At 29.2% G+C, this 72,089-nt stretch overlaps 13 protein-coding genes across 18 annotated transcripts in view; 6 read left to right on the forward strand and 7 right to left on the reverse strand.

Moving 5' to 3' along the window:
* Window positions 1–11,563: 11,563 nt before the first annotated feature.
* Window positions 11,564–11,909, forward strand: LOC119664039 (pupal cuticle protein C1B-like). Of its 2 annotated transcripts, XM_038073680.1 has the most exons (2): window positions 11,564–11,656; window positions 11,729–11,909. In XM_038073680.1, exons 1-2 carry the CDS (start codon window positions 11,564–11,566, stop codon window positions 11,858–11,860), a joined length of 225 nt encoding a protein of 74 aa, XP_037929608.1. In that variant the 3' UTR covers window positions 11,861–11,909. The 2 variants fall into 2 exon arrangements, with proteins under 2 accessions (XP_037929608.1, XP_037929562.1); XM_038073634.1 differs by having other exon boundaries at window positions 11,564–11,909.
* Window positions 11,910–14,743: 2,834 nt separating this feature from the next.
* LOC119678111 (toll-like receptor 13) lies at window positions 14,744–16,441 on the forward strand. The gene has a single exon (XM_038089778.1). It carries the CDS (start codon window positions 14,744–14,746, stop codon window positions 16,439–16,441), a length of 1,698 nt encoding a protein of 565 aa, XP_037945706.1.
* Window positions 16,442–20,487: 4,046 nt separating this feature from the next.
* LOC119663888 (vitelline membrane protein Vm26Ab) lies at window positions 20,488–20,992 on the forward strand. Its single transcript, XM_038073505.1, has 2 exons — window positions 20,488–20,516; window positions 20,611–20,992. The coding sequence occupies exons 1-2, from the start codon at window positions 20,505–20,507 to the stop codon at window positions 20,947–20,949; spliced, it is 351 nt and encodes a 116-aa protein (XP_037929433.1). The 5' UTR covers window positions 20,488–20,504; the 3' UTR covers window positions 20,950–20,992.
* Window positions 20,993–22,479: 1,487 nt separating this feature from the next.
* On the reverse strand, window positions 22,480–23,073 carry LOC119663964. Its single transcript, XM_038073570.1, has one exon. It carries the CDS (start codon window positions 22,853–22,855, stop codon window positions 22,508–22,510), a length of 348 nt encoding a protein of 115 aa, XP_037929498.1. The 5' UTR covers window positions 22,856–23,073; the 3' UTR covers window positions 22,480–22,507.
* A 2,702-nt stretch (window positions 23,074–25,775) lies between these two features.
* On the forward strand, window positions 25,776–32,869 carry LOC119678119 (cuticle protein 16.5-like). The gene is made up of 4 exons (XM_038089790.1): window positions 25,776–25,836; window positions 26,349–26,555; window positions 32,253–32,285; window positions 32,349–32,869. Exons 1-4 carry the CDS (start codon window positions 25,825–25,827, stop codon window positions 32,823–32,825), a joined length of 729 nt encoding a protein of 242 aa, XP_037945718.1. The 5' UTR covers window positions 25,776–25,824; the 3' UTR covers window positions 32,826–32,869.
* Window positions 29,501–30,002, reverse strand: LOC119663816 (vitelline membrane protein Vm26Ab). Its single transcript, XM_038073442.1, has 2 exons — window positions 29,976–30,002; window positions 29,501–29,899 (listed from the first exon to the last, which is right to left on the reverse strand). The coding sequence occupies exons 1-2, from the start codon at window positions 29,985–29,987 to the stop codon at window positions 29,522–29,524; spliced, it is 390 nt and encodes a 129-aa protein (XP_037929370.1). The 5' UTR covers window positions 29,988–30,002; the 3' UTR covers window positions 29,501–29,521.
* An 8,339-nt stretch (window positions 32,870–41,208) lies between the features above and the next one.
* LOC119663729 (cuticle protein 16.5) lies at window positions 41,209–41,909 on the forward strand. The gene is made up of 2 exons (XM_038073363.1): window positions 41,209–41,299; window positions 41,368–41,909. Exons 1-2 carry the CDS (start codon window positions 41,288–41,290, stop codon window positions 41,758–41,760), a joined length of 405 nt encoding a protein of 134 aa, XP_037929291.1. The 5' UTR covers window positions 41,209–41,287; the 3' UTR covers window positions 41,761–41,909.
* Window positions 41,910–43,705: 1,796 nt separating this feature from the next.
* On the reverse strand, window positions 43,706–47,078 carry LOC119673140 (cuticle protein 63). The gene is made up of 2 exons (XM_038084374.1): window positions 46,986–47,078; window positions 43,706–44,358 (listed from the first exon to the last, which is right to left on the reverse strand). Exons 1-2 carry the CDS (start codon window positions 46,995–46,997, stop codon window positions 43,861–43,863), a joined length of 510 nt encoding a protein of 169 aa, XP_037940302.1. The 5' UTR covers window positions 46,998–47,078; the 3' UTR covers window positions 43,706–43,860.
* A 3,696-nt stretch (window positions 47,079–50,774) lies between these two features.
* Window positions 50,775–53,770, reverse strand: LOC119672942 (DNA ligase 1-like). 5 transcript variants are annotated; one of them, XM_038084118.1, is made up of 4 exons: window positions 53,638–53,770; window positions 52,718–52,775; window positions 51,819–52,483; window positions 50,775–51,709 (listed from the first exon to the last, which is right to left on the reverse strand). In XM_038084118.1, exons 3-4 carry the CDS (start codon window positions 52,435–52,437, stop codon window positions 50,820–50,822), a joined length of 1,509 nt encoding a protein of 502 aa, XP_037940046.1. In that variant the 5' UTR covers window positions 52,438–52,483; window positions 52,718–52,775; window positions 53,638–53,770; the 3' UTR covers window positions 50,775–50,819. The 5 variants fall into 5 exon arrangements, with proteins under 5 accessions (XP_037940046.1, XP_037940045.1, XP_037940048.1 ...); XM_038084117.1 differs by having other exon boundaries at window positions 52,724–52,775; window positions 53,633–53,770; XM_038084120.1 differs by having other exon boundaries at window positions 50,775–51,616; window positions 53,633–53,770.
* An 8,694-nt stretch (window positions 53,771–62,464) lies between these two features.
* Window positions 62,465–62,937, forward strand: LOC119668342. Its single transcript, XM_038077819.1, has 2 exons — window positions 62,465–62,542; window positions 62,603–62,937. Exons 1-2 carry the CDS (start codon window positions 62,531–62,533, stop codon window positions 62,909–62,911), a joined length of 321 nt encoding a protein of 106 aa, XP_037933747.1. The 5' UTR covers window positions 62,465–62,530; the 3' UTR covers window positions 62,912–62,937.
* Window positions 62,938–63,056: 119 nt separating this feature from the next.
* Window positions 63,057–63,950, reverse strand: LOC119678126 (calphotin-like). Its single transcript, XM_038089802.1, has 2 exons — window positions 63,933–63,950; window positions 63,057–63,850 (listed from the first exon to the last, which is right to left on the reverse strand). Exons 1-2 carry the CDS (start codon window positions 63,948–63,950, stop codon window positions 63,122–63,124), a joined length of 747 nt encoding a protein of 248 aa, XP_037945730.1. The 3' UTR covers window positions 63,057–63,121.
* A 3,052-nt stretch (window positions 63,951–67,002) lies between these two features.
* LOC119670186 (Golgi-associated plant pathogenesis-related protein 1-like) lies at window positions 67,003–68,308 on the reverse strand. Its single transcript, XM_038080350.1, has 3 exons — window positions 68,118–68,308; window positions 67,831–68,057; window positions 67,003–67,206 (listed from the first exon to the last, which is right to left on the reverse strand). Exons 1-3 carry the CDS (start codon window positions 68,256–68,258, stop codon window positions 67,104–67,106), a joined length of 471 nt encoding a protein of 156 aa, XP_037936278.1. The 5' UTR covers window positions 68,259–68,308; the 3' UTR covers window positions 67,003–67,103.
* A 1,332-nt stretch (window positions 68,309–69,640) lies between these two features.
* LOC119678135 (translation initiation factor IF-2-like) overlaps window positions 69,641–72,089 on the reverse strand; it is a 3,310-nt gene continuing 861 nt past the window's right edge. Inside the window, exons 3-4 of the mRNA XM_038089812.1 lie at window positions 70,063–70,197; window positions 69,641–69,873 (exon numbers count right to left, since the gene is read on the reverse strand). Coding sequence (XP_037945740.1) covers window positions 69,641–69,873; window positions 70,063–70,197 — 368 coding nt within the window. The remainder of the gene's footprint in view (window positions 69,874–70,062; window positions 70,198–72,089) is intronic.

Consider the following 72,089-nt stretch of genomic DNA (forward strand, 5'->3'; position numbering starts at 1 on the left):
TCAAAAGTGCACATGCAACAGAATTGAAATATTTAAATGACAGCTCCATTCGCTGGGTTTTAGTCGAATCTATAAATAGTTAAGAATTAAATGGAATTGTATTCATACAAATTTAAAAACACTGAAAAAAAATTTCAGATACCGAAAAGAGAGGAAAACGAAGATTTTCAAACCATTCATTCAGTTCCGAATTACTACAGGTGTGGGCAATCGCCGCATAATGCTCATTGGTTTAGTGGATGCTGCTTGTAATAATTTCGATATATTATATTTCAGAATACACTGTACTTCCTTCTATGTAGTTAAATATTAGCAGATTAGCAGATTACAATAAACAATAATCTAGTCAAGGTGTCAAGGGTTTTGAAGCAACCTCAAGTTCAAAAAGAAGTGCACTAGCTCAAAACAGCTTCACCATAATAAAATTAGATAGAAATTAGATGATTTACTTTTTTATTAATTGTTAGTATTTGACTTTTGATCCTAATGATATATGTCAGATATCATTTAATCTTCAATTTTGATTTCACTTCCGTCAAGGTAGTCTCACTTTCACATGAGTACATCTCTTTTAAATTTTTTGACTTCCGTCAAAGATAATAGCAGTTTTTGCAGTCTTAGACATAAAATTTTTTACATGTGGCCTGAAACATTTTTCACACCTCGAGTTTTTTAATGGGGAAAAGCGTTATGTTGTAAATGTTTGCGAAGGAGAAGAAACCACCAGGATGTCATGTCTGGAGAATAGAAGTGAATAGAAGTGAGTAGTGATGTTATATTTTTTCCCGAAATGTTGGACATTCGTTTCATGTCTAAAAGATTAATTTAATTTCTTCGCATAAAACTTTTAACATTGTAACCTCTCTGAAGTAAATTTTTCTCTTAGCTAGTTTCATAGCAAAAAAATTGGCACGAATCCAATTGCGTAAACTCTATGACATTGTAACGAATCTTAAAGCAATTTTTCTCTTAATAAGCATAATCTGTTTAAATTTTTCCACATTTCTATTGTTGGTGAAGATGTTAGCATTATTAAACCTCTTATCATCCTCAATCTTCGTCAAAACGTTTCTACCATTCATTAGATCGTGAATGTGAGGTTATATTATTAAAGACATTATTCATTTTTTTTTTTCACTTTGTTATAATTCCATTTTAGGTACAAAAATTCGCAGTAACTCTTAGATCCAATATAATAGTCCATGTATTGTTAATTCGCTCAGCTCAATATCGCAGCTACCTTATAGTTAACATATTGTTAAAAACGAGTATTATCGCTTTTAAGCTGTATTGGTGACCAAAAAATATGCATTTCTTTACCATGGTTTCATAGATTGCAAAATCGACTGGCAATTAGAACGTTACAATCAATGGAGTGCGCTATAAATCTATTAATAATAATCTTTCTGATCTTCAATTAAACATTATTAAAGTTCAACTGTTTTGGTGTAGACAGAATGGTGCAACATACTACACTGCCCGCTAAACAGTCAAGCAGAAAACATTTAGTAATGATTCTTTTAAATTTTCGAGCATCCGAGAGAAATATTCTTCGAAAGATCTATGGTCCCTATGGGCAACGAGTATCGAATGAGATGGAACGATGAGCTGTATGAGCAATACCGTCATATTGACATAGTTAAGCGCATAAAAATAAATGAAGAAAGTACTCCGGCTAGAAATGTGCTTAATGCGGTATCCACAGGTTGAAAATGCTGTAGAGGACATCTTCTATCTACGGCGGAAGGTCCAGGGGACCAACGATTTAGAAACGCTCTGTACTACCAAGTGACTACAGCAAGCCACTGTTCGGGGCACTTGGCGAAGGCTATTTGACGCCGCCAACTTAGTCAAAACTACGTATGCAGTGTCCAACTAAGTAAGTTACTTACTTAATTAAGTAATGGTTCTTTGAATTGGCATACACTGTCGTTTAATCTCACCAAACGACAAGGATAAGTGTATTTACACTTACAGATTTACGCAGAAAAACAATTCGAAACTTGTTTGAATATTTTAAAAGCTATTGTGGATATATTGTCTCAGTAGATTGGGTTTCATTCGAACTAGACTCGACATATATATGTCTGATAGCATGTTAAAGTATTAATGAATTTTAATTATCTTTTTACTTAAGCAATTTTTATGGATATTATCCTTAATTCAAAATAATTTATTTTATTTTAAAAATTTAACTTCTATATAATGATAATAAGAAATATTTGCTATTGGTCAGTTTGCCACTTCTGCATTTTAAATTGGCAACATGTTTCTGGCCTTGACATTGCCTTTCATAATAAGAGCAACTTGGATATAAAAATTAGTTGATTACGCTTATCCTTTAGTCAATTAAAAAATTTGCCACACTTTATGTAAACAATATAGTGTACATATAGATATAAAATAATATTTTAATTTTCTATATTAAAACAAAATATTGTATTTTTGTAACTTTTTTTTTCATAATTTATTAATAAAAATAATTTGTTGCTTCTGACGTCGCTTATATTTCCTTTTAGATACTGAGCCATATATTAGCATCGTTATATATATTATATATTTATTATGTATTATATTTATTATATATATACATATATACATATATATATATGTGTCTATATATATATATACATATAATGTATATGCATAATTTTAACCTAATTTATATATATTTTTTTTTTATGTATATATTTATATTTATATGTATATATATATACATTTATACATATATATCTATATATCATATATATTATATATCATATATGTCTATATATATGTAAATATATATACACATAACTGCAAATAAGGGCTCTATCACATACTTAGATAAATCTATTGCCTTCCAACAATATTTACTCCTGCGAATACAAATTCTTCGGACTTGAGTTATTCAAAAACGCATGCTTTAAATTTTTTCGTGGAATTCATGGATAATAAAATTAATGAAAATAATTTTTTTGTTTTATATAAGTGAAATAACAAATCATATCCAGACTTATATTTTTATTACGGTAATTAGGTAAGCAGGAAAAAATTTCAAAAAATGTGAATGGGCAAAAAAGGATCTCTTTCCTCCTTATGAAATAACCACAAATCACGTTGCATTTCGTAATTGAAATATTTCCACATTGCAATATTTTTACTGACACGATTTTGCTTTTTATGTTTAGGGAAAAAAATATTATTATTTTTTGGATGCTATTTATTTATCGACTCTGAGTTAATTAATTGAATTGCATATCGAATTACAGAAATGTTTTTAGGCTTATGTTTTGCTTGAACACGTGACAGCTTCCTCAAAAAACGATGTACGCATCCAGAAAATATGATAAAAATATTGGGACATCAAGACTAATTTATATAAAATGACGCAGTAGATCATTTTAGTAACAAATTTCTGACGTACATATGTCACATTATATGATTAAAAAAACGATTTGCTTTGCCATGTGAATTTTTATGAATTTTTGTGTCTTAATTAATTACAAATGGTTTTATGATATATGATACGTTGCAGACTTAATTTGTCACACTTTTAATAATTTTGAATCAAGATAATATACTCTTATTATCGTATGATATCCTTGTGGAAGTTTTTAAAGCGATTATATTGTTTTATATCAAAATTTAAGCACACACAATTCGAGACTTGTGAAAATATATATAAAAACTATTAATTAATTGCTCATAAAATAAATAAGTAATTTTATTTAAATTTTTTTCCAAAAATTAATAAAATAAAAAATGCATTTTTAAAAAATTTGTGGCGGTTGGTTGTAGAAAACAATTTACATCATCCGAATTGTGGCAAGTTTAGTTAAATCAGCTTAGTGTAGTAATGGATATCCTAAGCCAAAACCGGGAAGAACTGGCGAAATAATTCTAGGTGCCAAAAGTGGTAATGGACGAACTACTGATACAGTTGGCAAAGCAGTTATTACCGGCGACGATGGAATTAATCCAGGCATGGCAAAGGCAAAGCCAATGATTGACAATAGTAACAACTGAAATAAGAAATAAATTGAAATTAAAAAAATATTAATAGCGTTTAAACTTTTATTATATATATATAAAAGTTTAAACTTATATATATATATATATATATATATATATACATATATATTGCTTTTTAAAATTTATATGTATATATGTATTTGTATAAATATAAATACATATTTATTTATGTTTATATATATATTTATATAATTATAAATATTATTTATTTATATATTTATAATGTATGTAGTGATGAAAAAGTTAAATCTTGAAATTAAAGTTTACTTACAAATTTGAACATTTTGGTAAGTATTTGTTAATGCTTTGAACTACAAATGAATTCTGTTGAGAAGAGAATTTTGATTCTGTATTTATAATCAAAAAATTGATGCTTGTAAATAAAATAATAACATTTTTAAGACTTCTTTCCATATAAAAATCAACAAAATAAATAAAAACAATATAAATAAAATATTAATTGATTTTTAATTGTATTTGTTATAAGCATCAAATTGCATTGAATTTTGAGTGTACTTGAGCGTAACCGTGTCTGGAGCTGGATGACTTTAAATAGATACATTTAAAAAAAAAAATTAAGAAAATAAACTCTGATTAGGTAAGAAAACTACTTTGTGTTAAAGTTCATATAATTTTAAGTAATTCACTTTATTATAACAAATTTAAATAATTAAATTGCTCACAAAATCATACTAACTTTTGTAATAATATATTCTGTAATAAGAATAGGTATTACATATATATTACATATATATACTACAAACTAGTTATACATATATATATAAATAAACATTATTGCAAAAGTCATTATTAAATATACAAGGTGTTTTTTTGGGAGTATCCCCAAAAATTGGAAAATGATTCTTTGGCCAAAGCAGGACAAAATCGTATAGGAGGCAGTTGCATATTCTGTATTTACACATATACAGATTGTCAAAGTTTATCCGAAAGACGCTTTTAGACAAAAATAGTACACATTTTTTTTAACTCTAGAAATAATAAAAATACATTATTTCTACATTTTGATTTAGGAAAACAGTCAGTGATAGAAGAAAAATTGTGAAACAAAAAATATAGTACATAATCTATAAAATCGTGTAACAATACATGTTATATTTTTATTTTCTTATGAGATCAAAAAATGCGTTAAAAGAAAGTTTAAATATACTGAATACAGGCCACATCGCCAAGCTTTTCAGATATAAAGATAAGATATTAAAGCCGTATACACAGGCATATGGCTGACCATGTAATAACGCAAAATATATTGAAAAAAGTAGCGGCTATATGAAACAGGCAAGTGGCTCGCTTCTATTCGGAGATACATCAAAAAATGTTAATCCACTTAGTAATAATGCTATCAAAAGAGCAACGAAACAAGTTTTTATTAGAGCGTCAAACAGTAAAAGGAGGTCAGGACAACCTAGAAAAGTATAGTTTGATGTTCTATAAACTGATTTAAAAACACTAGTAATACAGGATTAAAGAAGAGTTGTGAAGAATAGAGAAAGATTGAAAGATGAGGTTGTAAAAGCATTGGTCTAAAGCATTGGAATAGTTAGCTAATATAACCTACTGCCTAATTGCCTATTGACGTATATTAATATTAGGTTAACATTAATCAGTCACAGTTTGCCAAAAACATTACTGGCTATACGTTAAATTTGAAATACATGCGTTCATAGTTTTCGCTTTTGTTATATATAAACATTCGAACTCGGCACCTTAACTGTTACCTTAACTTATAAATCAAAAATAAAAATAAAAAGAAATTATATATTCTCATTTTATTTTTAAAATTTTTAATTTGCTTAACTTTTTAGAGGGAGTGAACTTCATATTTAAATTCATATCCCAACTAATTACAAGTAAATCTCTTGATATCCAAAGTAGGCGTATCTCAAGCTTTTACATGTTTTTAAATGAAAATAAAATTTAAAAGATGTTCAACAAACTGAATGATTGGTCAAAATAATAAATATTATACCCAAAGAAAATATTACTTTTAACTTATTTTTAGAATATTTAACCAAAACTTATGTCTTAATATGAGTATTAAAATAAATCAGAACCAAAGTAAGGTACATCGAATTTTAAAATCTTGTTTGATATCCTAAAATAAATTTTTGAGAATTTGAAAATTTTAAAAAAAAAATTCAGATGTTACTCGGAAGTGATATATGTTGATATGTTTGCTCAACAATACTTAAATAAAAAAATAGTTATCAAAATTTAGAATATATATGTACTGAAAAATAAAGTTATATCAAATTGGATGAACTATAGTAATTGTTGATAGAGGAGCTCCCAGTGCTTCTACCTACTTTTGTTTGCAAGTTCCTTATTACAGACGGATCCATGTAATGCACCGTCAAATACAAAAACTTTGACTAGAAGTCTTATCTCTATTTTGTTGAAATTGTAAGGTTAGTTAAGGTGTTTCATATTACGGAAAATTGTGACTCTCTGTAAACGAAAGTATGACCTTACTTTAGCAATTTATTAAAACTTCAGGATTTTTTAAGGATATGATATATTTTAAGGATATTAAGGATATGATATGATCTTTCAACGAATGAATATGCATCTCCCACACTGCAAGTGTATTATGATAGAATGAAACACTTACAATTAAGTTGAAAAATATTTGTACGATGAAGATATAAACTCTAATTGTAAATAATATCAACTCCACATGGCTAGATATTCTAAACTACAACTTTATTTCCAATCTAACGATCGGAGGATCATAGTTGGGGTGCCTTGCTATCATCTAAGTAGTAAGAAATTCGAAAAATACCCAATGGAAAATAATCTTAACTGCATTGATAAAAGATAAAGCAAATAATAAGAACCATATCTAAAGACTTTCTTTAAATGAAATGGCCTTCACACCCTGTATTGACATATTCTAGTATTGAAAATGAAATTCCCTCTTCCTCTTCTATTAAAAATATCAAAAATGTGATACTATCACACAATAAGCTGATAATTTACCATTCATCGGTATTAGTTAATAGTAGCATGAGTAATCTCTGTATGAATTTAAATTTATTTTACTAATATTTTTCTTTAGTGTAATTCAAATTTTTCATTAATTTAATTCATATAAGCGCTACCAAAGAAATATGAAAAGATTCTACTATATTTTGATCTTAATTAAAACTGTCTAAATGACTTGTCATTATATATTACAAATTTATTTTGCTTCTGTTTAGGGGCAAGCCATTTTTCTTTAGTTGAAAGGATTAGTAAAAAATAAATTAAAAGTAGTTCTAGACCTTTGCTTATAAATAAAAGTTATAGGTGCATTAAATTTCAAAACAGTGTCTTATTGCATTTAAACTAAACTGGGTTAAACGATCAGATTCTAAATGCAAAAATTACAAACGGATCTGTATTTGGTGTGTACTAAATTTTGTATATATATCGTATTTTATATAAATATATATTTATTTTATATAAATATATCGTATTTTATAGTTACTTATACTTTTACTAAATATCGACTACATAAAATCGCGTGCTCTTGATAATACGCCATATTTAACGGCTAGAATAGCAACCGATGGATATGAAATTGAAACAAATGAAGTTGAAGAGGATTCAGCATTTGCACAACAATTCGAGAATATTAATGCAAATCAAAAAATTTTTAATATGACAGAATTGATTTGGTTGCCTGATATTTCATGGCCACAAAATCTTTGGAGAAATGTGAGCTTACCAAGCTGGCCGAATGTCTCTATGCCGCATATAACAACGCCCAGCTTCAATGGCTTTTATACATCAATGCATAATATAGTTACTGGATTGCAGGACTCTGCTAGTACGTTATATACGACTGTCGCTCAGACAATATCGAATCGTAAGAAGCCACAAGCCCAAAGTGGTTACTTTTTTCGACCTTTTGCAAATTTAACTTTTGGTTTAGGTTTCACTGTACATTTCCAAACGAATGGCAATTTTGGTTTTACTAAAATATATACACAAATTTATGGAAGATAGTTAAACGAGCTTTAACTGCTGTATAAAAGTATCTATGTTAGTATAAAATTGAAATAAATTTTCTTTTGAAACGACTTGATTATTCATTCTAAGCTATATATATATATCTTAAATAAAAAATGTTAAACAAAATTTTTTTAAAATATTTTAATATTGATTTTATAAATATGTAAAATAATATATTAAAAAATAAAATATATTAAAAAAACATATTTATAAAAATAAGAATACAATATTTAAAGTAATATTTAAATAAATAATAAATAAATAATAAATTGAATAAATAAATGTTCACTTAAAGGAAACTCAAGTAAACTTATTTATTAACCCATTTCGGAACACCGTGTGATGCACCACACGGCTAGCTTTGAATATTTTTTAATATTTAAAGAAAATTTTATCTATTTAAGGTAAAGATAAAGTGAAAGTAATCTTTTAAATAAATATTAAACTCTTCTCATTTATTTAAACTTGTTTTATTTTACTATATACTAACGAAATTTCACCGTAAAATTCCAAGTCTGAAATTGTTTGATATAATGGGTTAAGAATTTATTAACAGAACATTTTCATCTGAGTACAGATGCAAATAGAAGTGATATAGGCAATTTCTTTAAACAATCACATTAAGCCTGATGTGATTAGTAACCAAATTAAGGTATTCTCCAGGTAGGTAAGCTATATTTCATGGTATATGAAAATTATATAATGAGGTGAAATAATTTTAAAGTCTTGTGTTTTAAGTAATACCAATAATGAGTAGTTATTTGTGTATTTTATAACAAACAACAAATTTATTTGATATATTTTACAACGATTTTATAATTAATTTTGTATTTAAAAAAAATTGTATAGAATATATGATATTAAAGTATTTTTTAAAATTCTACCTAATAAATGTAAGTATAAATATTTTATGCATAAAGTATATGCATATAATTTTGAGAAATGATACTATAAAATGAAGCATATTTCTCAGATACTTTTTATTTAGTTTGTTACGTAAATAGTTTTAGTACATTTTTAGGCTTGAATTTAGAAGTAATATATTATGGAATGTAATATATAGTTTTAAAAAAAATATTTGATGTATCATGAATGAATATTTAAGAGTTTTGTTATGTTAAAAACTAATTAAACACGTACTCAGTGTCATTTGTTTATAAATATTTATAATAAACTTTGTCATCTTTTAGAAAAATATATGATTGCCATTAAGATCATACTAACATGTCTCCATAACTAAAAGATTTTTCATTATATATCAACAAACGAAAGTGTGCCAACTGGCAGCTGGGACAGTGAAAATATCCAAGTAGGTATCGAAACATCACGAAGATTCAACGAAATATCGTGATCTACACACTATTGTTCAATCACCTAATCAGAGCATTTTCTACGCATTGCCTGGTCTGCTGGCTATAGATATGGTTTTAATATTAACTGAATTTTAGGTGGATTGATACTTAAGTCATCATGTAAATTACTCCCAAATATTATATAGGAAAATCATAATATTGTCCACGTCGTTTAAGGGATATAATAGAAACATATCTTATTCTATTTTTAGTTATGCACATTTTTCGATAACGTCTAATTCTCAACTGTCTGGATTTATTTTAGTTAAATTTTTACACAGTTCTCCTTATAGCATAGTATGCTCACATGTGCTATTACAACTATAATAAACTCGTCATAATTATTATTATCATCTTTGTATTAAGTATTGTACTCAGTGAGCGATTATAATTATTATAATCCCCTCATACTGTATAATATATATCTGTTGCGAAATTTTTGTAGTAAATTTTCACAATTTTAATACCTTTATACTGTGCGGCAAAAATAAAATTTATGTATGTATCCTTCAAAACCTCAATTTTTGAAATTTAACTCTTTATTGTTAGAAAACAGGATGTGCTTGAGAAAAATGGGTTCCAGATTTAAGCTTACCTTCAAATAAACCAAACACTTTTGAAAAATTCTCAAAAAGTTTTGTTTTCGTATATTAAACAATTCAAATCTTGAAGTAAATGAGTGGTAGCAGATCTTTTTGATGTATGTCACCAAAGTAATGCTTAAAAATTATGAATTAGATAATATCGTTGGCCTGAACATTCGCGTCTTTAGTGCCGATTTTCCAACTTAGAAAAACGAGCGAAAAAAATGGATCCTGCGGTAAATGAAGACAACAGAGTACTTTTTGTCAACAAATAAATTTCCTGAGCATTTTAGGATCTACGTCCTGTTGACAATTATATATTGAAAGTTGTGAAAGACTTTGTTTATTTGGGACCCAACGTAAATACCGAAAGTGACTCAAGTCTGTAATAGTCAACTAAGTGAGTAGATCATGCTGTACATTTGTAAAGCAGGAACTCATTTATTCAATTTGGACTGTTTAGCTTAGCTTTCCTAATATATTGTTAATAAAAGTCATGACCAATAATAAGCCAATAATAATAATAATAATAATGATATATTTTGATAGAAAATCAACTATTATATTCTTTAACTTCTACGTATTTAGTAGTGCCGTAGTGCTCTTTTAAGAACACAGAACTCTACAATATTCTAATCTATTTGATTCTAATTCGAAAATTCTCTTAATCGTTTGATATGAACTATGCATTTAGTTTCTTTTATTTACTTTAGTTGTTTAGATAGAGGAAGGATGTATCGCTTGGCTTAGCGATAGGTTATGCTTAATCTCTGCCAAAAGAAAGTGTGTCTTCTCGCTAGATATGAAAAAGTTTGCAGGTCTACACTGATATGGTATCTCAATAAGTACTATGCAATTTATTTTTTATTGCAATCATCATTTAGTATTCAATTCGTTTTCTCAAAAATCAATAATTGTCACTAAAAATGATGAGATATTCGTTAAAGATTAGTTAAAGAACTAGTTTTTCTGTCACACTTTCCAAGTGATAATTTTTAATAATTTCAAGAATTAGTCAGAATTCCATAGAGATAATTCCAAAAGCTTTTTGCTTATTGAGCTGGAACAGTATATTGGCTTTTCCTGCAAATTCCATTTATTAAACAAATAAACCAAAGACAATAGCAATTCACACGTATCGTCTCTCTAAGCCGCTTCATTAGGATGCGTGTCACGTGGCGCGTACTGGTAACTTGGCAACAACAACAACAATTAATCCAAAAGAAAAAAACTAAACTAAGTAGAAATATTGTCAAAAATAATGTTTTTTTTATTGTTCACTAACATTGCATAATTCACTGACTGACGCTTCCAATGCTTAATTATTGCCTTTCGACTTTGGGCCGTTTTTGGTTAAATTTCTGGTTGTACTTGACACGTGCTAATTATTCGCTTATGCATAATTATTCCGCCTTAGTTTGGATGGTAGTCAAGGAATTTGTGGAATGCGTATGCTAAGCCAAGGTTCTTGAATACCACATTATGTTACTTAATGGTTTACTATAAATGCTGGCGGTAGTTCACAAGTGATGACAGTAAACACTTGAGTTCGTTCTTGGTATCACAAAGCCTAAGTCGTCTTAAACTAAACACTTCAAAATGTTCAAATATTTCGCAATTGTTTTGGTGGCCTGCATTGCTTTTGTTGCCGCTAAGCCTGGATTAGTAGCGCCTTTGGCATATTCGGCACCTATCGTTTCTGCCGCACCACTTGCATCAGCTGTGTACTCGCGGGAATATCACGGAAATTTCGCTGCTCCTTACGTAGCTGCATCACCATATGTTGCTTCACCATACGTTGCTTCACCATACGTTGCATCACCCTACGTAGCTGCATCATATGCTGCACCTTACACCGCTGCTGCATACACTGCTCCTGTCTTGTTGAGAAAATAATTGTACCAAGCGAATATCTTGTATTGGATTGTGATGGCTGAACGATGATATTTGGACTATGTTGATTTTCGGGTTAAAAAAAGAATATTATAAATGAAATTGAAAGGCTAATAAAATAAAAACAATTTCTTTAACATGAAAATATCTTCTTTTAATAATAATAGTGTTTCAACTTAATGAATTTCTTATTAAAACCTTTCTTTAATCTAGGTTTAAATAGTCAGGTTTTCGATTTACTTTAATAGTTATTACTAGTTAAAATTAATTTCTATGTAGTTCATCATATTATTCAGTAATATAAAAATATATCAAGCATTTTTCAAAAATATGTCATTACAGCAAGAAGTATTGCACTTGGTTTCGAACTTTATACAATCGAATTCTTCCGTTCTTATCTTCCAAATCTTTTAAAATAATATTTTTTTTTTAATTTATTTTTTTTATATATATTATAATTGTTTTCCCACTTCTTCCACTACATCGCTTTATGTTATTATTTACTTATTTCAAACTATATGCTTTACTGCACACTTAAAACAGATTTTCAAGGTTGTTATATCTTTCCATTCCAGTCGAGAATTTTATATAATTTTACCCTTGCCCTAGGTCCGCTGCATTAAATATATTTGCGATTCTCAACTGTTTTTATTCTTTTTGAACAAAGAAATTGTGAATGAATGAAAAATTATAAATAATAAGAATAATCCATTCTTATCAGAACTCTAGCATTATGTAAATGAAAGAAGTACTTTTCAAGAAATATGAAAACACTCTACTACAAAGTTCGAATTTCGCGAGTTTGATAAGAAAACTGTACTGCATTCTTATCATTGCAATGGTTTATATATATAAATGAATTTAATGGAATAAAGAAACTTATACTATTATTATTTTTGTTGAAAAGATTAAATTTTCAGAGTTCTCTGCATAAATATTTTATTGACTTAATAATTTGTAGAGAGATTTTTCGAACAGTAGTGAATTACAACAACAAAATTTCATTTTATATTATTTTAATTAATTGAAGTTTTGGCTGACCATACAGCTGTTTTGAGTATTGTCAAATACCTATCATCAGTGGTCTTGGAAATAAGTCTTATATTTAATTATTCGTAAATAATTTTTTGAGACTGCAAGTACCAGGAATCGAATTCGTGCCCTGCCAAATTTGAAGCTTAGAGTCAGCGTTCATTACCCAACTAACCCAAAACCGTACTTGATTTTTATATTCGTACATTTTTTTGTAGTTTTGTTAATTTGCTATGAAAGTTTTATTAACAAATTCCCTTGCTGTGTTTATATTACAACGAAATCATAAACCAACTATAGAATAATTGAATTAAGTAATTATATATTTTTATATATGGTATATAGAATGATTTATATATTTTTTCTTATGTTTTAAAATTAATCTAGGAACGTAATGTTGAGAAAGTCATGCTAATGTTACTCCACGACTAATTTGTTGAATTATAATTTTTTTGCTTTTAAAAGTAGTAAATATATTGATATGTTAGAGATTTATCACTTTTGGGGATTTACGTTCTCAGGCACCGCTCAAAGCTGCTGATATATATTCCAATAACATGTCAATTCGATTTGGATTACTAGACTATTGAAATACAATATTTTTCAAACTGTAGTTGAAGCAATCCGAAGGCAGCTAAGATGGTAAGTTATAATATAACATGGAATATAGACAATGGATAGTTACAATATTAATCTCTATTTTATTGAATCACCCAACTCTCAATTACCATAATTAAGTAAAGCAAAGTTAAGTTCTCTTTTGATTTGGGTTTCAAGTAACATTTATATTGCAAGAAATTGTAGGGCTGATGAGCTGGATAGATGCGATACAAATATTTCTGATAACATAATAATATGAATTATACAAATTTTCGTATCTTTTTTCAATATGTATAAGAATAGTTGTTTCAATAAAAATTAATGGGATGAAGGCGTATAAGAAATGATCAAATATTTATTATCTCACTATTCGGCTTCCTCCAGACAAGGAACTGATTTCTCAGAAAGATTTCTACTTAGAACAATTGACGTTCAACACAAGTCGCAATTTTTTCTTTTATAGTAGCAAAAAAATACTCGCACGTTCGGCGGTTGTTAAGTGTTACATATAATAAAATGGCAAAATTCTATGTAACTTTATAGTATCTTGAATGACAATTGTATTTGACATACGTCACTGAAATAGTACTATAAAAGTAAGTAGTTCAGTTTGATCAGTCTCCGATGTAACATATATACATATAGCATAGAATATTCTGTTACTAATGTACTTTAATTATTTCTTTCTTCTTTAATTATTTCTTTGTTCATTATTTAGAATGAAATTTAGCAAAGTTTTTGTGCAGTATGGACTTCAAATGAGTATATAATACAGTACATAGAAGAAGTGAAAGTTGATGAACAGGGGTTAATAAACAGATCTATTATAGATTAAAAGTTACTACGAAATTGAACCACGTGTTTAGTAGATAATAATCTACTAATAGTATGTGTCTGAGAAAAAAATTTGTTCTGCTCTCGTTCCATTACACATAATATAATTGTTATCCAATCCCTAACACTTAAAATTCTTTTAGTCTTCTACTCTGAAATAATAACCGATGCCGCCAGTCAGATTGACACATTAAAACTAAAAAAATGGATTTTTCTCATAATATTTCATTATTTTCTTCAGTTTCTTATCACTTTCTTTAAGAAACGGAAATGTATGAAAATTATTTATGAAAAATTGATAAAAAAACTACTCGGAACAAATTAATGCAAAATGGATCAAATCTCGTTTAGTTGTTTAAAGGCGCTTCAACGAATGCATTCGGATATATTAAGACGCGTTAATTCTCGAGGATATCTAAAATGAACTTAAGAAAAATTGTGCTATTATTTTTGACATTTTGCATATGCACTGTGAAATGCCAACAAGATTTGTCACTTGAGTGTGATGAAATCGACAGTGAGGATTACTATGATGTTGAAAAACCGTTTTGTACAATTAGTAACTTTAAAGTAAATCATAATCAAAATGTGAAAATTCGCAATTATTCAGGCTGGGTTGTTAGTTCTATAAAATTCATGAAATTCTACGAATCATCGCTGCTGTATATACCTTTCAAATTATTTGAGGAGTTCCCGCATTTACAAACACTGGATGCATCTGCAACACAGATTTTAGAAATAACCCGCAACACATTTAGTTCGGCTGGTAACTTAACCTTTCTCAACCTCGCTGGTAATGAACTGACCAAAATCAGCACTTCTGTATTTGTGGGAGCCAATAGTTTGCTGCGCTTGGATTTGTGCCACAATAAATTAGAGGAGTTGAGCGAATTTTCTTTCAATGGCTTAAAGCACCTCAACTCAATTATGTTATGTGCCAACCAGCTTAAAGAAATTCCGAGTTCTCTTTTTAAAGATAATCTCTTCTTAAACGTCGTCCGTTTGGAAAACAATTTACTGGAACATATTGCACCAGAAGTATTTTACGATTTGTTTCTTTTACATGAAGTGAATTTGATAGGCAATAAACTGCGAACTATCGATCCTAATACATTTTACCGGTCATATAGTTTAGATGATCTGTTTATTTCAACAAATCGTTTTACTGAATTTTCTTTATCCAATAAAAGCATAATGCGTCATCTGGAAATTAATGAAAACAATCTGACTTCGATTTTTATCAATGGTACTAAATTTGTGCATGCAGAGAACAATCATATTTCTACAATACATATGATTAACTCATTATTTTTGGAGAGTTTATTTCTGGCTCACAACAACATAAGTGATATTAAAAATATAACTAAAGCTTCCGGGTTACTAGAACTTAGTCTATCCCACAACAAAATTGGACAGTTAAACATAACTACCTTTGACAATTTGAAACGTTTACGTAAACTAATTTTAAGAAATATTGGATTGAAGTATATTGCTTTCGGCATGTTTTCCAAGCAAGTACATCTAGAAGTACTGGATCTATCTTTCAACAATTTGACTACTTTAAATTTAGACATTTTTGTACCATATATGATAAATCTTGTTCAATTCTATGTGGACGGTAACAATTTAACCGAAATACAAGGCAAACATAGCTTCGCTATGGCTTTCCAAAATCTATCAACACTCGGCATATCACAAAATCATTTTAACTGCTCATATTTGCACATGATACTAATATCTCCATTTTTGCAATCAACAGTTACTTTGCATATAGAACCGGACTCTAATAATGAAGAGAGTTCACATATACGTGATATATCATGCAGCAGTAATATAACACAATCACTTCAAGAAGTGAAAGGTGAACTGAATCACGTTAGTGGCCTCTACGATCTTATGCAGGAATCTTTGAAGACACAACGTGCGAATGAGCAAAAGTTGGCGCTACATTTGCTTCTTATGAAAGTTGCACTTTGGCTGTTAATTAGTGTGGTTGCTGGCATTGGAATAATGCAGTATATACGTCATCGGCGTAAGAACTATATCCTTAGGCGCAATAACAGTATTGTTTTCAATTCTCAAGCCACGATTAGTACAGTTAATCACATAGATCACTGATGTGTTACGATAAGGACTAAATAATAGGTTAAGAGTTTAAGTTTAATGGTATTATCGGATTTATAAGTATATTAAGAACATTCATAGAATGATTGAATACATAAATCCGAAAAACGGAAAAATTCAATTTGCAAAAATTTTGTTGGTAAAATAATTTTAGCGAAAAAAGTTTTTAATAAAAATTGTTTTTTAAAACAAATAATTTTTTGATTTGAAACATATCAGTTGAGGACATAATGAACTTGCTTGAAAATTTGTGAGGTGAGAAACTTTCCATCAATCAAAAAATTCGATGAATATGTTTATGATATAAAAGTCTTGTTTTTCTTATCAAAACTCATAACCTTACTAATAATTACAGAACTCCAATGTTTTTATTAGTATCAAATTACTGCAAATAGGAAGACAGTTTCTTTAAGAATAAATTAAAATCGTAGGTCCTACATTTCCCACCTCAAATAGGTGGGAAATAGGATTACATAATAAAATTTTTATTTTTTTTTTAGTAGAACATAGCTATTTACTTAACACTCCATTATTTTCGGTTTTAAGAGCTAAAATTTATTATTAGGATAGGGATAGGAATATCTCTATCCCTATCTCTGAGGTCTCTGGTTTTCATTATCTATGTATAAGATAAAATAATGTTTGCTTTAATATGTGCTATAATAAAATACAGCCGTCTTTTATATATTTTCATGTTATACATTTCAAAGCTTAGAAATTATATTTAAATCAGTATACTAGAACTTTTACTTTGGGTGGTATATTTAAAATTGGTTCTTCTAGCAGACACAACATAGTAACATAGAGTAATGTAACTTTTACATAAATTTCCCAAAAACGTTTCAGAGATAAGCTAATAATTTATTTTACTTAACTACAGGTGAAGCATCGACACCGTTCTATATATAGTCTACTAATTTAAATGTGGCAAATAGTGTTCTTTTTTTGATTTTGACTTGGTCACAAAGCTGCGTTGTCTGTTTCCTATGGATTTCAGTGGATATAACTACGCCAATGCTTCACTTAGTTAAGAATTATAAGACTAGATTTGGCTGTCATCAATTAATTCTGTGTTAGTATTTCTAGGTGCTACCTTGTTTTCAGAAATCGTTTAAGGTACCTTTTATACAGAATCAGTTTAATCTGTTACGATATATTTTTATATCTTAGAGTCGTATCGATTTCTCATGTAAATTGCACATGAGGACCTTAGTTTAAGTGATTATTTAAAATATTTTTATATAGACTGAAAGAAAATTTTGTCAGAAATGTAACATATATATGAGCTGTAAATTTTTATTTTATACTGTTAATATTTTATCGTTTCTTTAATATTAATAGAAGTAGTCCCCGAATGATGATTTTTTACAATAAAATTTCTTTTTCGTTTTAATGTCTTTCTTTGAATTTTTTTTTGTTCACTCAAATTGATCTACGACGTCTTCAATCAACTGTTGTAGAACTATATAATTGTTGTGAAGGAATTCCCAAAAAAGAGTTGTTGTCAGAACACATCTTTATTTATTTGTTCAGTTATTTTCATAGTTTTAGATTTAAGTTTTTAAATTCAAAGCACGTAGGTTTTTTTAATCTTTGACACCTCGATGTCATTATTTATGTAAAAACTAATAAATAAAAATGTTTGATACGATCACCAATTTAACTATGATGATGAATACATATTTCTAAATAAAATTAAATTTCCATTAAAAATTGCATTGATAATTTTTAATTCAGCTGTAGAGCGAATCATAGTAAACCTCCAGATTGTCATTAAGAACGTGCTTAACATATGTTGACCTAATTAACCGACTTGGATAGCACATACAAATAATTAAAATTAAACCTAATAAAATAAAATTTATATAAAAATAAGAAACAAAACTACTATCGATTATGACGGGTATACGACACCCTTCACACAGTAAGTTTTTTAAAATCATTTATCTACTACAACCTAACCTATGTGTTTTCTAAACTATTTCTTAACTTATTTTTAGGCATAAACTATAATTTATTTGTGTATGAGATGTAGGATTTGAAATTGAAAGAAAATAAATACTAATAAGTCACAGGTTTTTTCTGTCCGATTGATTATTCTGACGAAAAATGATATTCATCGCAAGACCATATCAGACACTACATTCTTGAACTATTATTTTCCTAAATTCCTAGAATTAAGATTTGCTGCTAAGACTGTAATTAATCTTGGCTTATCAAGTCTATATGGATACTTTAAAATTTTTTCTCAAGAACATCTCATCGGCAGTAAATTACCTAATCAATAAGAAACAGACATAGCTCGATTTCTAAAGGTAATATAACTATCGGAAATGTACTTTATGAACATGTGTCATGAGCTATTTGAAATTAAATATAAAACATGTATGCATAGTTACCAAATAAGGTGGTGGGTAGGATTCTGTTCTAAGCCTCATGATACTGTCATCATGATTTAACGGGGTGACTAAACCATCTTATTAGCCTCTTTACAGCATTAAATAGTGTAGTTTTCAACATTCATCGGTAACTGATAGATTAGTTTGGGTCTTCTTTACTTCAAATGAAAAAATATTTTTTTTAAATACATTTTTAAAAATAATTTAAATAGCAATGTGAATACAATTCAACATAGAAATATTTTTACTGAACAGATATTTTTGTTATATAGAAAGTATTTACGATTTTTAAAAATAGATATTTCTAAGAGGCCATCTAGTGGCAAACACATGCCACACAGTAAAGCCTATACTGACATACTCATACATATTGTTACACATATTAAATATACCTCTGTTACCCATATTTGTTATTTATCCATTCAGTTTTATTTTAATCGTATATCGACTCTAAATCACTTCATTTCACATAATTTACATTTGGAAAATATGTGTTTACACTCATTACTTCCGTTTTATTTGATTTGAAGTTGCTCTCAAGCTTTAGAGTTCAGTCCAATTCACATAAAGGACGATTTTTGACTACTATGGGACGTTGATATAGTTAAATGTTTTTCTTATCTCTGAAATAGCGATCAATCTGGTTAGAAAAAAATCTAGTGAAATTATCGAGATATAAGATTCAGCTATATAGATAGTAAGTATATAGATAGGTCACTGTCGGTTAGATAAGTATATATTTTAGCATATTTACTTTTTTTTAGCATTTTGAAGAATCAATAATAATTATATCATTTCTGGTATTAAAAAAACATAACCTATATGTACCCAACAACAATAACACGAAATTAAAGTTAGGAAAGCATTTTAATAAAACAAAATAATTTTGATCTGATTATAAATGGAGTCATGGAGTTGGATCCAAGTATAGAAGCAGCTAAAGAAAAATGTAATACCAACATCAAACATGAACTACAAAAAATTTTCGCATAAATGATAAAATAATAAAAAATCTATCTAAATCAATTTCAGTTCAATTGATATTAATTCGAATAAAAATATTGGTCTATCTGGGTCAACCAGATTTTTGCCAAATTTTTTGGCAAATAAATAGTTTCTTTGTTCGTATGGAAGTCAGTTTAAAATTTTACTCGGTTAGCTTATAAAAAGGCATATAGATAAACCCATAACTTCACAAAATCGATCCATTTCATGCTGATTAAAGATGCGATGTTCATCATCTCCTGCACTGCGTTACAAACCTTTGTGCAAACTCAACATATCTCTTCGTAGAATTTGAAGAGTGAAGAAATAAACAAAAGTTGATTTCCATAAACAATATCTTAAATTTTCGGGCACGTCTTCGATTGTCATTGCCGCTCTTGGCAACGACTTTTGACTACCTGCGCTTCTGCATAAATTTTTTTCGCTTATTTTGCACATCTACTTTGCTTTGGTGAACTGCAAACAGAAGCAGAGCAGGGGTAGAACTTTTAAAAAAATTAAAATTTTTTTTAAAATTTTGACGGACATAAGCCAAATATTTCAAAAAAACTATTTTAATATGAAAAGTATAAAACGGAGGCACCAATTTGTGGATGTGCAGTTTAATTATTGACTTCAAATTGTAAACAATAAAAATACAACAAAACAACACAATGTACAAATCGGTAAAAAAACTTTATTTAGAATTCATTATTTTTATTTATTTTATTTAAAAAAAAAACGTTTTTATAACGCTTAAATTCTTTTTAATACCTTTAGTTCGTTCTTTTCGCTGTTCTCGCCTTTGCCTGCTGTGTTTATGGTAAACCCGCAGTAGTAGCCTATAGTGCGCCAGTTGTTGCTGCTCCTGGAGTTGTAACTGCCACAAGTTCGCAGTATATTGCACGTAATTTCAATGGAGTAGCTGCTGCACCAGTAGTGGCTGCTGCATATACCGCCCCAGTTGCCGCTGCTTACACTGCTCCAGTCGCCGCTGCTTATACAGCTCCAGTAGCTGCTGCCTACACTGCTCCTGTTGCCGCTGCCTACACTGGTCCAGTTGCTGCCTCTTATGCATCATACTATCCTTATGCCGCTAGCTATACTACAGTTTTGTAATTTTTGTGATTTTCTATAGTGATTTTGATTATTGATTCTCTCATTGCTTGTACCTGAATGGATTTCGTGAATGTTTAAAATAATTATTTAAAAATGTGTATTTTTGAGATAAATAAAAAAATAATAATTTAAAAAAAAAACTATTTTTATTTATAATATATATAATCTTTGCTAGTTATATATACTTTTACTTTATACATAAATTCTATGATTAATGATATATATAAATCTATACTGGCTCATATACAATTATTTGTAAAATGTTGGCTTTAGGATTTTAAAAGCAGTTATATGTAATATAATAGTAGTCTGAACTTATTGATCTTGAGAAGTAATGATTAAGGATTTAAATATATACTGATTCATAAATATTTGCAAAATGTTGGATTTAGAGTTTTAAAAGCAGTTATATATAATACAATAATAATCTGAACTTATTGATCTTGATAAGTAATGATTAAGGATTTAAATATATACTGATTCATAAATATTTGTATAATATTGGCTTTATGATTTTAAAAGTAATTATACATAATACAATAGTAATCTAAACTTATTGATCTTGAGAAGTAATCCGTTGTTAGGATCAGATCCTTTGAAATGAGTCTTAAGATTGCCATTTATAATGAAACAATGCACATGTTATAACCAATTTTAGAACATAAAATATAATATATATGGATACATTCCTGCATATCAACATTTCTATTGATTATAGATTAAACCAACTGACAATGTACTCGGATATCTATCTGTGATTAACAAATTGAAATATTTATAAGTCACTTATTGATATAATTTTTTATATATTTTATGTTTGGTGACAGTTAAAGTCAAATATAAAGTTCACATATGAATCGCAGTTTATCGAGAAACGCATTTCGGATATAATATACCTGATATATTTATGTATATGTTAAATAATCTACAATTCATAGTTGTTTCCAACAACACAATTAGATCTATATGAAGTCGCGGATTTCCAGTGCTACCAACTTATTACGCGAAAAAGGGAATATTCTGAAAGAGGAAAAAGTACTTGCTAATATTTTTTGATATGACAAGAGCATATTGTAGGTAGAAGAGTGTTGCATAATATTTAAAACAAACTATAAAACATATGGATAAATCTAATATCGTCAAATTTGCTTGCAGAACAGCAAATCTTGAAGAGTTATTAGAGCAGCAAATCTTGAATTTGTAAGTCTAAAGCTTCTCGAATAGTTGACTTGAGTCATGCATATGGTAAATGGCTCAAATCTCTTCCAACAATGAATAGTTGTTAAGGAATTTACTTTTTCCAAAATTTCTTTGGATGAAGAACATGTTAGCATTATTTGTAAGACCCTGTATAATATATATAGGTATATTTTTTTTCAATAATTAGTTTTAATTCTAAACATTCTTGCTCTAAAAACCGGTAACAATTGAAATTTACATTTTTATTATTTTTAAAACAATTGAGGAAGAAATAAAATAGATTTGTTTCACTTTTTTTATTTAAATTTTTTATTTATTTTAAAAGCACATTTGGTTAAATCAGCAATGTTTTGTAATTTCATTTTAGAAATGGATGTGTCAATGGAGCAGCAGGAATTATCGGTGCTGCAAGAGGAACTGGTGCTGCAACACGAATTGGTGCTGCAACATTTGTCGGAAGAACTCGATGCTGTACTGTATGGCCAATAAAATTTCCGGTGAAAGGCTGGGTAAATGCAGTTTGGTAAATAACAGGATATGCAGGAGCTGCCGGTACAGGCTGTTGAGGCGTTTGAGGTTGAGGTTGTGGTGCGACTGCTCGATGTGCCGGCGGAACATCGACTGTTTCCGCAGCATCGGTTATATCGCCTGGTACAGGAACAGCAGCAACATTGTACACAGCCATCATTACCATTACAGTCGTCATCTGAAATTTTTCTATAGCGTATATTCGAATGATTTAAATTGTTGGTGTTCTTGTGGTTGGTGTTTCTGAGTCCAAAGGAAGTGTCACTTGTTACCCTCTTGTTACTTTTACGAGTATGTTTTCTTTTTGTTGTGTCATGTTTTGCTAAGAGTTTATTTGGCGTTGAAAAACTTACAAATTTCATTATTTGATTCATAATAAAAATTAAATTTTCTATATTAATTTATAATTAAAATAATTGATTGTTTAGTTTTTGAAATGTTACAGAACACCCAGAACTGCTGAATATCTAATATACAATAATTCTAAATTCTTAGTTTTCCCATTTTTATAATATCGGCTACAAAATTTTAATGAGGTAGCCTTACGTTATTGTAAATAATGTATTTATTTATTATTGTATTTATTACGAACAGAGACTCACAACCTTTTCTATAAAGAAGAATTTACATTTTTTTAATAATTATACATAAAAAAAAAATTAATTAAAAAAATTTACGTGTTTACATATTACATATATGTGTAGATCGACATTCCTAAAGTTACTACAGTTACAGTCCTACAGTTACAGTAGTACGCTTATAATGAGGCAGAAAACATTGTATACTATTTACTTTTAAAAATATATATGAGAGGTTTCTACGGATTCGGATTCGGATTCGAATAGCAAAAAAGACAAGGACAAAAATTTATTTAATTTATTGAAATTTGACTGACCATACAACGCTGTTTGTAGTATTACCAAAGGCTCATCATCAGTGGTCTTAGGAAAAAATCGAATTTAATTGTTTATAGTCCGTATATAATTTGTTTGGACTGCAAATGCCAGGCTTAGAACTCGTGCCTGTCAAATTAGAAGCGGTAACTAATCGTGTTAATTATTATTAATTACCTGGGGTCCGTTGTAAAATCACTGAGATAAAATAAGATAAAATATCTTACCTCTTCAAAACAATAGAATCGAATCATGGTACTCGTTTCAATAAAAAAACCTATCGACTTTTTAACTCGACTATGCCCAGTTTTTTGTCTAGAAAAGTCGGTCAACGAAGTTCGTTGGTAGAAAAATAAAATTACCGTACTTTATGTATATCTTCACGCAGAAAAGACCAGAATAAAACAAATTAAATTGTGTAAATAGATCAAGAAGCCCTATAGCTTTTTAAAATTTTGGTATACTTTGTGTATGACATATAGCTGATGTTAACAAAAATTAAAAGTCAAACAGCAAAACCTAATCAATGTAACTGAAAAAGAATTATTCAGGAAGCAATAATCGTGCAAGAACAGTATTAGCTGTAGTTTGAAGGCAAAAGGCTGTTTTTTTATCACGGTATCCAATAGCTACTGACACATCATTATATATAAACATCAATTTAATATTTAGTACGCTAATTTATATACGTAGAGAAATCTTTTTTTCAGCTAGACAGATCTGAGGCTGCTAATGGCCTAGAAAATCATCTCGGTCATCATTCGCCCTTTACTAATATGAAACTACCTGACGTGATAGACTGTTGTTGCTAGCTGGATGGGGCAAATAATTCTTCTCACATATTATGTGACTACTCCGATTCACAAATATATAAGTACATGAGGGGTGAATGAAACCACTGATAATTGCATTACATTTAATATGTTTACTATAAATATTCATTCATTTTCAATTCTCTTTTCTATTCTCTTTTATATTCTTTTCTATTTTTTATTATAAGTTTCTGTATTTCGATTATTAAAATAAAATTCAAGCAGAAGATACGTTTAGAACTAAACAGATTTTGTATATTATAATAATATATTATATATATTAATATTAAAAATAATTAAGATAATAATATATTATCTTATAATAATATGGAATATACATTTTATGCAATTCTTATCAATAAAAATTTATTATTATATTTAAATTAAAGTTAGATTTTATTAAAAATATAAAAGTAATAGAATAAATTTTTACTTAAGCAGACACTCGTCGGGGCCCAACCCTTGTTTGTTCCTGAAGTGTTTGGGATTATAAGCATTATTGGGATTATTCACGAAGAGAGGTGGCTGTTCTCAAGAATATTATTTTTCAATGTATTGAAATATAAACTAGTATATATATAAATATATTTACATGATTTGAGTAAGAATTTAATTTAGAACGTTTGTTAAAAAGATTGTTTCTGTATGAAGCAACACAGAAGCTAAAATACTGAAATAAATATTAACTTTTATTGAACAAAGAAATAAGTGCAGGTATACTTTTCCTTATCAAATCATTTCAAAAATGATCAGAAGAACGTGATGTATATATAAATAAATCCTATTAAAAATTTGTGAAACGCTGTTACACTAAATCGAACTTTAGTTTTTAATTTAATTTATATTCAAGTCAATACCTCGCAGTGCAATTAAAAGTCGTACATATTTCTATCAGCTTGAGTAAATAAAAATATTTTTAAACATCTTTTTTATTTTTGGACGTAATACCGATTTAATTAACATAAAGTTACGCTACCTAGAAGTAGGTCTTAAAACGAATGAAAACAAAAGTCCATTAAAATTTTATGCGTAATACTAGAAAGATACTTTTGTTACCTTATTTATTTATAAGTGCATAAATATATAAATATAAATGATATTAAAAGTGTTAAAATATTTTGCATTGAATTCTGAATGCCTTTGATGTATGTGACCATTAGCTTCAACCTTTGAGTCAATAAATTGATTTTTTATTTTTTTTTTTTAAGTTACTCATATGCAAAACTATTTCAAAAATTGGCAGTAGAACATGACAGTAGATGCATTGGCATGAATTTTAATTAAGTTGAAATTAGTATGAGACGATTCCTAGGGTTTCATATAATTTTGAAGGTTTGATTCGAAATATTTTGTATATAAATTCACTACAAAATATGAAGTAGGCAACAGTTTTCATAGAACTTCTTCAAGTAATCAACTGAAACATAAAATTGAAATACAAAATGTTCAAATTCGTAAGTGCCTAAGGATTACTTAATAGTTTAAAAAGGATTTGAAATAGTATTAACTAAAAGTGAAAAATAAAATATGATTATTAATAAAAAAAATTAAAGAAATTATTAAATCAAGTTAAAAAAATTAGTAAAATTAAATTCTTTGATGAAGTGTGCTATTAAATATTAACTTAAATTTAATAAAATAAATATAAAATATAAAATCTAAATATAAAAAATAAAAAAATAAATATATAAAATTATAAAAAATAATATACATATACAAAATAAATTAACACTATTTAATACATAAAATAATTAATACATAAACGAGACATAATAAACAAATAAAAATTCCAAAAACTACCATATATTGTACTTGTTAAAGAAATTGTAATTAATTTATTGAAATAAAATTTTTCACTATAAATTTGTGATGTGTGAATACTTATGGTTTATTAAATTTTATAATGATTTGTTTAATAAATTATTTACATAGGTATATATATAACCTTTTATTTCTTCCTTTACAGTTTGCTATCTGCTTATTTGCAATTATTGCTAGCGTTGCTGCCAAGCCAGCATTAGTGGCTAGTCCATTCGCATACTCGGCCTATTCAGCTCCATTAGTTGCTGCTTCGCCTTACACTGCAGCATACTCCGCCGCTTATACTGCTCCTTATGCAGCTGCATACTCCGCATATCCTTATTCTGCTGCATACTCTGCTTATCCTTATTATGTTTAAGAACTGACTTTCGTTATCACAAGGACCACCTCAGATACAATTCCATACTCCAACCAGACCGAATATACTCTTTAATATGTTAAATATTAATTCTAATATGATATATAATTACTGTTAATACAAATTTTATTTTTTATATCTATATTTTTTCTTAAATATAAACAATAAAAAAACGATCAATATTATAAACACTAATTCATTGGGTTTTAATTATTTTTGCATGTGATAGAAATACTAAGTACTAATTGTTTAGTGTAGTGACTATTGTATTTTTAACTTTTTGGTTAGGCTGTACTTTAGTTTTTTGCAACATATGGTGTAAAATAGAGTCTTTCGCTCTATTTAACGCCATTACTTCTATGCTCTTTGAAACGGAATATAGATGAAGATTTACAGAAAATGAGTAATATTTTGTAATTATTCTTTAAAATCAAAACTTTAATTCAACAAAAGAATACAGTTCTGTTAATAGCATTAAATAGTAGCAGTAAATTGCTTGTTGCTAGCACTATTTTTCTTTAATAATTATTTTTTTATATAAAAGTGCCTAAGAGTGTTTCTTAGTATTAATTATTTTGATGTAAACATTTAAATATGATTTGAGATCGTTCTTCAACATTTTTGACATCTCTCGTAATGAGTTAGGGACAATTAAATTAAGTACAAGTTTATAATACAGTCAAAATGTTATAGTATTTAAAAAAAAAATTTAAATGGTTTATGTTATAAAGTTATCTATAACTTATTGGAAGGAAGATTGCATAATCCAGTCTTTTTGTGCTTCTTAAACTTCTTATGATATCAATTTTTATTCTCAGTACAAAGTGATCCAAATTTGTAAATTACAAAAAATATTAATGTAAAGCAGATCGCCATAATTTCATTAAAATAAGTTGGTAGCAGTGTAAAGTACGTTTATAGTGCTTACGTCAGTTTTTTTGTAATTTTACTTTTGAGTGCTCAGCGAAAGCATAAAGCCATTATGTTAGAGCTTCTAACAAGAAACTTATCGATATTAATGGAGCATAGCGATATTTGATTGCCTTCCAGTAGCCACAATCACCTAGTTGTCATTATTCCGAATAAGACAATAGTTGCACTAACAAGAAATTGATGTCATTCTGCGATATAACATTCAGCGACTTCGATTGTTTCGTGATATCGTTAAATGGCTAAGTGTTATCGTTAGAATGAATGACGATGCTTCAGCATAAAATGTATTTGCAGTAACAATTGGAGAAATAAGATGTTTCCGTGATTTCTAGTGAAGTGGTCAAATTTAAAAAGTCGTAACTGCATCTGATGTTCGAAAGTAGAGAAGACTCGTTCACAGTAAAGGAACCCCGACAGGAGTGCTACCTTAGGATAAAACCCAATAACGTGTTGTTATGGCCAAACATACATGCAGTTTTTTTTGATTTATTGACTGTTGTGTACATTTTATATCTTTTGAATTAGATGAGACAGTTACGGAATCTGTTATATAATACTTACTTTTTCGGCGTTTATAAAGTTGTATCGTTTTTAACTGAGTCTAGTAGGCTTTGTTAAGCAACACCGACTTGCTGTCGGCAGTGGGTAATGCCAATTAATGTCAGATCATTTTTCATTTCATCGTTTCATTTTTTTCCACCAGCGAATACTGAATCATATAAATTAACAGAATCACTTAATTCTTTCAATATATGGACCTACTCTACAGCTTTTTCCACAAACGAGTATAGTGACTCTATAGATTTTTTATGGAAGCACGAAAGGTTTCGAAGACCAAAAAAGATCTCGACATTGTAGGATACCTCATATAATTAAGCTTCTTGTGTAAATTGGCAGGAACGTAGGTTGGTCACACTCTTGATCTTTCGAAAAATTCTGGTTTCATATACTTATAATTATCTGCCATCCCTGTTTCTTTTTATCAAAAGTGTTTTGTCATAAAACATATCAGAGATTCTTAAGAGATTTGTAAATCAAGATTTATTTTTGTTGGGTAAGGTTTTCTTTTCTGAACCACCTACTTAACTTTAAAAATCATTTATAAGTAAGATTGTTTTTTTCGTTGAATCTATAGGCTGATATCATTTTTGATTTTTACCTTGGTGTTTCGTGTATGTGTACCATGATAAAATATTAATTTATATGGGACAGACAAAATGCTATTTGCTTGGAAAAAATATTTAGTACAGTTTATTGTATAAAATCTTAGTACTAATACATATAAGATAAAATAACAAATAATGAGCATTTATGCAGCTGTACAGTCATTTTTAAATAATTACAATTACTCATATATCTATGTCCTCATCATATTTTATCAATAAAAACTGTTTGTTTATCTAGCATTTGTTTACGTTCTAAAAACCAGACATTAACAACGCAGCTTTTATTTAACAAAATGTGGATTAAAGACGTATAATTCTTAAATTTTTCCTATACTTAAAGTCTGTTTACAAAGTGTCTCAAGTTTCGGATTCACAGTAATAGAAATCGTATGATTATAAGATACAGATTATGTGATTCATTAATGGATGCATCGCACTTTAAAACATTTTTGTTTTATTATATAAAAAGTCATATAATACTTAATATGAAGTATCTAAGGGAAAAATTTCTTCAAGTTGAGTCACTTCAGAACTTATTTTTGTTTTAAAAGCTTTGTATATAATATTTCTAATAATAATATACGATAATGACTATCAAGTATATATTTTAGTTTAAACTGTTTAAATTACTGAAAAAAATGAAATAGAGAAGAGGAAATCAAACTGTCTATCTAATAAATATACATTTGACCATAAATTCATTTGAACAAAATCTATAGAAATGAATATGTAGAACACTTGTGTACCAGATACAAATATATAAACATATTAAAAAATTAATGTATTTTTAAGTTTTTAATTACTTTATTTGTTCAGTTCAATTATCTAATCCTTTATCTACGAAATTTAGTTTCTTCCTTTTCATTTTTTAAGAACAGCTACTGCTGGAGCAGCGGAGTATACAGCTGGTGCAGCAGCAACTACTGGAGCGGCAGCATAGGCAGCTGGAATAGCAGCAGAGTGTTGTATTGAATGGGCAATATAGCTACTGGCATATGGTGCTACATAACCGGCGCTGTAAGCAGCAGCGACTGGTGCAGAGTAAGCCAAAGGTGCAGTGTAAGCAGCAGCAACTGGTGCACTGTAAGCAGCAGCAACTGGTGCAGTGTAAGCAGCAGCAACTGGTGCAGAGTAAGCCAAAGGTGCGGAATAGGCAACAGCAGCTGGTGCAGCAGCTAATAAGCCAGGTTTAGCAGCACCCAAAGCACCAGCGAAGAGAGCCAACATGCAGACAGCGAACTGAAATTATATATATTATATATTATATATTATATGACAATTTAAAGGATAAGGAAAGAAATATATATAAAATTACCAATTTGAACATTTTGTTTGATTTTGTTTTGCGTTGAATTGTTTGTAATATTGGAAGTTACTTTAGTTTTTGATGTTGATTGCTAGCGATCATTGGGTTTTATACAGTTTTTTTAACACTATAGGTAATAGGGAATGATTCATGACATAAAATAAAAAAAAGACAATGACAGTACACGTCTACGTTACCTTTCAAGACCTTTGTTGAGTTTCAAGTTCAAAATTTTGCGTGCTTTTAATCATTAAATTTTTGGGTTTTTAGTGCTATGGTTGTGTGTCCAAAAAGACTTTTGTAAGTTTAGTACATATGGTATATGTTTTGACTGATTTTATAAATGGTTTTATTTTAACATTTTTAGTTTTTTAATTATAGTAATGATATTGATTATGGCATACTTTAAAAAGATTGTCAAATTCGGAAGTACAAACATGTGGAGTAAAACTGTTACAATGAATTGTTACATGAATTAATGCATATTTAATAGTTTTTATTAAGATCTTATAAGATAAACATAAAACATCATATATTCATCACGAAATTACTATATTATATAATTTTATATTAATATGTGTTTCTATTAAGTTTAGATTTTAATGCATAAATATTAAAAATCTAAGTCTAAGTAACAACCATCTGTTCCAAACCATATATTGAGAAAGTCACTACTTCTCCAACTTTTTCAATAAATGGTATTAAACCATATTATCATTTATTTTAAAATATATGTATTGTCTTTAAGAGATGCGAATTTTATTAAAAGTTTTATTTTTTTTATCAGCCTTCGTAGAAGAAAATAAAATATTCTTTTTAATAGTCAAGCATGGGCTAAAGACAATGCTAGAACGCAACATTCGATAGTATTAACTTTTTGAACAATGGAATAAATATTCAGGATTAAATAAAATAAAAAATAAAATATTTCCTTAAATTTTTTATTTTCAAAAAATTTTTTTAAATGTCTGTCTGGACAATCTATTTAAAAAATAAAATATTTATTAAAAATTCATATAATATAACCATATTTAAGAATGTTCCCATATTTAGGTTTACAAATGTTTCGAAAAACATTGCTGTAAGGTGAAAAATTGGTTAAAAAATTATTTCTAGGCATTATCTGGTACGATCGTATAGCCTCAGTAAAACTAACAAAAAGCCGTAGTGAAATAAAAATTGAAAAAGTGTCATGAAAGGATTATCAAAACTACATAGAAAAAAAGTTTTACAACGAGATATGAGAATATTTTTATGAGATAGAAATATTTTGTTCAATATTAGGGAACTTGATTGAACTTTTTTTTTATTTATGTCTGTGTGAAAAGAAAAGATAAGAGTGTTTATCATATGTTCTGTTCACATAATTAATATATTTTATTAATTATGTGAATGAGATTACTTTAAATTTAAGCCTTAATCTTTCTGACCAATATTAATCCGTGGAACTATGTAGCATATAACAAGCCTACTTTCTATGTATAAAAAAGAAAACTAACCTATCAAAACTGTAATGTTTATAAAACTATGGTGTTTTATTAAAGTAAGTAAATTAATTACAAAATAGAAAATAATACGTATATTTTTTTTATTTTTTAATAAATTACAAATTAGGCACTATATAACGAAATACTTTTTATAAGAAAGGATAAAAGAATTATATGCGAGCGGTTTTCTAAGAAAGGGGCACAAATGTACGATGCTGGATCCTGAAATGGAGGCACGAATCATATTAAAATAGACTGACATTCACATAACTTTATTTATATTTTTGACTTTAGAATCAGCTATTACATTCATGACACTTTGTTAGAAAACACCCTGTTTTTAATATTTGAATGCAATTTCTCTCAAAATTCTTTTATTCTTTTACTCGAAAACACTTTTAACTCATTAAATTAAATCATACAACTTATTATATGACTTTCGATTTTTTTTAAGTATTAATATACGATTAAATCTTTTGGTCTTCCATACTGAATTTTAATCATTGACCATGACTGTTTTGTATTTACGTGATTTAGTACAAAGTAATGCAAATTTTGTGCTAAGAAATCTTTTATTCAGTTTAATGACTCTTAGCTGATCGTCACCTCTGCATACTAAATAAAAATAATTCAGTATTAAAAAAAATTGATCAAGGATGTGATTGAAATTAAACAAAAAAATAAGCAAAATATTTGGCAACTATTAATAATTAACGAAAAAATTGTGTATAAAAGCTAAAATTTCGTAAAATTCTTAGCATTAACCAAAAGTAAAACATTTTGAAAGCATTTCAAAAAAATTAAACAAAAATTAAACAAAATGTTCAAATTGGTAATATAAACTATTTTATTTTTCTATCCTTTAAAAATTTATATAATAATTATATAATTTTAGTTCGCTGTCTGCATGTTGGCTCTCTTCGCTGGTGCTTTGGGTGCTGCTAAGCCCGCTTTATTAGCTGCTGCACCAGCCGCCGTTGCCTATTCCGCACCTTTGGCGTACTCTGCACCAGTTGCTGCTGCTTACAGTGCACCAGTTGCTGCTGCTTACACTGCACCAGTTGCTGCTGCATACACTGCACCTTTGGCTTACTCTGCACCAGTTGCTGCTGCTTACACCGCTGGTTATGCTCCCTATGTAGCACCGTATGCTAGCAGCTACACTGCTCATTCAGTACAACACTCTGCCGCTTTCCCAGCTGCCTATGCTGCCGCTCCAGTAGTTGCTGCTGCTCCTGCCGCCTATTCAGTTGCTTCAGCTGTGCCTGCCGCTTATTCAGTTGCTCCAGCTGTGGCTTCCGCTCCTGTTGTTGCTGCTGCTCCAGCTGTATATTCCGCGGCTCCAGCTGTTGCTACTGTTGTAAAGAAATAATTTATAGTTTTTAATTAGGCAATGACGGATCGATGAATAAAATAGAACAAAATATAATGAAATGGTCAAAGTAAAATTTATTTCTGTTTAAATTGGCTCAAAATCTAAAAGTAGTAAACTTTATTCCTTTATTCCTTTCAATGATCGCTATTTTTCTTTTTTTTTTATATTATGTGCTCCTTTCAAGAATCGCTATTTTCCTCTATTTTTTAGTATGTGCCATATTCTGTGAGACGTTTTGCTAGACTTATGGTCTTCAGCTTGTACTTAGGTAATCTTCGATTTTTCGACGATGTATTGTGTTGGTTTTCTAGAATTCCGTTTAATCGGAGTGAGCCAAAATATGCTCAAATTTATGTAAGTTAAAATCATTTATAAATTAAAAGCAAGTAAATTTGCTCCCTATACAATATTATTTCGGAGGAGATAACGTCATGCTTTCGCTATTGGAATATACAATTTAGTTGCAGACTGTACGGTTTCTTTTCCTTATACACAAATAATAGGAAATTGTGATGCCGTGAAAATTTTAAAACAGACATTTTAATCACATTCTAATCGTTCCAGAAAAACCACAGAATATTCTGTACTATTAAACTTTAACATATTCATCTCTCCTAGCATCTATAGCAGTGAACTTTCTTCTAATCTATCCCATGTGAGCACACAAATTCTCTACTCACATTTCTACAAGAGTAAACAGAGCTAAGCAGTATGTAATTCGAATTGAATGCTTAAGATTTACATATACAGCTCAAAACTTGATGTGGACGAAAATGTGTCCATCTGGTTTCTCCTAACTTGTGTTATAATTGAGTTAAAGCTCAGTTACTCGGTACGTACCATAAGAACTTGAATGAACTTAAGCGAAAGCAAAATTCACAACCAAACATACATGTGCATTTCGCTTTGACTTAAGTTCGTTTAAGTTCTTACGGTACATACCGACTAACTGAGCCTTAACTCAGTTATGACACGAGTTATAGATATAATAAGCATCTTACGGTATGTACCAACTGAGCCTTAAGTCTCCTATGATTTTGGACAGTATTTGTTGGACGATCTCTTTTGTTTACTTCTTGACTCGATTCCCCTATCGCGGGTATTAATAGCGGGTATTTATTAAAGTTCAAAAAAAAAGTTTTCTGATCCAAACAATGGGTATATTTGCTTCCGTCATATCGAGTTAACATATATTTACAACTGTGCTATAGCTGTCGGAACTTTAGGAAGATGGGTTTTTATGCGAGTGCAGAAAAACATCATTCTCTTTATTCTAGTCATTTTTTTAAAAATGATTTTAATGCGTTTAAGCAAACAAAAAAAAATATTTCCAATATTGTTGAATATTCTAAACAAAACATAAACTCATTTTCTTATTCTTACAATGGAAAAATTTAAATATAATCTAAAACATATGTTCTCATTTCTAATTACTTCACTAATTGAACTAATTTCCTTACTAAAATAGTAATTACACTTAAGTATCTATTAGAGACAAAGAGACCATGTAATTGTAGACACGTAGCGTACGCTTCATTATGCAATTACATTGACCATCCTTAAAAACCTAAAATTAATTAAAACCGTTGCATTGCGATTTTCGTTTCCATAGAGTTTTCCTTGTTTATTTGTCTAAAGTGACGGTGTGAGTCTTTAACCGCACCCTGAAGTGGTGACGTATAATTAACCGGCGGCCTTTGTATATAAAAGTATCTGTGCATTGAGTGGAAGTAGAGCTAATTTTGTTGTTATTTAATTTTTTGAATTGATCACGCTTTTAATAATTTTCTTATATTATTGTATATCTTAACCAAGTAAATAGCTCTATAGCAATTATGTATTTTATTAAACCAACTTAAATTTATTGAAGTCAACAGCAGCGGCAATAAAGCTAAGACCGCCTAAGTATTTCCCAGTGCTTTGGTGGAGAACTCGGCGGTGAACAATTTTCATTATTTTTTTTTTTACCTACGAAAGAAGTTGAATGAAAATAATTTAATTCACATTGGCGGCGGCGTCTGATTAGTTGTGTTGGCGATTTAGTTAACATCAATAAACTACGAAAGGCTTTATCATTTAATATTTTATAATAATTCTTTAATTTATTTTTAATTTAATTTTAAAGTGCAGAACTTCGCACCACAATTAATTAACTCCACCCGACTAGAAACTTCATTAAGTTTGAAGCGAAATGAAGTGTTTTGCATGCTCAATGCTTCTAACTTCACTTCACGTTTTTAAATTAAGTTTTTAACTGATTTACCTCAGATTTTTCCGAGTTATTATGGCGACTTTGTTTACTTTATTTAATGTATTAATATATGCAGAAATCTGCTGGATTGATTCGATGCTATATAATTAAGACAATATTACTCATTTTAGGCATTTTAACAGCAGGTCAAGATTTTGACTTTTAATAAATTTTCCCACATTTTGTAAATCAATACGTTAACTAATACATGTGCCACTCAAACTTGGATTTAGATTTTTGCTAATGATTATTTTCCCATCTCTTAGCAAATTGATGCCTTAGAATTCCATTATTGATATAGTACTAATTTTTATTACAGATAACATCAATTGTATGTACAGAAATCTTATTATACTGTTTTTTAGTATCATAGAAACTAATTAAATTTTAGTTTTACTTAAGTGTTCTTATGGTGAGAATCCATAGTGGTAAAAGTCTCTCAACTAATCATAGAAACTAATTAAATTTTAGTTTTACGTAAGCGTTCTTATGGTGAGAATCCATAGTGGTAACGTAAGTCTCTCAACTAAATTAGGCACATTTAAACTCAAATATTAAGTCTGATAGGTTATAGGGTTATATTACCGTGAAAGTAGCTTTGCTGAAAACGAGGTACCTTATCAATATTTCCTTCGTATTATTAAGTTCAGCTGGTCGCGTAATATAGTATAGTCTTATTTACTGACTCTTTATTATTTTATTGTAACTCAGAAATAATCACATGATAATGACTCTGTGTTAACTGTCTTCATGAGTTAAAATACCTAAGCCATAAGTCAATAAATAACATTTATTAATAAAAAAAATGAAGAGGAAATGTATAACTTATGTATTTTTTGTAATAAAAAAAATATCATAGAAGAGAAAATATATAGCAAAAATTATCAAAAAAATAAAAATAAAAAGAAAAATTTTTCATCAATTCATATAGTCCACAAAATTTGTTTATTAAATTGAAAAATCCTTTATTTTCCCAACAGATGGGTTTTGTATCTATATCTCGCGTTATATTATACATTTTTTTTCTTAAAAACTATTTATTACTGTTAGCAACAGACCAATATGTTTTAGAAATACAGATAGCACTATCTTCATTAAGCGAGGTTTAATGGCTAGCAACCTACATACTGGACATGCTAATGGATTATTAATTTAACAGCCTCACATGTGATGCATTAATATAGTTAAGTCTTACTACGTTGCGAGTCCGTACTGGCAAAATAACAGCATAAGTCCTCACATTATGTTACGTATATAAACACAAATATAAGGACCGACGGGTTATATTATTATCTTTTTCCGCATAACTCGATTTGTCTGGTCTCGTAAAATAATAAAATCTGACTTACTAAAGATATGTATTAACATCGTATATAAACACAAATATAAGGACCGACGGGTTATATTATTATCTATTCCATATTACTCGATTTTTCTGGTCTCGTAAAATAACAAATTCTGATTTACTGAAGATATGTGTCTACAACATTAATAAACAATTCAAAATATTTTGTATAAGTAGATCTTCGCATAAGCAGGTGATCTTCAGTTGACATCGTTCAACAGAGAAGGAGAAGAAATCATTTGATCTATATTAACATGCACTCGAAGCCCTAGAAAAAAATTGTTTCCGCTGACAAAAATGTGTTTTGACGCTACATGTTCCGAGTAGGAGTTAAAGGAACAGTTGTACATATACTTATACATAAATAAACAGCAATACATATGTACTAGTATATACATATATACTCACATTTATTTACATATACATATATATATACTTATAACTTACATACACTTATATATTACTTGTATATGTATATACTTTACAGTAATTTTCTTGATCTCATCTGAAATAAAGGAAAGTCGTTGCAAAAAATCATTTTTTTTGGCATTATATGTTCCAAGTAGGTACAGAATATGTGTGTGTGTGTGTGTAAAAGAACGAATACATATACGTGTATATATATACAATATTCCTTGGCGATGCTTTACATTAGTTGGTCCTACCTATTTGGATGGTATATATTACATATATATTATCTATACATTATCTATTATACATTTTCATTATATATCTATATTCTTTGCTAACAAAATATAAATATATGTGTATGTAAAAATATATTTGTGTGTATAATATGCCAGCAATATATTTTTAAATTCAGTGACAATATTTGAGTTTCTAAAGTAAAGTAGAAAATTAGTTGTAAAGTATCTAATTCAAATTTATTTATTTTTTTTTTAATTTTTCCTCTACAAAAATAACTATTGTGTTAATTATATATTCAATTCTTTAATAAATTAACCAGTTTTGATTTACTTTCATTTTATTTCTTTTATTTCGTTGAGCATTAATATGTCACATCTGATATTTCTGATATTTCCTTATTCTTGTCATATGGTTAAAGTTGGATAAGATTTTATTTCAAATCAACTTGAGAGGTAAAATGCAATACTCTGAACCAGTTGTGGGCTCTTAACTGTATAAGCAGTTCAAAGTTTTTCACTTACATTAAAACTGACATGCTCATATTTTCAAAATAACTAGGACAGAAAAGCCTAACAATTTAATACCCACAAATCCTATCATATATCGTGTGTTTGCCATTGGCACTTTGGATGCAATTATTGCCAATCATAACTCAAGATTCGAATAATTTATAATCCAAGCCAATTCAAGTCAATGCAACATAAAATATTGCGATAATGAAACAATGGGCGTTCCGCAGCAGTTCGATGGCGTTCAACTCCTCGTTTATGCGGTTCGAATTGTTTTGCGAGTTGAAAATTTGATATAATTTTTTGCTATTTTTTTTTTTTTGCCATTTGCATTATTGCAGCAAATGCTTCACGCACCACAAGATCACCTGAGATCCAAAGAATAAATAATGAGAATTTTTAACATTAAACTTACAAATTCGGCCAACACTTGTGATTCTTTTGTGTGCTGCCCCAGAGTGAAAATGCAATTGAAATATTGGCCAAAAAGCGATTAAAAAATATGGCTGTCAAGTATTTACGATATTCAATAACACGGCTAATTTGGTAATATATTGAAAAAAAAATAATTACCACAAAATTGGTTATTGTAAATTGCAGCAGTGCGTTGCTTAAAAATGCTATATGCAAAATTAATAATTGCACATGTGAGGCAACTGCGTAACATGTCGCAATTTGCATTAATTTAGAATTTTTAATTTCTACACACACTTGGCGATTGTTCCACATCGAAGTCAATCATTCTTAACGCGGGCTCCACAACCGTATCATTTTCGTTCGGATCCGGTTAAGATTTTTTTTCAAACAGCACTTATCTTAATTATAAGTTACGCTAAAGTGCACTTTACAAAATTTTATTAATTTTCAGTTCTATGAGATGATTTTACTCTGACTAAATGAAATCAAATAAAAAATTCCAAATTGTTGTAAAATTTATTGAACTAAATCAAGCATTTCAAATTTATTTGGTTTTGAATATCAATTTGCGGTTATTCATTTCTTTTCAAGGTACAATTCTTAGGTCCACTAATAAAATCGAAAATATTCACTGTTTCTATCCAATAAATTTATAGTTGATTATGTTCATAGTATATTTTTCATCTGAGCTAGTAACTCTCTAGATAAAAACCATATTTGTCATCATCTCCAATCATTGATCTGCAAAATACAATAAGCTTTTACTTTTTTAGATAAGAGTTCCTCTCTCAATTATACAGTTCTATTGAATCCGCTATTAGCAAATTTTTGATTAAATTATTAGCATCACATGCTTCGAGAGATAAAATTCTATACTATATATTACCATATCACCCCATAAGTTTCCGGCCTAGCTAAAGGAAAACAAATTTTCTTTTAAAAATTCGATATTATTCATCCTTTAAAGGTGATACATTTATTCTAACGTTTCTATCTCAATCTCGACAATCATTTCACCATTTAAACAAAATTGTCATCCTGAAGCATATTTTGATGTTTGCAAAATATTATTAGTCGTTGGAGTCAGATATGGAGAGTATGGTTTGTGAAAAAGCAGAAGAAAAGTGACTCATTCAATATATAACCACAAAAATCGGTATTTTAGCTTGTAAAGAACTCATTTTCATAGACTTGGCATCCAGTTTGGAAGCAACTTACGAATGTTCAAATTTTTGGATAAAATTGTAAATACATTACCTTTTTATGTCTTTAAGGTATCAGTTGAGGTCTTATGCTTCACAAGGAAAAGAGAACTACAGTCAGTAAGTAAGTGAGGTGTAAGTTATCTCATGTATCACGAATAGATTCATTCTTTTCTGATTAAGATTCATTTTTATAAGCTTTTGTCCTATACGTCCATCTATTGTAAATATCTATCAATAATAAATATATATATCAATTTTTTCGAAAATATGGAAAAAAGGCGCTACTATCACGTTTAAAAAATATTTACTATAGACTATGTTATACCATATTTAAATATTTTGTTTAAGTATCTTTGTCTTGCTCTTTTTTTGCGATGACTCGCATATCGATAATAATCGTGGGATACGCTTCTAAACTGAGAAGCCACTTTGTAGAGTTTTATGTTTTTTATACCTGGGAATATCGGTATTAAGGGTTCCTTATTCAATCGGTATACTCGCCCATTGGACAGTAAATTAGTGCAATTTAATATTTAAGTCTTTATACGGCATAAATATATAAAGAATTAATAGAATAAAGTATGCTATTTACAATATTCCATATATTGTTTATTTATTTGCTATCAAAGAAAACTAAAATATAAAACTACTACTCTACTTATAAAGTTATGTGCCCTTGGTTATGTGTCTTAATAGTTCTAAAGCTGATTAAAAAAATTGTAAATACCTTAAGTATAAAGAACAAAAAACAAACTCTTTCATGGTCTTGCCAGTTCAGAATTTTATAGTAAAAAGTTGTTGAAAAAAAATCTCATACTAAAATATATAGTAGGATCACTAAAAATATTGCCCAAAGGAAACTATCTAGAAATAAATGAAAAAATAAATGGAAACTATTTGCATCTTTCTGATGCAAATATGTTCAGAATTTTATAGTAAAAAGTTGTTGAAAAAAAATCTCATACTAAAATATATAGTAGGATCACTAAAAATATTGCCCAAAGGAAACTATCTAGAAATAAATGAAGAACGACTATAAAAATTAAACAGTATAATTAATTTCTAGAATTTCTTTCACAAAATCAACGTATTAGTTAAATCCTCTAATGACTTATTAATCCAAGGAGTTAAACTATATAATAGACCTCAAAACACTGAGTTTCAATCATAGTTTTACTTATTTTATTTAAAAAGGAAAAAAATGTTCTTCACTAATTTTTTTATCTTCTTTTTTTAAAGATAGTCTCTTAAATTAAATAAATAATTTTACTTATTTTAATTAGTTGATGAATATGTTTGTCCAAAGTTCAAAATACTACACCATATGTTTTACCTTATAATAACTTCCTTATTTACTTAACATAATCACTTTTTGTTACTCCGTCGACTTTAATGTTTTGCTCTTAATCCACATCAGAGGAGTGGCGGCAACAGTGGCGCCCATTCGTCCAAAAGGTTCAATAGGTTTAAAATGAAACACTTTGACTTCGCTTGTAGTGACTGTATGAACTGTTTATCGACTTGTAATCGATTTTGATTCAATTTACTGTTTTCCAGGAAAGTAGCATTGTACTCGATCAAGTGTATTTGTCCCAAAACGCGATTATGTACCCACTGCACTGCACACGTACTGCAGCGAAACAATACGAAATCTTTCGAAGCACGAACAATCGGATGCATATGATGAGATATCGGTCATGCTAGCACATAAACAATATTTAAAATATTATAATATGATTAAAATAAGGCAAAAAATTTATTATAGAGCAGAGAACCAACTACATGAATAGTATTGGCCGGAGCAGCTGAGTTTGTTGCAACCAACCAAACCTACAAATGCGTTTCAATCTCACAAGTGAGTCTATGCGGTGCTCTGCTCTTCGTTAGAAAAAAAATAGCTTTTTGTGGTGCTGACTTCAATAAAAGTAAAAGTATATTTCTACTTAAGTTGCAATTGCAAATCTTTATGCTTCTGAGCTAAGTTTTTGGTATAAAAGCATGCGGCACATGACAGTTGAGCAATCAAATACACAAGTTCTTGTGCACAGCATAACACTCCCGGTGAAAAACTAAACAATATAAAAATGTTCAAATTCGTAAGTATTTGCAGTTGCCAGCTCTATACTTAATCCAGGACTATTCATCTAACTATAACAATTTATAGGTGATCGTTGCTTTGGCTCTTGTCGCTAGCGCTACAGCCGCACCAGGATATCTTGGCGGTGGTGCTCTACTTGGTGGTATACATGCCGCTCCTGCTTTGTCAGTTGCACATGCTGCACCGGCTATTTCCTATGCAGCCCCAGCTGTATCCTATGCAGCACCAGTAGCGAAAATTGCAGCTCCAGCGATTTCGTACGCAGCACCAGCTATTGCGCATGCTCCACTCGGCTTAGGCTATAAATCATATGCTGGTCCAGCTTTGGCTCCACTTGGCTTAGGTTACAAGTCATATGCTGCCCCAGCCCTTTCATATGCAGCACCAGCAATCGCTCATGCTCCATTGGGACTTGGTTATGGTTACGGACATGGTGCTGCTTTAGCTCATGGTTGGTAGACGTTGAATGGTGTTTTGTGTGGCAATGCAATTTTGGGTAATTTGTGATGCTTATCGTCGTTTGTTAAACTACCAAATTTCGAATCCGTTGTTAAAAATTCCAATTGTCTTTCTTAATAAACTATGTGACCATTTGGAGTGTTAAATTTTGTAGTTTTTTCTCTTAAATATTGCAGAAGTTAAAAAAACGGAATCATTTGAACTTAATCTAATTTCAAAAAATATTACTGTTCTGGGTTAGTTATTGACACACACACATCGTCTTTAAAAAAATAGGATAGGGTAGGAACTTGTAAAACATTTATAATTTTTCCTACATGGTGATAGTTATATCTCAAATATATAGAACGACAAGCAACCTAATAGGAAATTAAAGAATAATCGCAATCTTTCACATAAATTATGACAAAGAAACTATTTTCTTAATATAAACTATTGTTTTCGGTAGAGAGGTTTTTGAACAGGAGTGAATTGCAACAACAAAATTTTATTATTTTTAATTAATTGAATTTTTATGAAACCATACAACTGTTTCGATTATTGCCAAACACCTATCATAATTTTTTTTGACAGTTCATCCAGTTGAAGTAGTTAACTCTGGTGACTATATCTTATTCTACTTCAAAGGAGCAAGGCATGACAAAAAAATAAGAAAATGGTTTTGATTTTTCTGTCTGATTATTATTATGATGCACGGTCTTTAAGGAATTTGTAATTTAACCAACTGTTCTTCAATATGCAAGAAGCCAGTAAGCTTGTTCTTGTAGTGTAGAGATATTTTAACTGTACAGCATTTTGTTAAAGACATATTGACTTCCCGCTAGTTTATCACCTCTTTGATATTCTTCAATATTCCTCAAACTTACAATGTCAATAAAAGCTGAATTCAGAAGTCTGTATTGAAATCTAATTAAGAGAAGAGCAATATTAGATCGCAGCCAATACCTCAAATTTAAAGTATAACGGTTAAAAGTACCAGAATTGAAAGAAAATTTTAATAGAAGCAGAAGAACTATATAGTGTTCTATTAATGAAGACTTCAAGGAATAATGACTATATAATTAGATCTTTAATTAAGGAATTAATTAATACTTTAAACGTTAATTAGATATGTTAATTATGTGGCTATTAAGATCTTAATTTTTATATCAAACGAAAGTAAGCAATGCCAATTTGAAAAAAAATCTTACCAAAAACTTTCCCTAATAACATTTAACTGATATGTATTCTTAATAGCAATTATTAGATGATTGAATGATATGAGTATGCTAAGGGAAATTTTAAATTAGAAAACTTTCAAGAACCACTTATGATGGCAGTATACATTACTTTGTACCATTTCCTATCCCAATCAGTTAACTTCATTATTGGACATGAAATTTGAATAATTACGAGCGAGCAATATATAGTACAACCGGATTAGGTTTTCTGAATCAATTTCTGATTGAGTGTATTTATCTTCAAATAATAATTATAATTATTTTTCGGTAGTCCATTCAAGATAAAGATTATATGAGTAAATCAACAAACTAAACGAATGTAGCTGAATTTTTTTCCCATTTAATAAAGAATTAATAACACTCTAGAAGTCTCTTATTATGCTTGTCCTAATGAGAGAGAGAGAGAAGTAGGTTCATGTAGTTGAAAATATGTTATACAAATATTTGGATGGAGCCATATTTACTATTATAATATTATATTATTTTATTTTATCGGTAATTTTAATAAAAGATAGTATATATATTGAATATATTTATTCAATGTGACTGAAACACTTTTTTATTTACCACACATATGAATGTGTCATTTATTTATAATATTCCAATAAACGCAATATTATTGCGGCAGACTCATATAAAGTTTATAATTTTCTTTAGTTTTATAAAAGAATAGTAGATACTGTTTATGATTTTTTATAGTTTCATAAAAAAAAAATAGTAAAAATTGTTAGCAATTTTCAAGTAAAATTATAAAAATATTAAAATTTAATAAAATACATTTAGCACTTCGCACCACTAAAAAACCAGTCTTCCATGAAACCAACTAAACGCCTAGTCCTCCTATTCGCTTGCCAAACGCTAGGCCACTATTACCAGCTGCTTACCATATTCCATGACCATAGCCATGTCCATAACCACCATATAAGCCACCCAAACTGTGTCCATAGCTTAAGCCATGACCATATCCTAATCCATGACCTAATCCATAACCGTATCCGTGACCTAAACCATAGCCATAGCTATGTCCAAGTGAAATTGCAGGGGCTGCAATAGTTTTAGTAACAATTGGTGCTGAGATTGTCTTCGTAATAATTGGAGCAGCAGAAATTTTCGTTATAACTGGTGCAGCTGATATTGTTTTTGTTACAATAGGTGCGGCAACTTTTGTCACAATCGGTGCAGACACAAGTCCATGACCTAAACCATCATAATGACCCAAAGCACCATAATGTCCAAGGCCACCAATTAATCCATGTCCATATCCACCATAGTGACCCAAATCATGTCCCAGACCATAACCACCATAACCACCATAGCCACCAATGAATCCAGCTGAAGCGAGTTGGGAGCAACAGAAAAGCGAAATTGTAAGAATTAGCTGCAATGAAAATGTTTAAAATAAATAAAATTGAATTTTATTAATTTAAATTTAATTAATTAATTCAATTTAAGAACTCGTAAGGATTTAATAGTATATATAAACATATATAATTTTATACTAATTATTTAAGAGATTTCTAAATAATACGCGTTTTTATGTTTATTATTGTAAAATAATCAAAAATATTTTATTTATTGCTAAGTAGAACCACTAATATATTCTGTTAAAAATATCTGTTCTTGGAGGCGCAACAAATGGGATATCGGTTGCGTCTCAAAATAACATATCAATAAAAAGGACATGTCTAAGCTTCTTAATAAAATTCAAAAATATTTTTTATAGTGCAGCGTGGTAAGGATGTCCTCAAAAGCTGACATTCTGAGCTTTATTCGAAGGGCAAAATGTCTTCTGTTTAGTTAGGGTTAGTTCGAAGCACTTAAGAACAGCCATGGCCCAAGTGCTGTGCTTCACTAGTAGCTAGTATCCTGTATATATTATATGTAATTAATGCAGAGACCTCACAGCAACTTTGTAGCATACACATGTGGCTTATCTGCAGAATGGTTCAAGCTTGAAAATATGTACTGTGTATTGTGAAGACGATTAAAAATAATGCTACAACGAAATATATGTAAGAAATGACAATCGGAGAAAGAAGTGAATGTGGAAAGGCTGTGTCTTCTGTTAGGAATTTAAAAAACTATGGTATAATCAAAATTCAAAAACGGAGTTGACGAATATTCCCAGAGCTAACCTTAATATATGTTTTTTCAGCACAAACCAGTCAATAAGTAGTTATCAATCGTCTCTGCCCGAGAATATAAGTATGAAGCTTAATAATTAATATTTGAACTTTATATATTTGTGTCTTGTATTTGGTAATATGATATATATATCACATGGAAAAATAGTATTAATAAAGTTCGAAAGTGCGAGAGATAGGAAGATAAATTTTAACTCGAGAACTGTTTACTACAATTTTAAAAAGAAATAATTAAATGTTATTTGTAAGCAGTTTACTGAAGATATTGGTTGTTGTATATTATAATATATAGTATACATACTATTACATTTAGTGTAAAAGAAAAAAAATATCACAACTAGAAACTTTAATTCATAGTAGTATAAAGAGAAGTTTATTTCAAAGAAAACAAATCTATAGTGGATACATATAAAGTCTACTAAGCATTTAAAAAAGTTCTATGGGAGCTCTATTGATAAACATTTTTAACTTCAGCGGGTAGGGATTAGAAATATATGTGACCTGTCCAGGTCGAATAGTGGACCTGGTCACATAACAAATACCTGTCACATATCTTATGTTTATGCTAAGAAGGTATAGGTCTAAAAGAAAATCAGTATTGGTTATAATTATTTTTATTAATTCTTACTTAGAAAACTTATAGCAAAGTTTTAAGACATTCTTTTTGTTGTTGTTTTTTCTTGTTTTTTGATACTCATGCTGATAATATTTACATGAAATGCACACTTACGGAATAAAAACGCTGAGTTCACCCAAATATTAAAATCTATTTACTCACTAAGAAGGATAGCCTGATTATTATAAGTACAGTTAGTGTCAAAGTTCCAAACCTAAGAAAATGCGATTTAGTTGATTGTTTCAAAAACTGAATCTTTTGGTTCTGAACATTTTTTTTTGCTAATTTATTTTTTTTGTAACCAACTAGGCGAACATTTGTTACTCCCCTTGTAGTACGATTCTCCTAAAATATTAAAACCGCTTTGTTATACTGATTTGTATATTGTGAGAAATACAATAAATTCATTAATAAACAAAATGAAGAGAACACTTGGTTATTGATTTTCTTAAGAATGTCTGAAATGCTCTGTGGTATGTCGAAATAGTATTTACGGATTAACACAGAGATCTAGGGATTATTATGTGGATGCCTATAATATGGAAAAAAATTAAAACTTTTCAGCAAGACATTTTATTTAGGCACACAAACACTGCAGCTGAAGGGTTATGTAATATATGAAGATATATGTAAAGATATATAAATATACAGTGATAAAGATATATACATATCTTTATATGGATATATATAAGGCGCTATACTCAACTCTCAAATTAATCCTAACAGAAATAAATTTGTCAGTTGTTTGTAATATTATATATCGAAGTTTTTTCTAATGACATCGATCAGTAACACAACTATTCATGTTATGTTAACCCACACTAAGTAGTAAAAGTGCTGTTTGACACCAAATCATATATTAAGAATTATAATCTGATTATGATTTTTATAGTACACACTTATTTTTTAAAAAGAGGATATGACGTTTGCAAAAGTCTTATATATATATTTTAATTGATGGAATATTATATTATTTTTATTTTATAATTATAAACGTCAACTTAAAGTATATTGCGATTCTTATTTAATTTTATATTAAACACATAAAATCACCCTTAGAATCACACACATTTTATTGTTACAAGTTATTTTTTTTTATAGTACACTAGTATTGAATTCTAATACATGCTACTTTATAGCACTAAAGTAGCATTTTTTATTTGCAGTCCGAAGAATATCCTGTTTATATCCTTTATGAAATATCACTTTGTAACTTTTTGATTTTATGCACTTTAGTGAACTTACCAACTGGAACATTTTGTTGATTTAAATTTTTTTTGAGGAGAATTCACTTGACTTGTTCGAATAGTTAAGATTGCGGTGATTGTAGACTGTGTTGCATTTACTCGATGACAGGCGGTTTTTATAGTCAAGAAACTTCAACAGAAGCCAGCGTGCAAACGAGAAATTAATGCGCTCTGCTTAATTGCACAAGAAATGATTTTTTAATGAAAAATTTGTTGTAACTCAAAAGTATTTTTATATAACGTTTCTTATTGTATTTAATATTGGTATGTATTTTTTTTTTTTCATTAAAGAACGCTGAGATAAAGTGTGAGGCATTTAATTGGCAACTTAATAATTGCGCTCAGGTTGTCACATTGTGCTGAGCAATTATAGACGCCGCTTGCGTACCACACTGGACATACTGCCAAGATCGGCTAAGACCGCATTTTGCAAGTGTATCGAATTCAGTATGAACAAGAAGTGCATTGCTCAATGCGACAAGTCAACGAAATCATTTCGAAGTACACAAAATTTTAGTCAAAATCATATGAACCAGTTAAGATTATTATTTATATTACTATTTATCAATGCAATCCATTAAATGCACAGTTGTATAGTTTGTTGTATAGAGCTCAGTAGAGCTCTGAGCTCTCCGTATCGAAATTGGCAAGCATTTTAAACTGTTTATGAATCAACTTAATAAGTTTTCAGATACTTTTGAAAAGTTACGCACTCGATGGTAAACTGAACATAAATCGTACATCCAAACATTGTCAGTTGATAAATTTTTGTAATTTTCGCATTGCCCGAGTTTTATATTTTCCTGCTTTTATTTCAGTTTTCCTTTGAAAGGCGAGTGTAACATTTTTCCACTTCCATTGATGTGAGTGACTCTGGTCTTTCCTTTTCTTCACATTTATTTTGTGTTTTTGGTTGCTTGTCACTTGGAGTTACGCTCTAAAGCCATTAGGCATCTGGCTCTGACAGGCGCTTTGCTCAAAACTGGGTGTGCTATGGCAAATGTGTGGCAATATTTAAGAGGTGCAAATCTCTAAAACTTACCGGTAACGTGCAATTTTCTATTTTGGTTTCTTGTATTAATATTGTATAATTTTTGAATCTAGTTTTGTTTATAAGTTTTTTTTTTTCATGCTTAAAAAGACATTATAACATAATTATTTTAATATACATTTTGGTTTCAATTGTAGGTAAAATGAGTTACGATTGAATTTAATTAAGTAGAATAAAGAATTAATATCTTAATTTGAGGTCTTAATTACTTTACATAGTGCGTTTTTTTAAATCAAATCATATATCAAGCTATGCTTGACATCACAACTTGGTTTTACAACTTGCAGTGAAACTTGATCTGCATACTGCTCTCCTGACAGTGTTTAGTTGAAAAAATCAGTTATCCACTCAACGTGAGTTGGACTATTTTACCTTAGGTTAATTCACAATACTATGTTTGTATATTTTTCACAACATTTTATACCGAGTCTATTGCTACACATAAGACGACTATTTGTAGCCACACTCGGCCTAATAACGCAACAATTTTATCATATCCCTGAAAAGCAGGTGTGTACATAAGCATTTTCCGGTTGTTTTTAATAAAGAGAAAACATTATATATTATGTCGATGAGTTTGAGTTGGATCATCCTGCAATTGCTCGTCTTCCCACATGTCGAGACCATGTCTCACATGTGTTCTTTTTCAGGCACAAAATTCAACAAGATCACTGAACGATTAAACACATGTGCTAGTTTTTGGCGGATCCACTTATGTGCGTTATTTTCGCTGGCGACATATCTTAGTCAAATCGGAAAAACACACACCTGCTAAATAGACTTATTAAAGTTTTTAGTCTCTTTAGTTATTACCTGAAGATTCAAACAAGTTGATTATCATTAAGTTTTTGCCAACGTCGGATCACATTAACTTTTTGAAAACTTCGGAATAGTATAGGAGCACAAATATCCTGTAAAAACTTAATGCATATTGCAATATCATGTTCATCAACTTAACATGATTGGGACGATGATAGAGGTGACCAGCCTCAAAATCAACGATGAATAGAATATTCACTTAACATTTCCTCTAAAACTAGCTGTCACACTACAATAATTAATAAACAAAAAGTACCCCTTAACAACTATGTAAAATACTGGGAATATATCCATAGAAAATATTGACCTAGAACAAGCATATAGAGTAGAGTGATTCGAAAAAAAAAAATTTTGCAAATCAATTTATCATTTTTCAAGCAAAATATTCAATTCGGCATGAAGTGGTATTGTCAACTGTAGGCTTAACAGCCAGTTAAATCTTATTTTCTGATTAAATCTGATATTTTCACAATACATATTTATAAATATTTTTGTTGATTTATCGGTTAACTTTTTATTTATGACAGTTGTAGGATCGTTAAGTCGAAGAATACTAATCTTTGCAGACATTGGTATGCCTTTGGTTTCAATTAAACTGGCTATATGAAGAGCATACGTATAGTTTAAGATATATACGTGTAGTTGACATATATATTGGGTGCGACTCTTATAGTCAAAAAAGTATAAAGCAAATCAATTCGCATAGACAAGTTTTCACTGTCCAATGCAATTGTTATATTAAAGGATGACATTTTATAAAAAAAAAGATTGACGGGTACGTAGATGTAGGGTTCATTTAACGATAATTGTTATGTCACTGAGTCAAATGATCGACGCATTTTGAGTTTTTCCCTTCCGAAATGATATATTATATATATAAAATTACATTGTATTAAAATAAATTATGATTTACTATACTGGGTCATGAATAGGATTATTTACTGTCAATTGATGGAGGTCAACTTATTTCAGTTTTAATATTTAATTTTTTGTGGTATCGCAATGGGTATGATCAAGACCTTCCTAACCTACGTCTTACATTAGATGGCCTGTCACTGTGATTCACCAATTAATGTAAGGCAATAACGGTAATTATTTTAAAAAATTTCGTTTAAGATTTCCTAAGTAAACTGCACATATGCAAAAATTTTTAAAATATTCCCAATGACATTCCCTTTATGACAAACGACTTGGGAAACTTGATTAATCTAAAAGTTCTGTATTCATTATCTGTAAAGTAGTTTAAAAATACGATATAAATCTTTATATATATATATATATACAGAAGAGTATACAAAATATACAAAAGACTTGCTTTATTGTGGATAATAATATTTTATTTGATTAAATATAGGATAATGTTGAATTGATCAAGTATTTGTAATATAGAGATTATATATAGTTATGTAATATATTTGGATATAATAATAATAATTTGTTTTAATAATAGTAATTGTTTATATTTAAATTTGACAATATGAAAAAAATTGCAAAATTGTTTTATAATTGATAAAATATTGTTTCACTATATGTGAATAATTGAAATATAAGAAAATTAATTGTTGGAATATTTATGTGATATATATATGGTAAAAAAAGTAATAATAATAATTAGTCATAATTGTAATTCCCCAAATAGTTGCAAATTGTAATGTAAGCGTTTAAATATTCATATAATATATGTTAATTAAGTAATATAAAGATGATAATTGGTTATATATTTATAAATTTTATGTTGATTAAGTAATATAAAGATGATAATTGGTTATATATTCATATAATATATGTTGATTAAGTAATATAAAGATGATAACTGGTTATAACATTCATATAATATATGTTGATTAAGTAATATAAAAATGATAATTGATTATATATTTATATAAAATAGTTGAAAAAAGTTTTAATAATTGTTCATAATAAGAAATTGTAGTAAAAAAATTTTATTTTTTATTTAACTTTTTATTTTTTTTGAAATGGTTTTGACTTTTCTGTTTCATCGACATTACCATCATCAGCGTCTTCTTCTTCTTCTTCGTCATCATCATCGTCATCATCATCATCTTCAAACTTGAATCTGAATTCAACAACAACTTCAGCGTAGTCATCTGCATCATTAAAATTGTGAACCGAAATCTTCTTGGATGCATTTTCAACATCCTTAGTTTGTATAACTGTTATAGGATTTTCGTTCTTTTTTTTAGGAATAAAAAATTTCGGCAACTTATTATTCATTTCCAAATCTCTAATTATTTGATAGAGATTTTCATAAGTTTCATCGATAAGTCTTTGAGTTTCCAATTTCTTTTTAATGCTACGCTCTTTAGTCTCAGATGGTGGTCTCATGCGCTTAAGTTTTTGTTTTTCATTTCGAATACTTCTTTGTAGCATTATATTCTCATGAATCAAATCAACTTTTCGCTCGAAATCTTCAGCAGCTGTCAAAATTCTTGATAGTTCATCATATTCCTTCAAGACTTTACGCAATCTCTTTTTTTGCTTTTCAACTTCCTTAATTTTAGCCTCGTCCAATTCTTTACGGGCTTTGATATCAAGTTTCTCAAGCTCTTGAGTGATTTTCATCATTTCTGCCAAAGCCGATTGAGTAGTTGTTGAAAAAGGACGAGGTCTTCCATGAGTATGGAAGTCAAGTGGACCAAAAAATGGCAGTCCTAAATCTTGTTCTGTTTGCACATAACGTTTAGTTACTTCTTCAGAAAAAGTTTCCTTGCTCTTACTAAGTTTCTTTAAACGCATAGCTGGAATAGGAGAGAATGGTGAAGGACCATCATCTTCATTAGTGTTTCGTTTATATTGATAGAAATATGGTATATTCATGGGAAGAGGAGCAGCTGTACGTGAATTGAAATTTTTGAAAATGTTTACAAATATTTAGAAATATAAAAATTTTAGGTAACGATTCGATAGCATTCATATTATTATTTAAAAAAAAATACTTACATGGTCTTTCCATTTCACGTCTAGCCATTTCAAGTTTAAGTCTTTCCTCAAAAGTTAAATTAATGTCATCCACATTAGATTCAGTTTTTGGAGGATCCTTGTTTTCGCCTTTAGTTCCACCAAATTTATTTTTTTCGGTTGATTCCTGGAGTTGAGGATCTGCCTTATCGCTTTTAGGAGTTTCAAGTTTAGTTTCCTTAGTAGATCCCTTTTTATTTTTCGGTGCTTTCTTTTCAAGTTCAGTTTTCTTAAGTTTTCCTTCCACTAACTTTGCGTTTGAAGAAGACTTCTTTTTAGTTTTAGTTGCTTCAAGTTTACTTTCCTTAGTAGACTTCTTATTTTGGCCAGTCCCTTTTTCACGTTTAGCAGTAACAAGTTCAGCTTCTTTAGCAGAGTCCTCCATATTTTCAGTAACTTTCGTTTCGCATTTATCAGCTTCCTTAGTAGACTCCATTTCTGGAGTTGCTTCCTTCTCCTCATCACGTGCTGTGGCTTCAACATCCACTTTACCCTCATTTTGAGAACTTTCCGAAGTTATTGATTTCTCTATTATTGGAAGATTGAAAAGTTGTTCGTTCTCAGCAGTATATGTAGTATTATCTGACTTTTGACCATCCATATTTCTTTCAATTGGATTCTTTGAAAATTTGAAATGATTTTATTTTCTGTAAATTATACAAAATTTATTTACAATAATTTTATTATAAACAGTATATAAACTGTAATATATAATCACACAAAATATTTTTAAACCAATATTTTTGTAGGCTCTTAAAAATAAATATTTTATTTAAATAAAAATAATTTTATTAAATTTTTTTTATTTAAATTTTTAAAAAACATAGTAACTATTTTGTAAAAATATATATATATATATAAAAGAAACGATACAGGATTACAATTACTCAGTTAATGCTGATAATAGATCCTTGAGTGCTGATTTAAAGACGCAGTGTCCTGAAACAATAATAATATTTTATGAAATAAGTTTTTAATATTTCAAAATTTTTTAAATTATATTTAAATTTCTTTCACTATAATTCAATAATAAAAAAAGAATTATAGTGATAATTTTAGAAAAAAAATATAATTATTTTTATTTAAAGCAAGTGTTAAAATTAATGTCTTGTACTTCATATTTAATTTTTATAGCAAAACAAAACCTTTTTCACTTTTATTTAAATTTAATTTTAATTAAAAAATATTTAATAATTCTTGTAATTTTAAAATAATTAAGATTTGCTGATCCTTTTAGGAAAAACTATATAATTTTCACAATATAATTATTTTTTCAACGTTAGAGTTGGTAATAAAGTCCTGCACTTCAATTCTAATTTTTATATAAAACAAACTTGTTTTTAATCTTTTATTGAAATTTAATTTTAATAAAAAAAATTTTAATTAATTTCATATTTTTAAGAAGATTAAATTATTTTCATATAACACTTTATTTTTTTAATTTTTTTTTGAATTAAGAGTTGTAAAATTCAGTGTTCATCGCAATAATTTATTTTAACATGAAATTAAAATTTTTTTCACTTTTTTCAACATCTAATTTTAATTAAAAAATATTAAATTATTTTGATATTTTTAAAGAAATTTGAATAAATTTCATCTCATCTTTATTCAAAGTAAAAAAAGAGCTAATATCCTGCATGTCAAAGTTTATATTTATAAATAAAAAATATAATTTTTATTAAAATTCAATTTTAGTTAAAACGAATTAAATTATTTTAAAATTCAATTTTATATTCAAAGTAAAATTTCGAGCTAATGTCCTGCACTTCAAAATTTATTAAGTCATTAACATTTACTTCACTTCACAATTAAGTCCTTCGCTTCACAAAGTTTATAAAATATATATTATTAAATTGATCCTTAATAATTTATTCAAAACCGATAAGTTTATCTTCTTCGTTCACAAACTCACTCCAAAACTGACTTTATAAGAATGTTCTAACTTTCAGCCTAGATTGATAGATTATCTTCAATTTGAAGCAATAAAGTTTGTATGTATTGCACCGCAATACAAATACATTAGATTAGTACAGTGGGCCTGTAAAGTAATGAGACAGGGTCATATATGGAAATTTCGGTATTATTTCCATTGCAAATACAATTTAAGGAAATCATCACATCAAGTGTTAAGGTACCAGTTTTATTCGGTAAATGTTGGTGAAAAAAGCGATAGAAAATATTTCGATTTTGGATGGAGGAATCAAATGATAACCAATCCAACCCTACTGAACACGTTTTAGGACAAAATACGTCTCTGAAGCCAACTAAATTATTATATCAAAATGCTTAAGATACATATTATCCTTTTATGTTGAGTACATTTCTCTATTAAGATAATGTAGCTTTTATACACCAACAACTTACTTAATCAGTTCTTTTGAGTTGTTGAAGAATTTCAACTATCAATTTATTTTTAAAATAACTTAAAAGCACTATATCAGCATTAGTTGTCTGAATTTTTATTTTGCCTACTGTAATTTGCATATGTCATATATATCTAATATAAAACCATCCCCTTTTGAATATAGAAATTTTATCATGTGATCTATGAGAAGAAACACAACACATATAAAAAAAGTTTCTTTCGATTTCTTATGTACAGTTAAATAAGAAATAGCCAATCAGTGCATGAAATATATTTTATCAATAGGTACACATGCATATGAAACCACGATTCTCGCAAAATATCAATATATGGCTCTATATTTAATAAATGTACACATATGTAGTCAATATTTTCATTTACAGTAAAAAGATCAAAAAGATGAGACAAAAGACTTATCTGCTGAGGTCAGTTATTTACGACAAAATACTAAATAGTGTGGACTCTTTTTAGATCAATACATAAAACTGAATTGATGTATAAGAATTATTACTGTATATTGATATATCAGTATAATAAGAAAGAAAAAAAAATTAATTTGGCTTCGTCTTCGGTCAAGTTAGACACCCTACGCTTAGAGACATTGGGTATTCTTTATTACACCTTATTACACTTCAATCATTAGTAAAATGAACAAATTCAAAACATGAGCTTATGATGTAGTTGTACGTGAAGCTATATATATCAATTAAGCGATATATATAGCTTTCAGATCCCAGATTTTTGGAGAAATTTTCTATGTAAGATTCCAGTACATTGGTGTCGTTAGAGATACTGTATAAGAAAATCATTACAAAAATTTTGAAATTATCAAAATTTATTTACAAGACATGGTTACTATCATCTGAAGTGTTTTTAAATACACTTTCTTGTAATGACTTCAGTTTATGTTGCCGTTATGTTTCGTTACTTAAAGAGACTTGATTTAGGATAGTTCCAGGTCAGAAAAGTTTTATGCAACATCCTATATAGGTATATTAGCAGGTAATACTATCTAGGCATCTTCCTTGAAAGGATTTCATATTTCATAAAGCAAAACGAACATTTATCACGTGAGTTTAATTAAAAATTGAAATTGGCATAAATATATTGCATTAGCAAATGTAAATATTTTGCTTGATCATAACTCGACGTTTGCAAAGAATTAAAAGCCGAGAGTTAGAGGATTGTCCACTAAACACGATTCTGTATGTATATTCACGTATACAGATAGCAGTGCTGATCGGATGATCCAGAAGGTTAAAAGCCTATCTTAATCTTTACTGCATTATATTTTTTATATATAGTTTTCATACTGGGTGTGAAGGGTGTAAAAAAAAATATATAAAACAATATATAAAGGCAGCCAAATTCAAACATATTAATCTGCTGAGATCATAAATTTTTGCAAGATTGATACATAATACGTTCTCGCTTTAACTCAGCACTTAGTTTTTTGGAATTGTATTATTGTAAATATTCAATTAGAAAGAGACTACACTATTAAGCAATAATTCAGAAATATTTGATCTCAGCAAATTTACAGTTATGAAGCAATATTAGAATTATATACTAGTATTGGGCGTGTACTATAAGTGTGTACAAAAGAAATATATAAGATATATCAATTTGAAGAGAGGAAATAAGTATACATCTTAATAATACTTTAATAAACATATGTATTGTGGATAGTGTTTATATATTGTTTGCCCTCATCCGTAACTTATGTGTTGATCAAATTATTATTAAGCTATATAGTATATTTTTTACAAATTGATGTATCATATTGTACACGCCTTCTACTAATATAAAATGATGCAAGTATAATCCTAAAGTCGTTCCACAAATGTTTATCTACTGAAATCAGAAGAATTCTTAAATTGGAAGAATTGAAGCACATATTATAGCTTCTCTTTCTAACTCAGCACTTATTGGAATGCAATAAGCTCTATCCACAATATATACCTTTCTTATTTTTTGTATATCGCATATATATATGTTATTATACATGACGTGTAATGTACTGATACATAACGATTTAAGTTAAATCCAAAAGTCATTACATAAGTGCGTATTTGCTGAGATCGGATATATTAAAAAAATAAAAGAATATTGTTGCCTCTTTCTAAGTCAAAATTTAGAGGAATAAGCATTATGTTCAAGAAGTTATATATTTTATTTAAAGATTTGACAAACTTAGTAATTTCATTGTTTTTGTTACATATTTTATTAATTTAATATATAATATGTACTGTCTACACGTTATGTAGAGATGTAGTAAACGTAATACACTAACACATAATGATTTACCTATAAACAGAAAGCCCTTCTTTCATTATTAGATTTTTTAAAATGTTTTTAAATTTTTTATTTTTTTTAGATGAAAAGAAATTACAAGGACATGATTCCTACTTAAATTCTTTTATATGATTAAAATGTTGTAGTTATATAACATATCCTTTAAAGAATAAACTCTAGAGAATTTTAAATATAGACTTCAGACTTCATCCTAGAAGATTATTACCTCATATATGTATTTATCTATCATTAGATTTCTAAAAGGCAAACACTAAAAGCAGCAAAACAGTTTTGTATAATAGACTAGCATGTCATTTATTATTTATATCCGCTTATCTTGGTTTAAGAAGTTCTGGTATCATCTTTTCAATTATTATTTGCAATTATTTTCTGTTCTAAAAGTCCATTAAATATTATTGAAAAATAAATGGTTATTCCTGTATATATTTGGTCTCCTTTTAGATCGTTTCTTTTTGACAAAATACATTTATTGACATTTTTATTCTATCTTTGCATTATCTTCTATGAATATGATTTTTGGAACGGCTATTATCTTTTTCTATGAACTCACAATGATTGCGAAAATCCAAGTTCATCTATGAAGTAGTGCTATGAGAATACAAGTCAAATGGAGTCATATACACTTCTTTGACTAAAAAATTGCATCAACTATTTAGTGGAATGGAAATCATAAAAAATACACAGGTTTTCTTTAATTATTCAGTTTTTATAAATAAAATATGTTGTAGACAAAAATATCAGCTAGTGTGAGAAACCTCAACTTTTTTTAATGAACATCATTTAAATCAAGATTTTTCGATTCTTTTTTAGTAAAGAGTATTATCGTGAACTAAACTATTTGTCAAATACCGGAAGGCAAAGGTTTTTTCAATAAGTAGTCAAATCTCTAACAGTGTCTCCTGAAATATATATTTCTGGGAACGGGCCTGCTTTTTAATGTTTGAGAGGTTGTTGATCATGTTTATTTCTCTATATATTAAAAGTGGTGAATTCACTTTCAGTAAAAATGTTGCGAACCAGTTTGCGTGATTTTAAAAATTAGTCAATTTTTGTTTTTAGCAGGAGCATTAACAAATAGTCACTTTGGATCTGTTTATGTTATATTCATCTGAGGTACTCACATCCGAGTCATGACGTCAGTATTTTTAGATAACATTGTAATTATAAACTCAAATCGATGCTAAATTAGAACAAATTAAACACCAAACTGTGAATTTAAACTAAATGAACACAAATGTGAACAAATAAAATTAAACACAAAAAAGGATCCATGCCTTGCAATCAGAATAGGCAAAAAATATTATCATTGCAACTAGGATGTGCCATAACAAACAATTCTTTAGAAGTCTTACTTGGAAAATGCAAGTGGAAACCAAGAAGGCATAAACGAAGATGAAGGTGTTTAGTCTGTATTGTAACTCAAAATCCTTGTTGTATCTGGAATATGTAGTCCCTTTTTATTATCACTGTATTTTTAAAAATTATTTTGGAGTTAAACACTAGGACTGATAACATAAAATTTATTTAACTGCTCTAGTTAATTATTATCAGATCGATTAAAGGCGCACTTACATAAAATATATTAAAAAATTGAATACATATTTAATATATTTATTAAGACATACAGTTGTCATTGTTAACTAAATACGAAACATGATGTGAAATCTGTTAAATGCCATATAGAACTAAGTAAAGAGAAGTACTTTCTGGAAGTACAAGTACAAAACCAGGATAATAAATACTGATTAATGAATACCTATAGTTGTTTAGTATAGCACTTTCCAGTGATTTTGAATTGATATATAATCTTCCTACATACATATAGTACCTACGATTAAAATAAGTCGGTAAGTCATATCAAATACTATTAGATGTTCTTATAGATCAGTGTAGCTAATTAAGACAAATATATAAATAAGCTAAGTTTACAATGCCCTTTATTTAACATTTAATTTCTCAAATAATTTTTATGTTAAAATTTAATATTTAAAACTAAAAAAATATATCCATCAATTGACTGTATATTTATCATTCGTTCGTCTACAGTCATGTCGAAAAAATGCTTGGGTAGTGTAACTAACGTAAATAACAAACAATTCCTTGAAAGACCATAAAATTATGAGAACGGAATTCAACACTAATGTAAACACAGACATACCGTAGTATCATACGACTCAGTTCGAAAACAGACGGACGATTCGTCGTAAATATGGATCATTTGTTTATGTTATCATGTTTAGACTTAGAAACAGTTGTTCTATTTAAATGATCGCGTGATAAAGTGAAGCAAAAAGCGTTGCTGAGATCAGCGCCTTATGTAGACGTGACAAATTTCGCGTTCTAGAATTTTCTCATCAAAAATATTCACAAATACGAATTTTACTTCAATTATTGTCTCTAGAATAATCTAGAATAAAAACATTTTTACAGATAGTTTTACACAGCTTATTAGAAAATAAAAAAATTATAAAAAAATATATATAGAAAAATCTATAGAAATATATACATATATAAGAAAATAACGTCAATCCTGAAACAAAACGATATTAAAATAATGTAAAATCGCTGATGACCGTACTAACTCTATAATAACAAAATTTTTCATTATATATAATTTAATATATATATATTAATTTTTAAAAAATTTCTGTTAACGATTCTACGGGTATTATAATTTTTTGAATGTGATATTTTCGATTAAGACAAGTCCTGTATAACCTTATTTAAAAATCAAAATATGCTTAGATGAAAATCCATCTTAAGGGCTATATAAAAAGGATATTGAAAGCAACAGAACTAATTATTTTTGTTTAGCTTTGTATTTTTGGTTGATATACAAATTAAAACTTCTTTAAATCTCTAATTTAAATGAGATATATAGCAGATACAATATATAGACAGTGACAATCCTTCATGCAAGACACGACTAACCTGGGTAGTAACAAATGAACCCCCTACAATATTTTAGCACTAAGGTTTGTTGGCTGCGCTGGGCTGACGAACCTCAATGTCAGATTTCTAGGTTGACTTGGCCGAACTTAGACAAGAAAAGAACTAGTCAGCTACTTCAACTAAGACGGAACCTGCTCAGCACTACGGTATCTGTGCTGACGGGAGACTGCGTAATAGCAAGGCATGCTATGAGACTGGGTCTCCCCTTTAATGACTTTTGTCGAGGTTGTGGTTCTGAGGATGAGGAGGAGACTGTACTCCATCTCATGTGTCAGTGCCCTTACCTAGCCAGAAGAAGATTAAAAACCCTTGGATCTCCTTTTCTAACTGACCTGACTGAGTTGTCATCCTGTAATGTTAGGGGCCTAGCCAAGTTCATAGAACTGTCAGGTTGGTTTTCCTTTACCTAATATGGGAGTCGTTACCTTTCTTCGACGTTGAATGTATACTGATTACAATCTATATACAAATCAACGTAACTCCTGTGGTAGCACAATGGGCCATTGTTTGTGCTTAAGTGGGCTTTTTGGGATACAAGGCCGCCACTCCAACCCAACCCAACCCAAAGTATTTTGGCTATTTTCGGAAATTATGGGCAAAGATACTCAACTTTGAATTGAAAAAGTTTTGTCGTTTTTTCTTCACTAGTAATAAGTCAGACAAAAACTAGAAGAATGGAGACTTCTAGGTAGATATATGTATTTTGGTGAATAACGGGCAGTAGCACAGTAAATTAATACCGTTTTCCTTCACCTTTTTTAATTCTCAACGCCGACAGTAGTCATGAATGGAATTCCAAAGTCGAAGATACAATAAATTCGATGTCAGTAGTTCGGGTTAGATTTAAAAGTGATTTGACTCTAAAACAATCGCTAGAAATAATTATGTCGATAAAGAGGTGTCACGTGATTATTAGAAAATAATATACGGTTAAGTTAATGGTCGTAATTTTGAATATTTTTTAACTCTTTAAATATATGTTTATATTTAGGTACCACACTTAGATGACATACTTGAACCAAATTTAACTGCAGTGATATGATATAATCCCAGTACCACCTTTAGAATATTATTCGTCGTTGAATCATACTTCCAATACATCAAGCCACATTAGTTTTGATAGTAAAACGCTAGCAATATATGACTATAAACTAAAGATGTTATTCTTTTTTTGCTTGCTATTTACTGTACAGGCAAGAGAAAGTGTTTGATGAACTCCTTTCTTCTTGTTACCCTAGTTTCTGTAATACGCATTACATGCAATACCCATTTTTGTTGCGTCTTAACCCATTTATGTCATCTAGATATCCTCGCATAGAGAAAAGTCTACGCGATTTTGTTAATGTCTAATTTTGACTACAGGCAACAAAATTTGATATACCCATTTATACCCATTTTTGTTGCGTCTTAACCCATTTATGTCATCTAGATATCCTCGCATAGAAAAATGTGCGAGGATATGTCTAATTTTGATCAAGTGAGCAAAAACTATATCTAAATTAATAATTTACTAATTGCCAGTGTAATGCAACTACACAAATAACATATATACTTATATAAATAATATATATACTTATATATGTTATTCAGTCTGCGTACTTAAACATTGTTAAATAAAACATAAAAAATACGTTTATCAATTAAAATTTAATTTGTCATCCTCAAAGTAGCCACCATTAAGCGCAATACATCTTTGTCTCCATATGGCACAATCTTTCACACATTTTTCGTGAGCTGATTGAGGTCTGATCTTTAATTTCTTCAACGTATTTTCATATCGACTCGAAACGTTCATGTGAAAATAGTAATTTTTGATTTAGGAACAAAAAAAGTCAAATGGAGTCAACCAGGACAGAACGGTGTTAACATTTGTTAAGTTATTTTTGAAAACTTTTGACTATAGATAAATTTGTGCCATCGCAAAACACTTAAACATTTAATTATAAAAAAAAACAGCTTGCGGAAATACACTGGGTAATGAGAAGTTCTAAAGTCTTGGATGGTACCATTATATAATACTACCAACTAAGCGAAGAGAAAACTGTGGGGTACCTTCGGTCCATGCATATCAAGTTATAATAGAATGTTTGCATCTGGTTTACATAACAACTGGATTTTATTTTTTTCTTATTAAATTTTATTTAATCTAAGTTTCTCTTAATCTGATTAAGAGGAATTTATTTAATTTTAATTTATAGTCTGTTTTTACTAAATCGAAATCATTCGATATGACCATAGTGTAATTTACAAATTGCGAGGTCTGTGATAAGTTTCGCATATCGAAGAGAACTCAGTTTCCAATAATCCGTGGCAGCAATTATTTTTGAAGGTGATTATACGTATCTATAGGTATTCCTATTGAAAAGCTGTACTTTATAATGTAAACACAGATATACCGCATATAATCAATGACTCATTAATCAATTCATTAATCTTTTAATAAATTCATTTTTCGGTTAATGCGCAAACTATCTTCAAAGTTCATCGAAATATTTTTCAAGCAAGATTTGAACAGTAAAAAAAATGTTGTTTGTATAAACAAAGTTAAGTAAAAATTCGTTACCGAACATAGATTCAATGCAATTTCAGCATATTTCGGCTATAAATTAAGCTCAGAAAATCAGACGTATCTGCAGATGTCAGGAAAGTGTTACTGGGAACCAGATTGCATCACAGACCAACTGACTTACAATGAAGCCAACACTTTAAAAGAAAACAAACTTGAACTTGAAACTTGTCCAGATTGAATTCCGTCGAATTTGATAGCAAGTTTTGTGTTCATGAAAGCCAACATCAGGTTTGACATCAAAAGCGTAAAGTGGCAACAACCACAAGAAGCGCAGAGTCAATGGTTAAACCAAACCAAAAAGATGCAACTGGAGAAGCGTGTTGTATTCAAACCTGTTCCAAGCAGTTAAGAGTGTAATGACATTTCTTTCTTAGAAGAACTGGGATTATTTTAAGAGCATATGAAAAAATTTATTCTGAATTCTGTAACAGTCCAGAATAAAGATTTAACAAGAACGGACGATTTGATAAGTTCAGCTTAAAAAAAATAAAAATGAAGTTTCAGGTAAAGAAATGAATAGTTCAATTTTATTTTTTTTGTGAATTAAATAATTTTATATAACAGGTCTTATTAATACTACTAAGTGGTGTTTTATGTACACAGTCAGCAGTTGTACCATTACAAGACTTGGCTACTGACTACCAAACCACGGAGACTTTTGCAACACATGATAAATCACAGGCAACCGAGTCACATGAAAGTCAAGCCGCATTTGAGATCGTAGCACCATTGACTCAATTGGCGCATATAACTTACGATTCCATACCGGTGGCTCATACGCCATATGAGCATGTACCACTATTTCAACGTGTCAGTCATGTAGAGGCAAGAAAGCATAGCGGCAAAAAATATAATAAAATTGTCAAAAACTGATTGATAAAATGCGACAAATAAAGAAAACAAATTGATTTTAATGCAAATTTTGTACTATTTTTATTTGTTCCACTTTTCAACTTAAGGTTGACAGCAAATACAATAATCCTTTGGTTGCGGTATTCCATTTACCAGCATAGTCAACATAGCGCTTACTACATACTAAACTTAACTAATAGGACGATTAGGTATTGAGTCTTTTCTGTTGGCTTAGATGAAGTAAGAAGCAGGTGCACCGAAAGCAGCATATTTAGCGGGCGCTGCAAGAGCTAGTGGTGAAGGAGCGAATCCAACTTTAACTGGTGCAGGAGCAGCAAAAGCAACTGGTGCTGGTAATGGAGCAGCAAAAGGAGCACCTAATGGAGCAGCTAAAGGAGCACCTAATGGAGCAGCCAGTGGAGCACCTAATGGAGCAGCCAGAGGGGCACCTAACGGAGTGGCCAATGGAGCAGCTAATGGACCAGCGAATGGGGCAGCTAACGGTGCTGGAAGTGCTGCGGCAAAAGGCGCTGCAAATGGAGCAGCTAAACCAATATTAGCTGGTGCCGCGAAACTGACTGGTGCAGGTAGTGGAGCAGCAAATGCAAATTTTCCTGGTGCAGCTAAAGCAACTGGAGCTGGCACGGCAAGTGGTGATGGTACTGCAAGTGGAGCTGGTAAAGGTGCTGCAAAAGCTACCTTTGCTGGTGCGGCTAAAGCAACTGGCGCCGGAAGTGGTGCTGCAAAAGCTACTTTTGCAGGTGCAGCAAAAGCAACCGGAGCTACTGGTGCTGGTACTGCTACTGGTGCTGGTACTGCTACTGGTGCTGGTGCTACTGGAAAAGCAACAGCGTGGTTGATATGATGTGCATTATATGATGAAGCATAAGGTGCAACCACACCAGCAGTTGCGTGCAATAAGCCAGCTTGAGCAGTTGCTACCAAAGCACAAGCAAGAATCTATGATGAGATATAGAGAGAAAATTAAAAATATATTATATAGTAAACTATATTATAAAGATTATCGTTTATATCTACATACCAAGTATTTGGCCACCATTTTACTAAAAGTTTTTTTTTGAATTTGGAAAAGGGATTAGGCTGGGTTGTGAATGCCCTAAGCGTTAAAATGATTGTGCTAATAATGTGAATATAATGCAAAGCTTTTATAGTTGCCAAAAAAATCAAAGACCAATTCAAAATATTTAATATTCGAATATCAAAGAGCTATCACTGAGTAACTTGGAGCTCCCAGAGTTTGCTGCTTAGAATTCATAAGTGAGAAGTAATGTTATGTTGTTGTTATAACCGATATCGAAAAGCAATTACTCAAAGTATGTATTGTACTGAATACCACATATGAGGGCGAAATTTTGTCTCCACCATATAGAAAGTCAATAAGCCCTTGCCCAATAAACAAGTATTGTATATCATTTAATGTTGTTTTGTTTTTGTAATACAAAAGACTCTTTTGTGTTCATTGTAGCATGAAATTTCGAAGACTCACTAAACAATTCAACTTAATTACAAAGCCAATCGATTATTTGTTGCATATAAACGCAAAACCAATGATTTGCATAAGTACAAAAATTTATCGAAGCCTTGTCCACGGTATGTCATAATTTTCGGTTATCTTTTAGTGTCCAAAAAGACTAACTTCAATACTGCGATTTTTTAATTCGATGTCTTAAGTCTGTCGATTGAATTCCAAGTTGTGTTGCAGTAAATGTTGCGTTGTATGCGACGCACTTTAAACGTGCTTTGCATCGGTAATGCCTTTTTCAAATGTTGCGTGAAGAAAATTGTACTTTTTTTACTTCTCCTTCATTTTAATAAATTTTTTTACCTCACCGATATTTGCAGTCCAGTCCAGTATGCGCGTTTGGTTGTGCAAATTTCTTTTTAAGTCCATCAGCGAGGTATTCGCCTACCATTGACAAGTTGTGTGAGCTACCAGACGCGTGGGGAAGAAGTGTGTAGAATGTCGCTTAATTAATTTATATCATTATAAATTTCCATTGGGCCTTAAATGCGACTAACTGGCACTTTGACGTAATTATTATGTCAACTATTAAAACGATATAAATAAATTATTTTTAATTTATTTTGCAATAGAAATTAATCAGCTGTTGATATTTACTCGTTATTGAAAATATTTCATTTTGTCGTGAATTTATTAAAATAATTTAAAAATTAATTACAGGTATCATATAAAGATTGATTTAAATATAATTTGATGTGCATGCCATGTAACGGTCGTTTTAAGTCAATCGGACCTCACATTGGATCTCTCGATACAACTATGTGTATTATCAAGGAAACGTTTAAAAATATATTAAAAATTTATTTAAATTTATTTTCAATTAAAACTACATTTTAAATTACGTAGATCTCACATAATACCCTTTTGAGATAACTCTTTCTATTGGCAAAGAAAAGTTTAAAAATATGTTAAAATTAATTCTCATTACTTTATTTTAATTTAAAACTAAATAGATTATAAAAAATATTTTTATGATTAAATCTTGAATTACATTGCGACTTTATATAATAAATGTTGCGACTAGTTACATTAGATAAAATTGCGAATACTTAAGTCATACAATGATCTCACGATCACTTTTATAACCACAATATTAATGACAGGAGCAACACATGTTTAGATCTGGTCTTGAAGCTATCAATTTATCAAGAGCAGTTTCGATCAGTGGTTATATTTAATATGTAGACTCCAGTTACTCCTAAGTTATATGGTATTTAAAATTTTAAACGTTCTGGGATATTTGAATATTGTCCAACAAAAAAAACAGTAGTATTAGAATTAATGTTTTTATTTTAAATATTTATTTTAAAGATGTTTCGAGAAGTAGTGATTAATCAGGTGGATGATTGATAAGAATGGCTGTTGGTACATTATCACGCAGCAAAACTTTCTGTCTGGGCTACTGCCAGAGTTAAAGAACTCACAGATAACATTCTGTATCATGATGGATTCATATTGAACAGTGATACGAAGAAAACGCTCAGTACTTTGCTATTCTATTTTTTTTTATATGGATATTATATAGCATAAAATTTCTATCACACAGCAAAACTTTCTGTCTGGGCTACTGCCAGAGTTAAAGAACTTACAGATGATATTCTGTATCATGATGGATTCATATTAAACAGTGATACGAAGAAAACGCTCAGTACTTTGTTATTCTATTTTTATTTATATGGATTTTATATTTATTTTTTTTATATTTTTTATTATATTTATTTATATATGGATTTTTTAGCATAAAATTTCTAGTTAATTATATAGCATGAAACTTCTAGTTTCCTTCTAGTTATATTCTGACGTTTTGTATTAGTCTTGCTATGATAACACAACGTTTAGTCACTAGTTGCAATAGTTGATGTTTGATGTCGACACGAAACATGCAAAGACAGACGTTTTATTTTCCTAAATCCTTGGTCAATAGGGTTTACCTATCCTTGATACCTTATTTTATTTTTCAATAGATCTCATAGATACATTGTAGCCGCATCCGAGAATTATTTGGCTTTCGTGGTGCTTTATTCGTTGGAAGTGATTGGCGGTGCTCAGTTAACGCGTTCAAATCATGCAAAGACAGACGTTTTATTTTCCTAAATCCTTGATCGATAGGGTGTACCTATCCTCGATACCTTATTTTATTTTTCAATAGACCTCACAAATACATTATAGCCGCATCCGAGAATTTAAACACCAAACCCTGTGTTCAAATTCGTTCATTCTATTTTTCATATATATTTTTTTACACTGCTTACTTTCTTATACTACTTTTACTAAATTTGAAATAGAACTAGTCATTGGGTCTTTGCTCCATAATCTGTATTTTGATTGGAATAATTGCTCCATCGTTTTTTAATACAAGTTTTGTGTTTTTATATAGCTCTGTCTGTATAAGGACGTACGTATGCTCTATACTCTAACAGTAAAGCTTTCGAAAAAATATTTAACATAATATTAATTTAGATAATACAAATAGAGTTATAGGGAAGAAATTGAAGTGATTAGATGAAGATTACCTTTTATGTGGTTGTGTAAAATAAAACAGTTATATATTCTTTTTTTTTTATCAAATTATAATAAATATTATTTATTTCGTCTAACAATTGTGTGACTAACATACTATTTCCAAAACACATAATTACTATTGTTCAATCAAAACCCTCTTTTAAGAAATTAATCATCGTCATCGCAGCTTCTCGTTGGAACATTTGCTGCATATTGTCCTGGAATGTTTCCCGTCGGACTGTAGTTACAAACAACCCATATCTGTTCTTTCCTAAAATGTATTAGTAATTTATTTTAAATAAGACTTTTATATTTTTAGATAATTAATAGCAAGAAAAAATATATTTGAAAACTATTATAATTAAATATTTAAAACACATCGTTGTCTAAGATTTCTTATTAAACACCTAGTGATGACATAGATGATAGGCTTTTTTACTTAATTGTGTAGTAGTATAAGTATTGTAGATGTATGATAGTATATAAGTATTGTAGTCATAAGATAGAATTAAGCATACACATGTAAACTAAGGTAGAATTAAGAGAAAGAATAATAAAAGAGACAGTTGCGTGACGACCGTCGAACAAAGCAGATGTTGGTTGTTTCTACTAAAATTGTAATGTGGCATTAAGTAGTTATAGTTAATTAAGAAATTGATTCTTATATATTTTTATGTAGTTTTAAAAATTCTTAATACCTTACATACTTCTTATATATAATAATAATTTGTTGTTAAATCTTCTGTCTAGCTACTTAATCCAACCTCAGTAACTTTTGCGATATGTCAAAAATTATGATAATTTAGCTTATGGACTTAGTATATACATGACACAATTATTTATACATATATTAATCTTAATCTTAATCTAAAATAAATGATATATGAACCCTTACTTTTTTGCAATACCTATTCCGAGTAAACAGCTATTTTTCCATAAGACTTGTGTGAAACCTTGAGTACCGCATTGAAATTTTTGAATGCCGTAGTCATAATTAACGATTTCATTGTACCAAAATCTGACGGGTTCCGTTCCCGGTACATTTTTGTATCTGGTATAGTAAATATTTTCACCATGCAGCTTGGGAATTCGATATTGCAGATTATCGCCTTTTGATAAGCTCTGTTAGATTAAATAAATAAATAATTTTTAACTAATATTTATAAGTTTTATATGATTTACCTTAGCCCAGTTTCGAGCATACTTAGACAGTTTGGCATCCAGTTTTAATGGTGGACAATCATGCATTTCTCGTAATCTATTGTGCTCTTCTAAACACTCCTTTTTAAATTTTTTCTGTTTTCCACAACATGCTCCGCACATATCTATCACTTGAATTTAGTTTTAGCAGCCATCTTAATTTTTTTGGAAAAATTTTTTAAATTAAAAATATTGATTTCTAAATCAAAGATATATAATCATAAAATTTCTTTCTTTCTGAAAACTATTTTAAGAACAAACTATTTCGAATACTTAAATCTTTTTTTTTATCTTCTTCATCGTGCCGTAACTGTGTTCCAGGAAAAGTCTATTAAGCTTATACAATGGTTTTAAAACGATATAAATTGAATTTTTGGGGGAATAGTTTTGAACACCCACTGCTATGTGGAATGGTGCTTCACCGTGGTACAAATATTAGAAATGGCTGCCGATAAATTCTGTGTTTATATGAACATAACTTCACATTAACCGCATATCGGTTAAATTCAGAACACCACCACTATAATCAAAGAAAGGTGTTAACAGCGGAGATTAATTTTTGAAAAGCTTTTGTGTGATTAATTGATTGGTGGGTTGTTTTCGGATCATAAGGATGTATTCAAGTCTCATATACACTTATCAAGTGTTACGTTTTATCTTGACAATTACGGATTGCACGGATTAACATATTTCAACACAACGCTGTTCTTGCAAGAAATGATCTTCTTTTGACACCAAAAGGGAACATAAATCTTGAAACAGATTTAAAATAAATGTTAACATTTTCAGAGAGATTTATCGACAATTTTTAAGCACCAAATCTTTAATTTTCTTCCAGTATTATTCATCACCGCAACACAGTGTAGATTATTCATTATAATCTATTCATTCATTATATTATTTATTATAATGAGATTTTAATCTTTTCAATCTCGATTCAACTTTAAAATTGATATATACTAATCCAAATTACATGCTTGCATTATCAACGAGGTTTCTAATTTTCTATCGATGATTTTTTATCTCCAAATTTTCCTGAACGTGCTTCTCTGTTTGTCTAATGGTCTCTTCACTTCTTAACTTGTTCAAATTTTTTACTATACATATTTTGGTTTTGGGTAGAATTTTTATAATCGAACTTAACAGCAGTAATTTTAAATAACTCTATGTTAACAAGGATTTAAAATTTCTATTAGAATTTTCATTTTTCTATTTTAGAATTTTAAATAATAAATCTTTATAAATATACATGTTTTATAGGCTTTTCCTTAGAGGGAACACCTACAATATAAATAAATAGACAAAAAACTAATTACTCTTTTATTATTTTCGTATATTCAATGATTAGATCGATAAATACATTATTTACATATATAATAATGATTTTAATTATAAATAAATAATAATATATAAAAATGCTTAAGATTATAAAACTTTGGTCATTTGCATCGTAATAATTTCTTCTTCTTCTTCTTAATACTATTAAAAATAATATATGACTTTTCTTAGAAGAGCGAATGATGGTGATGTTTTGCTATTAAGTGTGCATGCGGTGCTACGATTTTAGCGATAGCGGGTTGAGGGAATGCATAACCCACAGAAACGTGATGAGTTGTTTTTTTAGGACCAAATGTGGCACGATAACTGGGAACTGCAAATGGTATAGCTTCATAAACTGGAGGTAATACTTTCGCTATAGGTAAAGGAGCTGGAAGAACAGGTGTTGCAGCTGGCAAAACATGCGAATGAACAACTGGAGCTTCCACTGGCCAGAGTGGCTCAGGTGCAGGCAAAAGTGTTGCAGCTGTATGTATGACTGGGGCAGGAGCTGGTACTAAAGGTGCATGGAAGATAGGAGCTGGAGCTGTTACCAAAGGTGCTTGAAATACTGGAGCTGCGGCAGGGAAAAGTGGAGCATGTGCATGTAATAATGGAGCTGGTAGTAATGGTGTTGGTGCTGGTAGTAAGGGAGCTGGTGCAGGTAGTAAAGGTGCTGGTGCTGGCAGCAAAGGTGCTGGTGCAGGTAGTAAAGGAGCTGGTGCCGGTAGTAAAGGTGCTGGTACTGGGAAAAATGATGCTGGTTCTGCTGTGTGGAAATGTGCTGGTGGTAGAACAGGTGGTGCGAAATCGAAGTGATCCGGTATTGCATGCGAATCATATGAATATGGATGTGATGGTTTTGCTTGTACACTAAAAGCAGTTAGTGCCAACAATGTAAAAATCTAATTAAACAAAAAATCTTAATTTTAGTTCTTGAAATCTTCTTAGTTCACAGTATCTGTACTCACCAACTTTAACCGCAACATTTTATATTATTTTTTGTTGATTAAGTTCCCGCTAATCCAAAGACCTTCTTGTCAATGCAAGTATAGTTTTGCTAATGAATTATTAATTTTTTCCGTATGTATTTATATTGGTGCTTAGTTCCGTTCGTCTGCAATTGCTATCGGTATTAATTTCACTTTCATTTACACCTAATTTTTTAAACTTTTTACCCATTGACCAATATTATTAAGTTTAACAACTTGCTAACACTGTAAACGGAACTGTGTTTATGTGTCTGCGGAAAATCGTGACTCTTGAGCAATGTTAACATAAAATTGGGGTTACATTAATGTTGCACGTACCTTTTACAGTCGAAACCCTTTTTAGGAGTGTCATTAAAATAGTAGTTGAGATTTGGACAATGCATTTTTGTTATTTAAACTTTTTGATTTGTCTATACTTACATAATTTCTTCTTTAGGAAATGCTTATATAATAACAAAATTTTATTGGATAATCATTTTTTCCTGTTTTGGTAGGCAATTATGTATAGGATTTATATTCAGGGTCAGTTATTAAATTATCATCTGAAAATGTTCGTTGTTACTTATATGTTATTGGTTCATTGAGCTGATAATCATCGCATACATTACAAAACATAATAATACAATAAGACATATTTTCGTTATTATTATTATAGTCCCTTAAGTAGTACTAATACTCATCTTCCAGTTTAAGTGCTGTCATAAGTTCTCTTGCCTTAATTAGTCTTTAGTCTTTACAACACACACTCCTTAAATATATACTACATAAAGTGAGATTGCACCTTTAAGTTATTTATTATATCAAAGAAACAGTTGTTAGCATTTATTGAAACTATTGATAGCTAGTTTCTATTTAATGCATTTAACCATTTCCCAGTGAACGGACTTTTATCAAAATATTGAAGAAATTGGTAAGCACCAGAACACTGAGCGAACTGAAAAGCAAATCTCTTAACTTCACTCACGCTAACAGTCACTGCTCAGCTTCAAATCATGAACGGATTTGCAACAGAACACTTAACGAATTAGAAAGCTAATCTCTTAGCTTTAGTTACATATACAGTCAATGCCCAGTTTTGAATAAAAATTATTGATTTTTTAAAAGTTTGTTTGATTCAATAGAATTTTTATAATAATTATTTTGACAATTTACACTTGATTAATATTTAGTAAGTTTAACTTCTTCAAAAGGCATCCTATATTCATATTGATGTGTTCTATGAGATTTTGAAATCATTGACCTATAATTTTTCAAAGATACTGTCGTTTAGAATGTTATGGTCAATGGAAAGTCCTGCATCATCTGCCTAAAAATAAGATTTCTGGTTGCAATAGGCAAGATTAAAAAGCACTTGATATTGACATATATTCCAACATATATAATATATATTCATCTAGTCAACCATGTGTTGGCTTAACCATATTAAAACATGTGCGTTAACTATTATTTCAAGACAAATAAATAAAGACTATTATTTAATTCCAAAACAAATCCAAAACAGTAGAATATAGTATGTGCTATATAGTACATAAGAATATCTGTTTAACTTAAAGGCATTTTAAGCACTAAGATTCAAGATAAAACTTCAAGAACGTCAAGTTCAAGAATTGAGAAAACTGGAAACGGTACAAAGAAAATTTGTTTG

Source organism: Teleopsis dalmanni, chromosome 1 (assembly GCF_002237135.1).
Source record: "Teleopsis dalmanni isolate 2A chromosome 1, ASM223713v2, whole genome shotgun sequence".
NCBI lineage: Eukaryota > Metazoa > Arthropoda > Insecta > Diptera > Diopsidae > Teleopsis > Teleopsis dalmanni.

Bases quoted from the DNA above. Each gene is read 5' to 3' on its own strand.
- LOC119664039 (XM_038073634.1), top strand. From the start codon at position 11,564: ATGTTCAAATATTTCGCAATTGTTTTGGTGGCCTGCATTGCTTTTGTT.
- LOC119678111 (XM_038089778.1), top strand. From the start codon at position 14,744: ATGAACTTAAGAAAAATTGTGCTATTATTTTTGACATTTTGCATATGC.
- LOC119663964 (XM_038073570.1), bottom strand. From the start codon at position 22,855: ATGACGACTGTAATGGTAATGATGGCTGTGTACAATGTTGCTGCTGTT.
- LOC119678119 (XM_038089790.1), top strand. The intron at 26,556-32,252 runs GTTTAAGAACTG...CATTTCAAAAAA, and splicing joins ACTCTGCTTATCCTTATTAT to ATTAAACAAAAATTAAACAA. The intron at 32,286-32,348 runs GTAATATAAACT...ATATAATTTTAG, and splicing joins TAAACAAAATGTTCAAATTG to TTCGCTGTCTGCATGTTGGC.
- LOC119672942 (XM_038084118.1), bottom strand. From the start codon at position 52,437: ATGGATGGTCAAAAGTCAGATAATACTACATATACTGCTGAGAACGAA. The intron at 51,710-51,818 runs GTAAGTATTTTT...ATTCACGTACAG, and splicing joins ACGTGAAATGGAAAGACCAT to CTGCTCCTCTTCCCATGAAT.
- LOC119670186 (XM_038080350.1), bottom strand. From the start codon at position 68,258: ATGTGCGGAGCATGTTGTGGAAAACAGAAAAAATTTAAAAAGGAGTGT. The intron at 68,058-68,117 runs GTAAATCATATA...TTAATCTAACAG, and splicing joins ATGCTCGAAACTGGGCTAAG to AGCTTATCAAAAGGCGATAA. The intron at 67,207-67,830 runs GTAAGGGTTCAT...AATACATTTTAG, and splicing joins GGAATAGGTATTGCAAAAAA to GAAAGAACAGATATGGGTTG.